Raw genomic sequence first — 72,089 nt, forward strand, 5'->3', positions numbered from 1 at the left:
CTGCCTATAGCCCACGCCCATCTACTGCGCAGTGCCTATAGCCTACGCCCATCTACTGCACACTGCTTATACCCTATGCCCATTTACTGCACACTGTCTATAGTGCCCCACCAACCAGTGCTGCCACCCAATCAATTTATCAGATGGCCGGTGCATATGATAATTGCGGCATAAAATGTAATATTCACATGTTTTTAAATTTCAATAAACTAGACAACCTAATTTCAAAAGTGCTCAGCTGTACATTTATTTTCTCTAGATCATACTTTCACTGTAAGACATTGATAACCTTTAGCAAATATACTGTACACAGTTTTCATTTATTACATTTATACTTCTGATTTTACTAGTTTTCCAGTTCTTCCAGAGGTAAACAGTGTACAACTCAATATTTCTCTTTATAGCCTCTATATTCTTTATAGGGTCAACCTCAGTTTTTAAGATATGCTTCATATTTTCCTGTGGCAAATGGTGTTTTATATCTTAGTTCTCGAGTATCTTGTGCTGAAAGGTGCAGTGACACACAAGAAGATAAAAGACTAAACCTCTTTCTAGCAAGAAACGAGACTGTGACTAAGACAGAAGAAATGATCGATATGGTTTTTAAGTCTAAAGTAGATAATAACCCTCATGGCAGTGTGTAGGGTTAGTGTACATTTTTTTCCATTTTTTTTATACTATTTCAATGGAAAAATATTCTGAAAACGGTATAGTTTTGAGGCAAATATATCTCCATGTACTAAAACATATAATTTATAAACCATTCAAAACTAGATGTCAATGGCGGAACTAGACCTGCAGCAGCTGGGCCTTCACAGAGATGCAGCTAGAGTGGACTGCAAAGGTGGAGCTTCTCTAGTGCACTGATTGGGACTCTGGCGGGCATGATGTGAGCTATACATGATCAGCTGACGAGAAGAAAAGTACAATGGGGGAAATAGAAAAGGTAACTTGAAAAATATAACTGCAAAAAGGTGAGCTACAGAAAAGTAGGGAGGGGTATCTACCATATGGGGGCATGAAAATAAGAGAAGGCATTTTAAGTAGGGGAACAACTGAAAGGGGGTGTCAGGGCAGTGATCTTAGTGCAGGCCTTGAGCCAACCCATAAGCCTTCTTGCCCATACTGGGCTTAACCACAGAGGAGCAATGGATAACAATCCGTACTTTGAGTAAGGCCCCTTCCACACTAGCGAGTGTGATGCGATGAACTCGCATCACACTCGCAACGCAAGCTGCCGGGAACGCACGGCCCGAACCCTGCACCGCGGGAGTGAACTGACATGCTGAGTTCACTCCCGCGGTGCAGCGTTCGGGCCGTGCGTTCCCGGCAGCTTGCGTTGCGAGTGTGATGCGAGTTCATCGCATCACACTCGCTAGTGTGGAAGGGGCCTAAGTGCTCAGAACAGAAGACAAATGAACAATAAGAGACTGACAAATAGATAGACATAAGTGGAGTCAGAATAACCATGTCAAAACCAAGATGGCAAGAAGAACAATCCCTCGCACTACTCCGCAACATACTATAAAATATTATTAAAAATGTTGAGCAACAAGAAGCAATGTGAAAACGATTGTCGGCTATAATGCAGCCCAAACTAATTCCTTACTAGAAGTTATGAACACCACAAAGAAAACAGTATAGTCCTGGGAGATACCTGGGATAGGGGGCTTAGGCGACAAACCAGAGCACCCCATCAGGCTCATCAGAGATATAGAGTAAGCTGCCGATTCTGACTGTCCACGCTCGCGTGGAAAGACCAGGATCCCGGAGACACAGAATATGGAGACCCCAAAAACTCACTCAAAAGTTCAATGGATCTGAGCCAAAGGTGATTATTGATATAAAAGATGTGACGCGTTTCCCATTAAAGGAATGTATATAATGCTGTTTTAAGTTCTTGTATGCCTAATGAAAGCTCCGGTCCTGATTATATCAATAATCGCCTTTGGCTCCGACCCATTGGCCCTTTGAGTGAGTTTGCCTTTCTAGTGGTGCCTGTTTTTCATGAATTTGGTGCCCTCTACATCGCCCCAATAGAGTGCACCACCATGTTAAATCTGGTCCGACTGGGCACCAGAAAGTCCCCTTTAGTGCAGAAATTTGTGTTGCATGAAGAATAGTGCAATCGCAACACAAAAGGGTCATGTGCGACACATATGTGGCCTGGACCCTTCTTAAATAGCTGTGCAAGCAGTCTGGCACGCAGAGTTTATTAAATGTGCCCCAATTTCAAAAGAACCATACAAAAAGCCTCCTTCACACAACCCACATCTGACACACACAAAGCTCAAAGATAATACCGGCCAGCTTTCCACAGAATTCGCACCCAGCTCCCCAAGGAAACCCAAGGAAACTAAACTCTGCAGAGCAAGCAGAAACCTGCAGCCCAATTCATACAGAGACTTCTGACAGGGGAAAGGGCTTCTGAAAGGGGGGGGGGGCATTATACTGATTAGTATTGTAGTTCATTCATGTATTATTCCTGAAAATCATTAACAGCCTTTCCATCAAAAGGGGGTCCAGCTGCCTATTGGTATCCTAAAGGGTCGGTGGTATTCGAGTAAGTAGTGCAGTCTCGTCATTGTTTGCATACGCCTGTCTGTGGGGAAAGTACCGGTAGCTGTCCCATTCACGTGACTGAATAAAGGTGCAAGTAAAAGTTTTCCAATGTAAATTCAGTTTTATGCAAACTGTACCAGACTATGGGGCACATTTACAAAGGGTCCATTGGATGCATTTCCGTCGGGTTTCTCGAATATTTCCGATTTTCCCTGAATTGCCCTGGGTTTTTGGCGCACGCAATTGGATTTCGGCGCATCGGTGCCAGCTTTCATGCAACACAAATCGGGGGCGTTGCCGTCAGACAACCGACTAATTCGGACAAATCGCATAATTTGCAATTCAAATTGTGTCGCAAGATCAGAACTCACATACACCTGGAAGAAGATGGTGAACTCCGGTGGACCTGAGTGGGGAAGCGACACATTCAAGAAATCAGGTGCACGCTGTAAGTGAATCGCGGCAACTCCAAATCTTCCTCGGACATTCCGGATCGGCGGACGCAACCATCATGGATTTTTGTGTGACAATTCATAAAAAAGAAAAAAATCCATTCTTACCGTCCCTCTCCTCCCTTTTCCCGTTTTCAACCTGAATGGTTTTTTTCATTAGTGAAAAAGTCGGAGGAATATGTCAGTTCCCTTCAATAGCTTCCTATGAGAGTACTTGTACAATACTGGGGCACCTCGACATCAAGTACACTGGGGCACCTCAGCGGCATATGCTCTGTGCGACCAAATCCCACAATAATATTGCCTATTAAAATGATCTTTTATTTATATTTATTCACTTAATTAAATTTAAGAAAATTGTTTTGCAGGTGTAATTGACCATATCACATTACAGTCATAACCCAGGTAAAAGTTGGATGAAATCTACAATTGGAAAACATGTCCTTAGCATCGTGCAACTGGAAATCAGTTCTCTTGAACACCGGTCTTGTGTGGACCATGATGCAAGCCACTAAATTACTCTTAATTTAGTGAATATTTTCCAAGGCACGTTTCATCTTACTTAAACAAAATTTATTCTGGAACTGTCAAGAGGTTAACCATTTGCTATTAGGTCTAAGATCTGGGAATCTTTCCAAATTGTGATTATTGTGTCAGTATCCATTCAAGCTGCTTCTTGCTGTGTGTCACCAACATGGCTAATGATGTTTAACATCAATTGGAAATTTTATTAAATTTGGATACTTCCCAGTGAACAGTTACCTAGGACTCCATTGCTGCAGAAAATTATTAAAAGGGTTATACGAGTTTAACCCCTTAACTCTCTGCGCCGTAGCACTACGGCGCAGAGGTACAGGGAATGTATGAAGAGGGCTCACGGGCTGAGTCCTCTTCATACAATGATGGGGGTTGTTGCATATTTCAGCAAACCCCCCCCTCTAATAACCGCGGTCAGTGCTTGCACCGATTGCAGCTATTAACCCGTCCGGCGGGCTCCGCCATCTTTATTCAAATCTTTATTCAAATCTTCTGCAGATTCGTTACAATGAGTCAGTGGCTCATTGTAATGAATGACCTGCAAAAATGCCATATATTGCAATACAGAAATATTGCAGTATATGGTAGGAACGATCTGACCATCTAGGGTTAATATACCCTAGAGGGTCTAAGAAATACTGAAAAAAAAAATAAAAAATAAAAAAAATTTCTAAAATATTAAAAATTCAAATCACCCCCCTTTTTGTAGAACTGATATAAAACATAATAAACAGTAAAAATCACAAACACAATAGGTATCGCTGCGTCCCAAAATGCCGATCTATCAAAATATAAAAACGGTTACGGCCGGCGGTGACCTCCGAGACGGGAAATGGCGCCCAAATGTCCGAAATGCGACTTTTACACCTTTTTACATCACATAAAAAATGGAATAAAAGTAATCAAAATGTCGCACAGACCTCAAAATGGGAGCAATGAAAACGTCGGCTCATTTCGCAAAAAAATTATACCTCACACAGCTCCGTACTCCTCCGTATGAAAAAGTTATTAGCGTCAGAAGATGGCAAAATTTTTTTTTTCTTTTTTGTACAAATTAGTTTAATTTTTGAAAATGTATTAAAACGCAATAAAACCTATATAAATTTGGTATCACCGCGATCGCACCGAACCAAAGAATAAAGCTGAGGTGTTATTTGGAGCGCACAGTCAAAGTCTTAAAAACTGAGCCCACAAGAATTTTTCAACATTTGGAATTTTTTTCCAGCTTCGCAGTACATGGCATCTTAAAATAAATAACATCAAAGGAAAGTAAAATTTGTTACACACAAAATAAGCCCTCACACAGCTCTGTACACGGAAAAATGAAAAAGTTATGGATTTTTGAAGGTGAAGAGCGAGAAATTAGCGAAAAAACCCTGCGTCCATAAGGGGTTAAGAAATAACTGGGGTGGGTGGGCTATTTAAAAAAATAAATGTGTACTTACCTCCGACTGCGCTGCTGATGTCAAGCACAGTGGTCCATCTCATACATGCACATGTTTGTTTACAGGGGCACAGAAGCCACACACAGGGAGGTTCTGGTTGGCCGATGTGGCTGGCCACTCCCATCCATCCCTATCGCTTAGCATTGTAGGGCGCTGGGAAATGGTGTTGGATCAGGCGTACCATTGCGCAGGACATCAGCAGCACCGGAGGAAGTAAGTACACATCTATTTTTTTTAAATACTCCGCCCCAGCCCTTCCCTAAGTTATTTCTTAAAATCGGATATCCCCTTTAACTGTAAGGGTTTATGTCACTTTTTCTACTGGTATGTTTCATTTATTCAAAATTCTTCTTTCCAAACATTGGAGACTTGTAGCCACTACTATGGTAGTCGTGTGGCAGGTGCCCACTTCATCAAGTACAATGTAGAGGAGACGCCTAGGAAAGTGATCATCAGCAATAATTCAATTTATGCCTTCATCCCCCATTGAAACCCTGTATGCAAATCAGATAAAAGTAAATCAACCACTGCAAAAATCTTGACACGCTGGGATCACCTAAAACACATACTCATAATTAGCAGCATGGAGCACAGGGACAAGATGTCCGGCACTTTGTTCTGCTAATTATGCACACCCTCGCACGTCCCTTTCCCATGCAGGGAGCATGGGCGAGTGAGGTGACGTCACGTAAAAGGCATGAATTTACACTCTTCTGGGGCTAGAGGTTAACTCTTAAGAGCCCACAATCTTAGTGACTGCGGTCTCTAAATAAGTGTATAAAACAATCAGGCTACATAGCACAGTTGTAGAAAATTGAGTAGAATGTCCACAGAACACCGGTTCAAATTCTGACAATTATTTAGATACCGCAGTCACTAAGATTGTCAGTAATTTGTTGTTGGTGTTTCTTCATTACCTGTTGGTGTTTTTAGGTCTCAGCTGTCTTAATTTGTATTATTCAATCAGGAGTCGCTGGTTTCCATTTAATGCTGGTTTTGTCTTTCAGTATTTGCTAGGTATTGTTGTGTCTGTAGCTTATCCCTGGCTCTGTTCTGTAGTTACATCTTGCTATGTAGCTTGTTTCTTTGATGGTGGTGAGAGATTCTGTGAAGTTTGTCTGTTCTCTTGTATTTTCCCATCCTTTTCCTGTCTGTTTCCTTTTGTCTTTGTATATTTAATTGTGAGTGTTTTGTCGACATGATTAGGTTGTTACCCTTTATTCCTGTCCTCCCTATTGCCCTCCTTCCTGTATTCAGTCTCTGTTGTGTGTTGTGTGCATGCTGGGATTGCTTGTTTGCCGAGTGTTTAGTTGGAGCAATTGTTTCACTAGGGGGGGGGGGCAAAAATTTTGTACACTGGACCCTAGTATCCTTTATTCCTTTGCCCAACTATCTCGAAAGGTCTTCATGTTCAGAGAGAGAAGTTGTCGGGTCCGGCGCTAGCTCGGGTGAGCTGACTGTCCCCAACAGGCAAGGACTAGCTTAGCCTTAGAGTAAGGGACATTTTTCCCTTCCCTTCCCTCTTGTTCTCGTTGCTCTTTATACGCTTTTCTGCTTCCTTGTAAACCATGACAATAAGTTCAGTAATAAAGGTAAGTATATTATTTGCCTCTGCCATCACCCTATAATCCTCTGTTACTGGAAGGATTGCCCCTGACCTAGTCTGTTAAAAGTTAACCACAGTGGGAAAAAATGAATTAATAAAAAATAGTGATGAGCGACCCAAAAACCTAAGTTCTGCAATCAGTGCTGGCATTAACTCTTTAAATGTCACTGGAAAAGTTGCATTTTATTGACTAAACCATGGGCACCCACCACAAATATGGCAACTGAGGGCACCACCATTTTGGGGAATCGAGGTTCCCCCTCATGTCAGTGCCACGGCGCATGCAGCCACATGGATATTAGTTGTGCTGCTGACTTTGCCATTGTCACTTATAGTTAACACCTGTGATCAGTGAAGGCAACGATCGGGGGTGTCACTGTTGGGGGGCCGGGTTTGTCCGAACCTGAACTTGTACAGGTCCGCTTATCACTAATTAAAATACTATAAAAAATATATCTAAACCCTGGCAATGAAGACAGTCTGAACATATATATGCTTCCAACATTTTGAAGAAAGCACATTTTTGTTCCATGTACCCCAATGCACAAAACAAGGTCAATAAGTCATACCGAGCTTTGTAGAGATTATTACCAGACACACAGAAACCTCTACCCTTGTTAACATCCTTTGCCCTATAGCCAGGATAATGAGCATCACAGATCCAGCAAGCAGCGCAAAGAGAGCGATTGTGCCACTCATCGATCGCCCTCATCAGTATGGAACGCAGAGCTGAATCTGTGATGCTCTAAGCACCCCATATTCTGATTGCATGGACACGGTCACGATCCGTTACATTCTACTCTCATTATTGCTATGAGATTTAGTGGTCATTTATCATACCCCTGATAAGCCTTTGTAGGTGAAACATAGCATGTAGGGTACATATTGACCTCGTGCTAACACTTCTGAGCATATCTGACCCCAAATTTTAGAATCTCTGACCTCTATATGGGCACACTATTATCTCTGTCTCTCTTGGTGCTATAGCCTAGGGATAGTTTGTCCGATTCAAGGGACAGTTTGCAGTCGGTGTGGCAGTTGTTTAGGGCTGCGGCTCCGAGGTTAGGACTTTTAGGGAGACCTAGGCCCCAGCCACTACTTTAGGGTCTGTTCAGGTTTCCTCCCAACATTATCTGTTCCTATGCACCCCACCATCCTATCTCTCCTACCCTCTTTTCACCTGACCTCAGTCTGCATCACACCTCAATCTAGAGTATTAACATACACCTGCACTCCCGGCCTCCTGAACCTTCATGGACCATCGTTGGACATAACCCACCAGGTATGTGTTCTTACTGGTGAGTAGCTGATGCAGCATCAGGTTGATTGTGCCACTGTCAGACACTTTTTCTCTCTTGGTGCTTTGTTGACTGATTTTAGCTCATTATTAAAAGTTATGTTTTACAAATTTTGAAGTAACGATTTTGGCTCTTGCATCAATTGGTGTTGATGGGGCTGGGGGTCTCCACCCTCCCCTCCATTTTGTATTTTTTGGATTTATCCTTTACCCTATAACAACTAGAAATGGAGATGGCAAACGTAAGTCCCTGGGGTTTATGAAAAGTGTGTGCCCTCCCAAGTCACATTTTTTGAAATGGTTATATAGTTATATATCTATGGAACCAAGACTTTTTTGTAAAAGTGGGAGGGGGGGTCACTTCTTTCAGTATAAGGACCTTTGGAGGACTTTTAAAGGCTCTACAAGGGCTCTTATATATGTGTTTGGAGAGCCGACAGACCTCTAGGAGGATATTTTAGGGCCTGAGCGCCGTCTTTTTATAATGCATTTAGTGCAGTGTCAAGCTAGGTGGTTGGTTTGTTTGGTCATGGCCCCCTTGAAGCCTTGGGCCACCCATACCCACTACTGAAACCAGGTTCTCTCCTCCAACACCATTCATGCAGCCAGATAATTATACAACTATAACAACTATAGACAACTATTGTTTATAGAGACATTTCAGGGTTTGTCGGCAGATGTAACCAAATCTACTCGATGAAGTAAGCCATAAGTCTATTATAAGCCAGTATTGCAAATTTAAAAAAAAAACTACTGTAAAGTTTCTGTTCATATTCAGCCACACACTGAACAAAGAAGGTTCTTTTTTTTTTATAAATGGAAACTTTTATTACAGAACAACTTGATATCATCCGTAGACTTGGGTTACTTCTGAGTTGCACAGCCGGAAACTTCTGTTTGCACTCTGCATTTTTTTTTATGATATCATATTCCAAAGATAGTAGAGTGGGCTCTCATGTGATAATTGTAGACTACAGATTGTCCCCAGATACTAGATTTATTTAAGGATTTTATTAGAAGTAAGTATTTTCAATGGTGCTAAGTAAGAACAGGTGCAGAGAAGTCATTGAGTATTTGGCAGGAGAAGGGCTGATGCATATAAATTGTTATAAAAACACATTTCCTTTGATTAACCCTCTTATTAAAGGGGCTCTGTCACCATTCCTGGCTTTTCCACAGATTGACAGTTCTCATAGTAAAAAAAGCCCTGTCCCCTTCGGTGATTAAACCTTGTTTTCTCCAGACGGAGACAGTGCCCCCTCATCTTTTGATTTGATTTAATCTGGAACAACTTTCCACCATATTTTTTGTAAGGACCATTCATTTATTTAAATTAATCATGTCCTCGTAGTTGTCTCTTTGTTGAACCCTCTCCAGTTCCAGGGCATCTTTTTTATGGACCGGAGCCCAGAACTAGACATCATATTCCAGGTGAGGACGAACCAATGCCTTGTACAGTGGTAATATTACATCCCTATCCCGAGAGTCCATTCCACTTTTGATACATGACAAGATCTTGCTGGCTTTAGAGGTTGTTATTTAATTTGAGAGAAAGGAAAAGAAGGAAGAAAGGAAAAGAAGGACACATCTCTTCATCAAACGTATCGATGTAGTGCTAGCATGCAAGTTCAATAAGCAGTAAAATAGTGGCATTTAGGGTATAATAAATCTAAACAACATACAGTAATTGATGAGACCATCCATATTTACTTAAACGTGGTTGGTGAAAAGCATACATTTTTTTGCAATTAAATCCACCATACTGAAAAGATATCTTACACAGTGCAAGTTACAGATATACATTCAATACATAGTAAGCAAGTGGGGAAATGTTTTTCTTTTCTTTCACATCCAGCACATCGAAAAAGTTCATATAATATAATATACTACACAATTTACATTAAAGTACAGTTCCACTCCAAACAAGAAGTCTACTTTTTGCTGAGTCCATTGGGCTCCAAAACAAAATCCAGCTCCAATATTGTAATACCTTATACTCTCTTGGAGTTTTCTTTTTTTGTTAAAATTTCATCTAACAAAATATACAAAGGGCCAGAACTATTATTCTGGCTGTGCCACTTTTCTGTCCTACTTTGCACTGAAGAGAATGGGGCTAATTTACTAAGGGTCCGCAGACCGCATTTTCGTCAGGTTTCACGACGATTTCCGATTAGCGCCGCATTTAAAAGAGGTTTTTGGTGCACGCGATTGGATTTTGGCGCATCGGTGCAGGCTTTCACGCGACACAAATTGGGAGGCGGCGGATTCGGACAACGCGCAGGATTTAACATCGTAAATTGTGCTGCAAGACAATGCACTTACAAGCACCGGGAAGAAGAAGGTGAACTCCGGCGGACCTCAGCGACACATGCAGGATCTCGGGCGCATGATGTTGGTGAATCGCACCGGATTTCATCTTCGTCGGATCGGGGATCGCGACAGGACCGGGTAAGTAAATGTGCCCCAACGTCTTTGGATCTTGCACATGTGGGTAAGAAGTGTCTGCCCCAGTTTTGTGCGGCTGCACTGTGGCAACAAGACAGAAAAAATTTGCGCCTAAAGGAGCATGGTAGTGCTAAGTAGGAGTTTGCGCCACATTTAATACAGTGGCTCCCACAGAATTGTGTCAAACGCTATTTGTTAAAGGTGCACCTAAAAAAGTTGTTGTACACTTCCCGAGCACTGCAGGGGGCACCAGTATTTAATAATCTGCCGCACCCTGCACATTCATGAAGGAAAGTGCACATTGTGCAGTTTAAACTGCTTTGGATAAATGTGGTCCATGACCCAACGTTTTGTAGAACATGGTTTCTGTTCTTCAAAAATTTACATTAAGTTTCTGTTTCAACATAAAGATCCCACTACCTGCCCTTGCATAAACTCTTGACATAAGGGGTGGTCTTGTTATGTCATCGCGTGACATCATTCACAATTTGTGGTTTGTTGCATTATTCTGTACTTTTAGATATTTGTACATTTCTATTTTTCTTCATGACTTTTCCTAACTAGGAATGTAATTTAAGGAGGCCCCCCACAAAATATTTAGTTTCTTTGACTTATCCAAAAGCTACAGTATACGGTGCAAATTTTGTACAGATAGTCTCCTTGTTATGGCTTTACTATATTTAGTGATAGTGAAACTCTGCCCACCACTTTGGTGTTTTTATTTCAAAGCTTTTTTTTTGTATTGCTATTATTTCTTTCTTTTTGTTAATACAGGCGTTCCCCTACTTAAGGAAACCCGACTTACAGATGACCCCTAGTTAAAGACGGACCTGTGCTTCTCTTTTGCTTTATGTGTATATGGGGATTTTTATGGTTCTGCACATGCTTCAAGGGTTTTCCAGGGATTCAGGAGAACTGTGTAGGGCCTAGGAGTGGCAAAAAAACAAGAAAGCGTACTCACGCTGGCATTGCTATGCTCAGGTACTTATGGCTTTCACCCGGTACCCGGCTTGGAGTTGTGGAGGTTTCCTTGGACCACAGGACACCAACCAAAAGAAAGACCAAAAGTACTGCAGTGGTGGAGGGACCATTTGCTGGAGCTGGGTAAGCATGCTTCCATTTTTTGGTCACCGCAGCCCCCATGAGGTTTTCCAGAATTACTGCAAAACCAATTTTGTAGTTGTTACAATGGATAATAACTGACCTTTCTGGTGGCATGTCTAGAGCTAGAGTACATGTACATTTAAATAGGCGACCATCAATAGCACCAGATCAATATATGAAAGTGAGTGAAGCCAACCAGTAAATTTAATGTTTGGAGTGGTGCTATCATTTCAGGAATCTATCATTACAAATAAATTACTTTAGCTTGATACAATCAACCTCTTCCGTAATAGGCACAGCACTAGACTTGATATCGATCTCAGCACTACTTTTACTTCCATTATAAGTGGATCTCCATTTCAATAGCATGATCTTTTTGAAATACTTCATGGTATTGTTCTTGACAGTCACAAAGCACATGGTATTTATCATGCTGTTACTCATGGCGATGCATTCCACAATGTAAAAAGCCGAAAGAAAATGCTTCTCTTTTACAAAAACGGTTGGGAAAAAATCACGGACAATGGTAAATCCATAGAACGGGGCCCAGCATAGGACGTAAGCCGTAAGGATACACATCAGCACCAAAACAGTTTTTCTTCGGCATCTCAGCCGTTTGCGGATTTGCTCGGTCTGGAACCCGGGAACGGTTTTAAACCACAGTTCTCTGGAGATCCTGGCGTAGCATAAAGTCATTGTAAACACTGGACCAACAAACTCAATGGCAAAAATGAAAAGAAAATAAGATTTATAATAGATCCGTTGGTCAACTGGCCAAATCTGACCGCAAAATATCTTTTCTTGTTTATCCACAGTAAAGAGTACGGATTCCGTAGCAAAGTATGCTGAAGGGATGGCGATGAGTAACGAGATAATCCAGACCAAAGCAATCAGAAAGGAGGCGGTTTGGTAATTCATTCGTGGTTTCAGAGGATGTACTATGGCCAAGTACCTGTAAGAAATAAGGAAATGATAAGAAACATACAATATTAGAAGATTCTGTCCATATTTGTTTCTCATACAAATATACGGCGAAAAATAAACAATATAATGTTGACGCAGGCACAGTAGCAATAAAAGGTTAAATAGCTAAAATATGTAAGTAAAAAAACATTTTCTGGATTATGTTGTAATAAACCCCATTTCATACTTCACTAATAGGCGTCTTGGAAGTGCGTTCAGCTTATTTCTAACATAACACTATCAAGAGGATCGGCCGGTCCATCAGAGTTATTAAGAAGACCTTTATATCCAGCAACTCTGTCAAGTGGGAGGAGTATATTCAAATGATGAAAACATAAAATCACGCACTCACCTTTTGGTAGACAACCAGGTATTTCAACTTAAAGTTTGCAAGCTGTTCAGTACAATGCCTTTAGTCTCTTATGTAGCTCAATACATGGTGAATATGTTGCCTAATACGTCGTCTAGTACGTTGCAATCCATGTTATTTGGAAAGCTGGGACTTGTGATACACCACCCATTTACTTTCTTGCTTGCACACATCTGACATCTGAACAACATTGCAGCTATTTACTCCGGACACCGGAGAAGCAACAGCTCTTCTCGAAGCATGAAGCCCTCAGGACTGTAAGTGCACTTACTTATTTTTAAAGGACTATTTCTCACTCCCAGAGACTTTGTTTTATTGTCCATTATATTTTATTGATCATTTACATAATCTGTGTGTTGTGTTTACATTGTGAAAGTTGTATATATACGGTTTATATGAATATGCTAAGGTTGACCAACCATATACGGTTTGTTGAAATACCGATTTGCATAGACCTCAAATAGGTTGACAAAAAATAAGTGGCGTATTGTAAATGTAATTCATTGACACTACCCCTCTCCCAAAATCTTGGCACAGTAAAACACAGGATATATGAAGAGGTAAAATATATTGAATGCAATATGCTGCCATGACGTAGGGATAACACAATTGGACTGGTGGTGCTTTAAGTCCAAAAATGAAAGTATCCAGAAGAGTAAAAGACAAAAACACGTCCTCTATCTGAAAGAAAAACACAGCCAGCGCAAAACGGCCATCACCTAGGTCTGGGCTTCCTACGCGACCTCCCTCCCCCATCGTGTAATTCATCTCCTTTTTGTAGGTAAGCATTTTTTACCAAATAAAGAGAAGAAGATTTTGGAAGATCGATGAGTGCTGTCTACTTTTCTACATCTTTTTCTTTTTTCTCTTTGTATCTTGTCTGATATAGTTGAGATTATACTATTTTTGAAGTATGAAATGTGATGTATATTATAACATAATCCAGAAATTGTTTCTAACTTACATATTTTATCTATTAAACATTTTTTTGTTACTGTACTAAATGTGGCAACATTATATTATTTTTTTCTCCGTTTTGGGGTTCGGGATCACGAGCCTATTGTTTAGGACAGTAGGGAATCGAAATAGATGAGTGAAATTTCTCTATAGATCTTAGACTTAACGATCTGCTGATCACTGTAGGTCTGGCTTTTAGCTTTTACCTCCCTATGATTAGTGAACATCGTTGTTTGTTGAAAAAAATTGATAGAAAATAACATTCAAATAACATGATAAGTTATACACACTTTACAAATCCCCTACCAATCAAGTTATTCACTAGTTTCTACTTTTGCTTCCCTCCAGACAGACATAACAGCTTAGCCAATGGACGAGTTGGTTCATTATTACATCCACTGATTGGCTGTGTGGTCATTTCCTGTGCATTGATAGAAAACAGGAAGTATAACTGACCTCCCAGAATGGGAGCTGCCAGTCATTGGTGGTGTGAATATGACTTTTTTTTACTATACAGGCAGTCCCCGGGTTACATATAAGATAGGGTCTGTAGGTTTGTTCTTAAGTTGAATTTGTATATTTTATCATTGTAATCCCAGCCAGAACTTTTTTGGTCTCTGTGACAATTGGATTTTAAAAATGTTGGATTGTCATAAGAATCAGGATTAACAATAAATCTTAATTACAGACACCTGTGATAACTGTTACAGCTGTTTATTGTAGCCTAGGACTAAAGTACAATAAATTACCAATATCCAGAGGTCCGTTTGTAACTAGGGGTCGTATGTAAGTTGAGTGTTCTTAAGTAGGGGACCGTCTGTATTATACCATTCAGATTTTTATTTTAAAAACCCAGCTAGACAACCCTTAATGGGTTTGTGGTCCGTAATGTTTATGATCAGCGTTTGAGTCATTTGGGAAAAAAATGTTCATTGTAAATTGTGATATTTCAAAATAAATAAATGAATAAAAGAAACAAAAAGAGTATACAACCTTTTAAAGTCAAAATGGTACCATGAAAAAATAAAGGAATAGAATATTCTCTAATAAAAGCAAATGAGCCTTTTTCATATTGTATTTATAATCTGTATTATGTTTCCAGATCAAAAGTAGAGCCATTACGTAAGAGATGTTCAATTCAGCTAGAAATTCCATGTTTATATTCATTAAGCATGAAAGCTCTGTTAATTTTATTGTTTAACATATTCAGTAATGTCTCCATATTTTCCATTTACTGTTATGGTAAAATATATGACTACATAAAGGATTAGTAAATGCAAAGAAAAGAAGTAAAAGTAACAGCGGAAGAAAATAAATTATAATGTCTATATATTGTGCACTTTGCTGTATACTAAAACCCTACTGAAGATTCAAGAGAATTGATTTCATGCGATTTATTTTGGAAATGCTCATTTTATAATTAAGAAGGAGCTCAAAACCAAAGCCTGACTGTATACTTATGGTATGTGGAATATAGATGGAGAGGATAATCATATTGCATCCCTCACAGGCAGTGATGGTTCTGTCTCCAAATGAGCAAGTGATGTAAGGCTTAGGCATCATAGGATTGATAATTGAGCAAGGTCAAGCTTAAAACCAAAGCCTGACTGTATACTTATGGTATGTGGAATATAGATGGTGAGGATAATCATATTGCATCCAGCACTAGCAGAGATGGTTCTGTCTCCAAATGAGCAAGTAATGTAGGGCTGAGGCATCATGGGATTGATAACTGAGCAGGGTCAAGCTTAAAACCAAAGCCTGACTGTATACTTATGGTATGTGGAATATAGATGGAGAGGGTAATCATATTGCATCCCTCACAGGCAGTGATGGTTCTGTCTCCAAATGAGCAAGTGATGTAAAGCTTAGGCTGAGCAGGGTCAGGTTTAAAATAGTAATAGTAAATGTGGTATACCGTCAGTAAAAGGGGCATGGGCATTCCCACTCTATATCTTCTATAAGTGAACAGGACTGAGCTGCATGATTAGACAGGTCTCAATGGCATGGGTAGAATTTTATACACTTCTTGAAATAGATGTTAATTTTTTAAATTATAAAATCATAATTTAATGTGAATTTTAGCATAATATATATATATATATATATATATATATATATATATATATATGTATATACAGTATATAGTATGCCTTATTGGCCTTAGGTGAAAAAAACATTCATTAACTAAAAAAATACTCTTTTCTTTTTATAGATATATTCCGATATAAATGTGACAACTCTCAGCACAGCAGCGTGATATCTGCTTCAGCAGCATTCATGTAGCGTCTCAGTGTCAATGTGTTTTACAATGAAGATCCTGACTGTCTGCGCTGTGCAGATGGCACTACCTTCTATGGCACATATGGGTATAATGAAACAGATAACAATGACAGATGACAATACATTTTTTCATTAAACTTATCCCCTAGCGGAAGTTTATATTATATCACATAAACTGCATTGCCATGAATAGGTTGGGTCACATTGAGACGTCGTTATATGTCACTGAAAATAGACCGCTGGACCAATGGTCCCAATTAAAGTTGGAGCAAACTTTAACACGACTAGAGATGAGCGAACATGCTCGTCCGAGCTTGATGCTCGGTCGAGCATTAGGGTACTCGAAACTGCTCGTTGCTCGGACGAATACTTCGCCCGCTCGAGAAAATGGCAGCTCCCGCCGTTTTGCTTTTTGGCGGCCAGAAACAGAGCCAATCACAAGCCAGGAGACTCTGCACTCCACCCAGCATGACGTGGTACCCTTACACGTCGATAGCAGTGGTTGGCTGGCCAGATCAGGTGACCCTGGGATAGACTAGCCGCTGCCCGCGCTGCTCGGATCATTCTGTGTCTGGATGCCGCTAGGGAGAGAGCTGCTGCTGGTCAGGGAAAGCGTTAGGGTGTTCTATTAGCTTACTGTTAGGCAGGAGTGATTCTCAAAGAACCCAACAGCCCTTCTTAGGGCTACAATAACGTTCTACTTTTTTTATTTTAATTTGCATCTAGTACCATTTTGTGAGGAATTAGCAGGGGGACTTGCTACCGTTGTGTTTAGCTCTTAGTGGCACACATATCCATAGCAAAGACCGAAGTGGGAAGATTTAGTAGGGGTTGGATTTCAATTAGGCACTAACTCAGTGTCATCTCATCTGGCATAGTAGTGTGCTTTGATACTTGGCTAGAAAATAGCCATAGGAGAATACAAAGAGCTTACTTACGCATACAGTAGCGTTCTATATATTTGATTTCTGGTTGATCTGCTGGTGGCTGTACTTTCTGCAGTGCATGTACTAGCCAATTCTGAGCAATTTGTAGTGAGACTTGCGACCGCTGTGTTCTGCGCTTAGTGACGCACATATCCATAGCAAAGACCGAAGTGGGAAAATTTAGTAGGGGTTGGATTTCAATTAGGCACTAACTCAGTGTCATCTCATCTGGCATAGTAGTGTGCTTTGATACTTGGCTAGAAAATAGCCATAGGAGAATACAAAGAGCTTACTTACGCATACAGTAGCGTTCTATATATTTGATTTCTGGTTGATCTGCTGGTGGCTGTACTTTCTGCAGTGCATGTACTAGCCAATTCTGAGCAATTTGTAGTGAGACTTGCGACCGCTGTGTTCTGCGCTTAGTGACGCACATATCCATAGCAAAGACCGAAGTGGGAAAATTTAGTAGGGGTTGGATTTCAATTAGGCACTAACTCAGTGTCATCTCATCTGGCATAGTAGTGTGCTTTGATACTTGGCTAGAAAATAGCCATAGCAATAGGATAGCATTGTTTGGTTTTAAAAACTCAAAAAAAAACAAAAAACACAAAAAAAAAAAAAACACAAAAAAAAACAAAAAAAAGTAAAAAAAAAAAAAAAGTTATAACTCTCATTTTAAAAATGTTTAACCCGAGGGCTAGGGGTAGAGGACGAGGGCGGGGACGTGGGCGTCCAACTACTGCAGGGGTCAGAGGCCGTGGTCCTGGGCGGGGTGAGACACCACCTGCTGATGAGGGAGCAGGGGAACGCCGCAGAGCTACACTCCCTAGGTTCATGTCTGAAGTTACTGGGACTCGTGGTAGAGCACTGTTGAGGCCAGAACAGTGCGAACAGGTGATGTCGTGGATTGCTGACAATGCTTCGAGCAATTTGTCCACCACCAGTCAGTCTTCCCCGCAGTCCACCCATGTCACCGAAATCGCCACTCCTCCAGCTCCTGCACCTCAGCCTCCTCCCCCCCAGTCTGCCCCCTCCCAGGAAAATTTGGCATTTGAACCGGCATACTCTGAGGAACTGTTTTCTGGACCCTTCCCACAGTCACAAACCACTTGTCCGGTTGCTGCTGAGCAATTTTCCGATGCCCAGGTTTTCCAACAGTCACAGTCTGTGGGTGATGATGACCTTCTTGACGTAGTGGAAGTGTGTAAAGAGGTGTCCGACGATGAGGAGACACGGTTGTCAGACAGTGGGGAAGTTGTTGTCAGGGCAGGAAGTCCGAGGGGGGAGCAGACTGAGGGATCGGAGGATGATGAGGTGACAGACCCAAGCTGGGTTGAGAGGCCGGGTGAACACAGTGCTTCTGAGACGGAGGAGAGTCCTCGACCAGAACAGGTTGGAAGAGGCAGTGGTGGGGCCAGACGGAGAGGCAGGGCCAGAGCTGGTGCATCAGCGCCAAATGTGTCAACTAGTGAAGCTCCCGTGGCGAGGGCTCCTGCGGCGAGGGCTAGATCTTCAGAAGTCTGGAGGTTCTTTAAGGAAACACCGGATGACCGACGGACTGTGGTGTGCAACATTTGCCAAACCAGGCTCAGCAGGGGTTCCACCACTACTAGCTTAACTACCACCAGTATGCGCAGGCATATGAATGCTAAACACCCCACTCAGTGGCAACAAGCCCGTTCACCTCCGGCCGTGCACACCACTGCTCCTTCCCCTGTGTCAGCTGCTAGTCAGCCCCCTGCCCAGGACCCTGCCACAAAAACCCCATCGTCGCCTCCACGATCCTCCACAGCATCCACCAGCGTTCAGCTCTCCATACCCAAGACGCTGGAGCGGAAACGCAAATATAGTGCAACCCACCCGCACGCCCAAGCCCTTAATGTGCACATCTCCAGATTGCTTAGCCTGGAGATGCTGCCCTATAGGCTAGTAGAGACCGAGGCCTTTCGCAACCTCATGGCGGCGGCCGCCCCTCGGTATTCGGTCCCCAGCCGCCACTACTTTTCCCGATGTGCCGTCCCAGCCCTGCACCAGCACGTGTCAGACAACATCATCCGTGCCCTGACCAACGCCGTTTCTGACAAGGTCCACCTGACCACGGACACGTGGACGAGTGCTGCCGGGCAGGGCCACTATATATCGCTGACGGCACATTGGGTTAACTTGGTGGAGACTGGGACCGAGTCTGACACTGGGGCTGCTCATATACTGCCGACGCCGAGGATTGCGGGGCCTACCTCGGTCCAGGTGTTTCAGGCCTACTATGCCTCCTCCTCCTCCCACCCCTCCTCCACCTCCTCCTCCGAACTACCATCCGTGGGCACGGCGCCATCAGTCGGTAGCTCTAGGCACAGCAGCAGTGCCGTCGCTAAGCGACAGCAGGCGGTGCTCAAACTGCTGAGCCTAGGCGACAAAAGGCACACCGCCCAAGAGCTATTACAGGGCATCACGGCGCAGACTGATCTGTGGCTGGCACCGCTGAACCTCAAGCCGGGAATGGTTGTGTGTGACAACGGCCGTAACCTGGTGGCGGCTCTGCAACTCGGCAGACTGACACATGTGCCATGCCTGGCCCATGTGTTAAATCTGATAGTTCAGCGTTTCCTCAAGACATACCCCAATCTGTCTGATTTGCTCACGAAGGTGCGCCGCATCTGTGCGCATTTCAGGAAGTCCAGCCCAGATGCTGCCACTCTCAGGGCAGCGCAGCGCCGCCTCCAACTGCCCGCTCACCGACTGTTGTGCGACGTGCCCACGAGGTGGAATTCAACACTGACCATGTTATCCAGAGTTTACCAGCAGCGCAGAGCGATTGTAGACTGCCAGATGTCAACTTCCACCAGAACTGGTAGTCAGGTCAGTCAGCTTCCTCAAGTCTACAATGAGGAGTGGACGTGGATGTCTGATATCTGTCAGGTGCTGAGTAACTTTGAGGAGTCAACACAGATGGTCAGTGGCGATGCCGCCATCATCAGCCTCACCATCCCGCTGCTTGGCCTGTTGAAAAACTCTCTGGTCAGCATGAAGTCGGAAGCTTTGCGCTCGTCACAAGAGACAGGGGAAGAATATTCCCTTGTTGATAGCCAAAGCACCCTCAGGTCTGTTTCTCAGCGCATATCGGAGGAGGTGGAGGTGGAGGAGGATGAGGAGGAAGAGGAGGAGAATGTTGGTGAGACACAAGAGGGGACCATTGTTGAGTCCTTTACTGTTCAGCGTGTATGGGCAGAAGAAGAGGAGTTGGAGGAGGAGGAAATGGACAGTCAGGCCAGTGAGGGGAGTGAATTCTTACGCGTTGGTACTCTGGCGCATATGGCAGATTTCATGCTAGGCTGCCTATCCCGTGACCCTCGCGTTCAAAGAATTTATTCCAGCACCGATTACTGGGTGTTCACTCTCCTGGACCCACGGTACAAGCAAAATCTTTCCACTCTCATCCCTGCAGAGGAAAGGAGTGTGAGAATGCATGAATACCAGCAGGCCCTGGTGCACAAGCTGAAACAGTATTTCCCTTCTGACAGCGCTAGCGGCAGAGTGCGTAGTTCTGCGGGACAAGTAGCGAGGGAGAGTAGGCGAGCAGGCAGCTTGTCCAGCACTGGCAAGGGTACGCTTTACAAGGCTTTTGCCAGCTTTATGTCACCCCAGCAAGACACTGTCACCTGTCCCCAGTCTCGGCAGAGTAGGGCTGATCTTTACAGAAAGATGGTGAGGGAGTACGTAGCTGACCATACCATCGTCCTAAATGATCACACAGCTCCCTACAACTACTGGGTTTCAAAGCTGGACATGTGGCACGAACTGGCGCTGTACGCCTTGGAGGTTCTTGCCTGCCCTGCCGCTAGCGTCTTGTCCGAGCGGGTTTTCAGTGCAGCTGGTGGCATCATCACCGATAAGCGTACACGCCTGTCGACTGACAGCGCTGACAGGCTGACGCTTATTAAAATGAATAAAGGCTGGATTTCTCAGAATTTCCAATCTCCACCAGGTGAAGGAAGCTCAACCTGAATAATTGATCCACTCCTCCTCCTCCTCATTTTCCTCCTTCTCCTCCTCTTTGTACAGTAAAGCAGAGGAAAATGGCTATTTTTTGACAGGGCCCACTGGCTCTTGCTATAGTACTTCATGCATTTAATTTTTCTGGAGGGCCACCTACCCGGTCCTCTGTTTGAAACAATTTTTGTGAGTGCCACATACAGGCACTCAATCTATTCCATTTTACTGCAGGGCCACCTACCTGCTCCTCTGGTTTGAAAAATTTTTGGGACTGCCACATACAGGCACTCAATCTATTCCATTTTACTGCAGGGCCACCTACCTGCTCCTCTGGTTTGAAACATTTTTGGGACTGCCACATACAGGCACTCAATCTATTCCATTTTACTGGAGGGCCACCTACCTGCTCCTCTGGTTTGAAAAATGTTTGGGACTGCCACATACAGGCACTATCCAAATTAAATTGTCTCCATAGCAGCCTCCACACGTTGTCTCCATTGCTACCTCCAAAAGTCGTCCATATAGCTGCCTCCATACATCGTCCCTTTATCAAACGAGGTGTGTCAGGCAGAAATTTGGGTTGTTTTCATGGATTCCACATCAAAGTTGTTAACTTTGTCGCCACCCTGCTGTGTTATCCACAAAATATACTGGCAAACTTTTACCATTTAGGGATATTATTTCAGCGCTTCTTGCGCATCTGTTTACATTCCCCTCACCCGGCATATCCTAAACTTATAAGAACGCTACTACACTTGATCTTATACAAAAGGTTCTTAGAAGTGCTGTTTGGGGAGTAGCCTAGAGACAGGGGCTTGAATTGGCGAAAGCTCGCCTGGCAGCGGAGCGCCAGCTCCATGCGCATCATGCGCTTCTTGCGCATCTGTTTACATTCCCCTCACCCGGCATATCCTAAACTTATAAGAACGCTACTACACTTGATCTTATACAAAAGGTTCTTAGAAGTGCTGTTTGGGGAGTAGCCTAGAGACAGGGGCTTGAATTGGCGAAAGCTCGCCTGGCAGCGGAGCGCCAGCTCCATGCGCATCATGCGCTTCTTGCGCATCTGTTTACATTCCCCTCACCCGCCATATCCCAAACTTATAAGAACGCTACTACACTTAACTTGGTGCAGGCTGGGACCGAGTCTGACCCTGGGGCTGGTCATATACTGCCGACGCAGAGAATTGCGGGGCCTACCTCGGTCCAGGTCTCAAAGGCCTACTATACCTCCTCCCACCCCTCCTCCACCTCCTCCTCCTCCGAATTACCATCCGTGGGCATGGCGCCATCAGTCGGTAGCTCTAGGCACAGCAGCAGTGCCGTCGCTAAGCGACAGCAGGCGGTGCTGAAACTGCTGAGCCTAGGCGATAAAAGGCACACCGCCCAAGAGCTATTACAGGGCATTCCACATCAAAGTTGTTAACTTTGTCGCCACCCTGCTGTGTAATCCACAAAATATACTTGCAAACTTTTACCATTTAGGGATATTATTTCAGCGCTTCTTGCGCATCTGTTTACATTCCCCTCACCCGCCATATCCTAAACTTATAAGAACGCTACTACACTTGATCTTATACAAAAGGTTCTTAGAAGTGCTGTTTGGGGAGTAGCCTAGAGACAGGGGCTTGGATTGGCAAAAGCTCGCCTGGCTGCAGAGCACCAGCTCCATCCCAAGATCCAACTAACATAGTTGCAGCACCTTTAATCTACTACTAGTTCACTGCCTCCATAATAATAATAATAATAATCTTTATTTATATAGCGTCATCATATTCTGTAGCGCTTTACAAATCATAGGAAACAAATACAAATGTAATGTAACAGAGCACAACATTTGTATGGAACAACAGGAGTGAGGTCCCTGCTCGCCAGAGCTTACGGTTTATGAAGATGATGGGGTAACACGAGGTAAAAGAATATTTAATGGTCAAGCCATTCTTCTTAGGGAATAGAAAAAAATATAATAAATGGAATTGCTGTCGCTTGAACCACTCAGCCGTCATCTTATATACCAGGTCCAGGGTGAATGGGACTGCAGAGAAGTCTGGTGCCTGTTGGTTGCTGGATAACAGATGGGAGGACGACACAGGACGGGTTAGTAGAAGAGTTAAAACTTCATGCAGTTAATGAGTGTTATAGGCTTGCCTAAAGAAATGGGTTTTAAGAGCACGTTTGAAACTTTGGAGGTTAGGTATTAGTCTGATAGTCCAGGGCAGAGCATTCCATAGAATTGGTGCAGCTCTAGAGAAGTCTTGGAGACGCGAGTGGGAGGTCCGCACTAGGGTAGAGGTTAATCTAAGATCACTGGCGGATCTAAGAGCACGGGTTGGGCGATAGACTGAGATAAGAGAGGAGAGGTAGGGGGGTGCAGCATTATACAGAGCTTTATGGATGAGGGTTATTATTATTTTAAACTGTATTCGAAAGGAGACTGGCAGCCAGTGCAGCGACTGGCATGAACTGTAAGCATACATGGTCCCCTTATCAAACGAGCTGTGTCAGGCAGAATTTTGGGTTGTTTTCATGGCTTCCATGTTAACTTTGTCGCCACCCTGCTGTGTAATCCACAAAATATACTGGCAAACTTTTATCATGTACCGATATTATTTGAGCGCTTCTTGCTCACCTCCTTTGGTTCCTCTCTGACACCCATTGGTTTGAAGCCTGAGTCCAATTAGGGTATGTCGCCATGCCACTCTCTAGCCTGCTGCCGCTGCCTCTGCATGCCGTCCCCTATAGTGTCAGGGTCAATTATTGGATGTTTTACATGCTATCTAGCTTCATTCTGTCACTCTGTCATGGCCATGCTGTTGCCCATAATTTCGGCATAATGGTGCGATTAAGCAGCCTCAGAGGCATCCATGCATGCTGCCCCTGCTGTTTCCTGTCCATTTCCGTGGTGTTTCCATCCTTTTCTGAGGTTCCCAGGTGTTTGGCCAAGCTTCCCTGTGCAGAGCCTTGGTCCCCTTGAAAAATGCTCGAGTCTCCCATTGACTTCAATGGGGTTCGTTATTCGAGACGAGCACTCGAGCATCGGGAAAAGTTCGTCTCGAATAACGAGTACCCGGGCATTTTAGTGTTCGCTCATCTCTAAACACGACATATCTTATCGCAGAAGACAACAAAAGCCTTGCCACAGTGCTGTTTAAAGGAAATCTGCCACCAGGAGGAAGGCTTGTAAACCAAGCACACTTACATAGTGATGTGTGACCCCTCTGGCAGGATCCGCTCTTCTTTCAGCTTTTTATACCCTGTTATAGAAATTAAGCCTAAACCTAAGGGTCTCCGGGCTCCATAACTGTTAATTAAAGGAAACCTACCATTTGATTTGATGCATTATGAAGCAAACATACCTTGAAACTGTTATAGCTACTGATGCAGGATCATATCTTGTTTAATCCCTGAGCTGAGGGGTTTTGCTGATAAAACAGGTATATCATTATGATAATGAAGCTCTGTGGCTTCTACCTCTGCTCTTGCGCTTGCTTTGCCTCTTCTCATAGCAGGAGAGTTTCTCTCTGATTGCATCTTCATCTCCTGCATTTCTCTTCCTGCCAGACAGAATAATCAATTTCTGCACCATCCCCCAGCTGCTGTGTATGGGTCATTCAGCTCAGGTTGATTAGCCATTTGTAATCCCAAGCTCCGTAAGCCAGTCTGTCCCAGCTTTCCTAGGGTCATGAATGGTATAATTGTTTTTTTAGCAAACTTCAGGGATTAACCAAAATATGATCCTGTATCAGTGCAGCTACAGTAGTCTCAAGGTATGTTTGCTTCATAATGCATGAAATCAAATGGTAGGTTTCCTTTAAGCTTAGAGACCCCCTGGCTCATTTGCATAATTTTAAAGCATTTTTTGGTTAAAAAAAATGGGCAAAAGAAGCTAAAAGAAGAGCTGTTCCTGCCAGAGAGGGCACACATCTGCATGTAAGTGTACTTGGTTTACAACTATCCTGGTAGTAGATTTCCTTTAATGGTATCTCTCTATATAACTCACCCCTGCCCTTAGGTATTCATTCTGTCACATGCAGCTCTTCAAGTTCCCATACTTAACTTTTGGGCTTTTATACAGCTGAACACACCTTTTTTATTTAGACCCCAATTAGTCCACAAATGCTCTAGTGGGTGAACTGCTGCCCAGCTCAAGAAGGAGAATCCACTCGTAATAAAAATCAATAGTTTATTAATTTAGAACTGTTTAAAAAAAGCATCATGCATGTAGAACGGCTAAACAAAAAAAAAATCATGTTTTTTAATCAATATCTAAATAAAGTAACTGAGGAGTTTTAATTGGATTCTCTTTCTTGAGATGAACAATAGTTTTCCTATAAAGTCGCCAGGTTACGTACAAATCTACCCCCTTTCTCTATAACTGATATAAATAAACAGTAAAAATCATACATGTTAGGTCTCACTGCATCCCAAAATGTCAAATCTATCAAAATATAATCATGGTTATTCCTGAAATGGGAAATAGCACCCAAAGTCGAAAATGCCACTTTTTTGTCATTTTGAAAATACAAAAAAATTCTATTAAAACTGACCAAAAGGCCATACAGTCCTTAAAATGGAAGTATTGAAAACATCATCAAAAGTCCCAAAAAATGACACCACCCACAGCTCTGTATACTGTATGAAAAAGTTACTGGGGCTTATTTACTAAGGGTCCCGCAGACCCATTTTTGTCAGGTTTCCCGACTTTTCGGGGATTGTGCCGGGGATTGTGTGGCACGTGATCGGATTGTGGCGCGGCTGTGCTGCTTTCATGCAACAGAAATCAGGGCGTGGGCCGTTGGACGATCCAACAGATTCAGATTAACCACGGGATTTCAAATCCAATGCACTCACATACACCGTGAGGGAGATGGTGAACTCCGGTGGACCTGAGCGGGGAAGCGAAACATGCAAGATATCAGGCAAACAATCTTCTTGAATTGCGACAGATGTGCATTCATGCGGACATTCCGGATCGGGGTTCCCCAATCAGCGCCAGAAGATTGCAAAATAAGGAATTTTTTTTTTGTACATCTGATTTTAATCTTTGTAGATGTATGAAAACATTATAAAACCTATATAAATTTGGTATATATAAATTTGGTATCCCCGTGATTGCACTGATCCACAGTAGACATGTCAATTGGGGTGCAAAGAGAAAGCCGTAAATTCTTTTTTATTTATATACATTTTATTTTTAAATTATGATCTACATACAATGAATAAAGTAAAAATGAGAAAGCAAAAATTACATTTGCATAAGGAAAAAAGAAAAAAATTAGCTTGCATTAGCGCATTTCATAGCTTTCTCCCCCTCCTATGATCCTCCCCTTTCCCCTCCCTCCTAACGATTAAAAGCCGTAAATCTTAAGCCCATATGAAAATGTAGCAAATGCGTTTTTTCACCAATTTGACTGCATTTGGGATTTTTTTTGCCGATTCCCAGGACATGGCATGGAATATTAAATACAGCCTCTATGAAGTGCAATTTGTTACGCAGAAAACAAGCCCTCACACAACTCTGTACATGAAAAAAATTTACATGAAAAAGTTTTGAAGGTGTGAAGTGAAAAATGTAAATGCAAAAAAAAAACAAAAAAGGGACCTGGCCGTTAAGGGGTTAAGCTGAATTTGTATGTAAGTTGGAACTAGTATATTTTATAACTGTAACCCCAGCCAAAATTGTTTTGGTCATTGTTTGTGAAAAATGGATTTTAAAAATGTTGGATTGTCATAAGAAGCAGGGTTAACAATAAAGCTTTGATAACTGTTATAGATGTTCATTGTAGCCTTAGACTAAAGTACAGTAAATTACCAACATCTAGAGGTCCATTTGTCTGTAAGTCGGTGTTCTTAAGTAGGGGACCGTCTGTATATTTGCCGTGATGGTGTTTGTGCTTGTAGACTGTGGGGTATGCATGTTTCAAACTCCAGGTGAGTTGACTCCTCCATCTCCGGTGGGTAGGTTGCCCCCCCCCTGTTAACCTGCCCGTCGCCACTTACTGTCAATCCTCAAAGCCAGCTCTGTTATTTATCTACGTTACTCCATGGCGGCCAATATGCCTATGGCACATGCACAAGATTTCAATCCAGAGTAACCTTCCCATGACGTGTGGAAGCGTGTGGAAGATTTCTATGTCGGAGTAGTGACCTAGAAAGATGAGGGAAGGTTGAGGGCTGGCTTTCAGGGATGTGTCAGGATGGGTAGGATTACAGTAATGGAGAAAGACATTTTTGGCTCTGTAGATGCCCACCAAAGCACATGTTGGCCAATTCTGGTTAAAACTAATTTTTGGATCAAAAAAGCTGTGTTAAGCAGTATAAAAGGTACAAAATGAAAGTGTGTCAGAAGCCCTAAGTGACATTAGGATTACCATGGGGGGGGGGGGGGGAGTGATTGATGCAGAAAAATATCATAGGGATCTAATGGTCTAGAACAGTGGTTCTCAACCTGTGGGTCGGGACCCCAGCGGGGGTCGAACGACCAAAACCGGGGGTCGCCTAAAGCCATCGGAGCCGAAATTTTACTGTGTTTTTACTGCGAGTTGCATGGTTTGGGGTCACCACAGCATGAAGAACTGTATTGCGGGGTCACAGCATTAGAAAGGTTGAGAACCACTGGTCTAGAAGTTTGGGTAATTACACCCAAGGTTGGGGATGGAAATTCTAGTTGGAACATAAATATTATGGACAATATAAAAGACAAGATAATGGACTATATAAAATCACTGTACACAGCATGAGACTTAGATGGTTATATATTCTGACCGTATTGATACAAAAGACAATTATTTGGTTCCTCTTAACCATCCCATTGCGAGGGAAAAGGGTGGAAAATTAGGAGGAGTTGGAGGTAACTGAAGAAAAATAACAAAAGGAATACTAAATAAATGGAAAGCTTATGATAGGTTTAGAAATGATAACCATGATGTCAGTAAATATAATAATGTACCAGTGAAGAGTCATTTTTCTGGACCCCTCTTCGCGATATAGGATCAGGTCCAAGAAGAGAAATAGGATCAGGCCAATGAAGTTATTATCCAACCAGGAAGCCAATGAACCCCATAATTTATAAAAACAAATATCAGAGTTTCTCACTGCGTACAGGTTAATCTCTTGAATAGAATTAATGGATAAATGGCCTCCGTCCAAGCTGTAACTACAGGAACAAATGTATTCTTCCAGATTTTAGTTAATATTTTCCTAGAGATAAATAAAAGTCTAAAAACCATCATATTTATCCAGTTAACTGGAACATCAAATCTTTAGTGCGTTTCATTGACTGTGTTTTTCAAGAAAAGATTACCGTATATACTCGTGTATAAGCGGAGTTTTTCAGCACAAAAAATGTGCTGAAAATCCTCAACTCGGCCTATACCCGAGTCAATAGGCAGCCCAGCACTTAAAAAAAACCCCAAAGTTATATACTCACCCTCCAGTGGCCCCCGATGTCTGCGCGGGTCCTCTTCTGTCTTCTATCTTCCTCTGTCTTCTGTCTTCCGCAGGGCGCCGCCATGTTCTTCTCCGGCCATCGCATAGTATGACGTCAGCAGCGGCCGCATCATACTATGCACCTGCCGGGCGGGAAGAACATGGCGGCACCCTGCGGAAGACAGAAGACAGAGGAAGATAGAAGACAGAAGAGGACCCGCGCGGACATCGGGTGAGCAGCGCGGACATTGGGGGGGAGCAGCGCTGTGTATCGGGGCCACCGGAGGGTGAGTATATAAGTTTTTTTTTTTTTGTTAGTGCTGGGCAGGCTGTATACTTAAGTGGGCAGGCTGTATACTACTGGGGGCAGGCTGGGCTGGCTGTATACTTAAGGGGGCAGGCTGGGCTGGCTGTATACTACTGGGGGCAGGCTGTATACTACTGGGGGCAGGCTGGGCTGGCTTTATACTTAAGGGGCAGGCTGGGCAGGCTCTATACTACTGGGGGTAGGCTGGGCAGGATGTATACTTAAGGGCGCAGGCTGGGCTGGCTGTATACTACTTGGGGAAGACTGGGCTGGCTGTATACTACTGGCGGCATGCTGGGCTGGCTGTATACTACTTGGGGCAGGCTGGGCTGGCTGTATACTACTGGGGGCAGGCTGGGCTGGCTGTATACTACTGGGGGCAGGCTGGGCTGGCTGTATGCTACTTGGGGCAGGCTGGGCTGGCTGTATACTACTGGGGGCTGGCTGGCTATATACTGGGAGGCTGTGACCAATGCATTTCCCACACTCGGCTTATACTCGAGTCAATAGGTTTTCACAGTTTTTGGTGGTAAAATTAGGGGACTAGGTTTATACTCGGGTCGGCTTATACTCGAGTATATACGGTAAACGATATTTGAAATATTTAAAATCAATTTTGACAAAAATGTATGCAAATCGAGACAGTTCCAGAAAGCATCTCCATTTGTGAGGCTACATATGTTACAGATACAGTTGGTCCCCAACTTAAGGGGGCCTAACTTATAGACAACCACTAGTTACAAACACACCTCTCTGCCCTCTGTTTTTCTTCGGATGCTGGTAATTTACTTTACTTTAGTCCAAGCCTGCAATAGTCTTCTGTAATGGCTCTGCAATGATGCATTATTGTTCTTCCTTGTTCCCTTGTCAACTGCACATTTTTAAAATCTAATTGTCACAGGGACTCATACTTACAAAACATCACAGCTTTAACTTACATACAAATTCTATCTTGTACTTAACAGGGGGACGGCCTCTATCTTTGTTAAAGCATCCAACACTGCAAATCGGGGTTAAAGAGGTTTTCCCATGAAAGAAAATTCTCATATCTCAATCCCCTAGTGATGTTTTTGATCATTTTAACCCCTTACTTTACAATTGACTCCGTTTTATTGCTGTTTTAGCTCCTATCACTCTATGGTGTTCAGCGCAAAATCCCAGGGTGTGTGCGGGGCCTCACTAAGTAGACACATTACTGTATTATCCATCTAGTTGGTTACATTATCATGGTACAGGGTATATCTACACTTTCATCTGGCTTCTGACATTGTACTTACACATTGACACATAGAAAGAGAGAGATCAGAGATGATGAGATGCCTATTGCACACACAGCTTTACTACATCTCACAGACCATGACATCCATTAGATGCTTATTAGATGCCTCTGCTACATCTCACTGACATGTATCTGCCTCTCCCTGGATCACGTATCTCATTGTAGCTTGTAGTTTGCAGCCTCTCTCTCTGCTCACAATGTGCTGACAGGGAGTAATCAGTGAGAGTCTCTGAGCTCCATGCAGGGGGTGTGGCTACAGCCACACAGCACAGACAGACACAAACTCAGCTCTACGATCTCACCGAGAAATCCAAGATGGCCACCACCCAACCCTTAGTGAGAAGATACTGACTAGTGTCTATGGGAAACTGAAATTGTGTACACCAGGACTGATAGAGACAGGTTGGACTTATATCTGTGAAATGTTATTATGTGTTATTGTGTAATGCTGAGCACATACAAGAAACTTGTCTTCGTGGGAATACCCTTTTAAAGAAATTTGATCCAAAAGGAAAATATGTATGTCTTTATAAGATTGCCTTCTGAAATACAAAAAAAGAATCAGTCCCCTGTTCTGCTAATGTTTAGACCCCAGTGATCAGACCTTCATTCTTTGAAAAAAAAAACATTTTGTTGTTGTTTTGATGCACATAACTTTTCTTACTTCAGTAAATTAAGTTGTGTAAGCTGTGATTATTTGCGGAACAAGTTAAAAAAAATGTTTTATGGACTGTGCAACCTTTTGATCCGTTTTTATTCAAATTTATTTCAAAGCGATGGCAAAAAAAAACTGTGTTTCAGACATTTGGAAGTTTTTCTTACCTTACATTACCTCATGGAATTATCAGTTTTATATTTAGTTCAATTGGACATATTAGGACATGTGGATTCATTAAATGTTTAAAATTTTTAGATTTTTATTATTTCTATTCTTAGATATGGGTTGATTTTGAAATTTTATGTTTTTATTTTCTAGCTATTTTTAAGGCTGTTAGGGATTAACATTTTCTTCACTTTATTTGTGTATTTTTAGATCAATTCTAGGGAAAGGGGGTTGATTTGAATTTAATACCCCCCAATCGGTGCCAGTACCAATCCTGGTTGTCAGCGGTTGGTGTTTGGGGAATTATGCCTTTGGTGATATTGTAAAAAAGTCAGTTTCCTATACATCAGTTTTCAAACTTTAAGGGAAATCCCATGGATTTAGTGGTTTTGACCCAAGCATAAATACACACTGGTGTTGTCCCCCTGAAACAGGATCTGTTCTTTATTTAGCAGCTAATTACTTCTTTTTCATGAAATAGGACTTTTAAAAATATGCAAATGAGCCTCAGCAGCTCCTGTGTACATCAGCTGCCATTCTGCCAGGGGAAAGGAGGAGACATAAGCACCAAAGGCAGTGTGAATAATTAACAGCTGACTAAGCCAAAAGGGGCTTAGATGTACATAGGAGGCCCTGAGGGCATATTTTTAAAATTCCTTTTTTTACACATAAATCAGCTATTAACAGCTAATTGAAGACCGAATCCTGTTTCAGGAGGCACACGCCAACCTGTCAGTATGCTTGGGTTAAAACGACAACATTTATGTGGTTGATTTCCTTTAAATGTGTTGTCCACTATCAGTAAATAAATTATATTTTTTGTGCAATGAAAAGTTTGTAAATTTTATAGTATTATTATATAGTTATTCAACAGGAAGCTTCAGTGTTTACTTCCTGTGGATAAAAAGCGGTCCAATGTCATGTGATGTCACACAGTTGCACAGCTAAGATTAGTGATGAAGTCTAGGCACAGGCACTTGTCATTATTGTGTCCAAAAAGTGATTTTTAGGGTTCAACATAAGGGTACGTTTGCTAGGAGCATTTAGTGGAAGTGAAAAAAAAGCAACAACCAACTCAGTCCTTAGTAGAATCTCAATTGTTTTAGGACGGCAGATGAATCAAAATCTGTGTCCTTTGTGTGAACTGGCCCTTATTTACTAGGTCAGTAATTGCAGAACGTCCAAACATTGGGATTGGAGCAACAGGGCAATCATACGGTACTGTAAGTATTACTTTTTGTTTTTTATACAGCCAATTGGGTTATTTTACACATCATTTTTATACAACTTTTTACAAAACTTCAAACAATTCTGACACACACCAGTTCTTAATAATTTTGCACATGTAAATCTTATAGATTTGAGTAAAATTGGTTAGGGTTTACCTGTCAACCGCTATTGCCAGTAGTGCATTGGTGGAGACGTAGAGTGATACAGTCCGCAGGTAATTGACAGACGCGCACAAGATGTGACCATGCTCCCAAGAAAGTTGCTTTATGACATAGTAGTCCATCTCAAAAGGGCAGCAAACTATGGCCACAATGAAATCCGAAATGGCCAGGTTGGCTATCAGGAGGTTGGTTAAATTTCTCAGCTTCTTGTATCTCGCTAGCGCTGCAATAAATATGAAGTTCCCAATGCCACAAATCAACATGATGCAGACCAGGGCCACTCCGATGACTATTTTTGCAGCGTAAAAAGTCCTGGTTTTGGTGACATCATCGTCATCCAGTTCGTAGTCGCTGTAGTTGTAGTCTGGTAGGGAGGTTAAATTTCTGGTGTAGTCCATAGTTAGAGACATTGTGAGAATTATTCTTAGTATATAAAGATTCGATTCAGGAGAACACACAAGTAGTCGCTTCTATTCAGTTGTAGAATGATTGGGAATAGTCTGGAGATTGCAGATCATATCCTTAGTGAAGTCCATTTGAGATATCAAACTGATGGGTCCTGAGCCAAAGTTGACCTGAAATGTACAAATAAGGTGATCAGTTCATTGCATTATATATTTTTTCCAATTTAAATGGAAAATGAAGGTTACATTACATGTCACATTACCATAAAAATTGTAGATTTTGAGGCTACATTGAGGGTGCATCCACACATTTAGTTTTTCCGATGCAGTTTATAGAGCCAAAAACAGGTGTGGATGATAATGGGTTGAGACAAATAATTGAAAGGTGCTGCTCCTCCTCCTACTTTTACTCCATTCTTGATTTGGGCATTAAAAACTGCATCTGAAAAACTGAATGTGTGGACGCCCCCTGAGGTTGATGCCTGTTATTGGCTAGAGGTTTTAGATCCACCCTCTAAGTCAGTGGTGGCGAACCTATGGCAAGGGTGCCAGAGGCGGCACTCAGAGCCCTTTCTGTGGGCACCCGGGCCATCGCCCCAGCACACCAGACAGGTCTCAAAGAATCTTCCTCCAGTTCCAAGCAACTTAAAATATGCTGCTTTCAGTCATATTTTGATAATTACTTCACTACTTGGGACTGTAGGAAGAGGGGGAATGAGTACACAGGGTCGAATTATCTTTGGAGGACCTTCTGTTGGCCCCACGATTCTCTGTGTACAGAGGGACGCTGGAAAGAAGCTGAAATTTATTCTGTGTTGATGTCCTCAGGAGGCAAATATGAAGTTGTTGAACAGGTAGCGATATGTTACTGCTTTAATTTTTTGTTGGCACCTCGTGATAAATAAGGGGGGTTTTTGAGTTCAGCTTGGGCACTCGGCCGCTAAAAGGTTAGCCATCACTGCTCTAAGTAATGGGTCCTATTTTTTATATAGAATTCCCCTCTTAGTCTTAATCCAGACAAACACTGTTTGATTTGGCGCAGGAATTTGCACCTATGTTCCACTAGGGGCAGAGATAATATTGAAAACATATTGTGGTATAATATGGTGTAAATAGAACGAAAACTGGCGAACCTGCCTGGCACAACATGTATTAAAGGTGTTATCCAGGAATCCAGGATTGAATATTTTTTCACTATATGTGGTTCCACCTATCACTTCAGCTTTATGTTGGTATACAGTGGCTCGGTGGAACAGCAGTGCAGCCGGAATTGAAGGGTGCTCCCCAACTTCAAAAATCTATAATTTTTTTTTTTCTTTTTTTCATGTAAAGAGCTGTGTATGGGCTTGTTTTCTGCGTAACAAATTGCACTTCATAGTGATGGTATTTAATATTCTATGCCCTACACTGGGAAGCGGGGAAAAAAAATTCTGAATGGTGTAAAAATTAGGGCTTGAATTTTACGGCTTTCACTGTGCACCCAAAATGACATGTCTACTTCATTCTTTGGGTCAGTACAGTCACTGAGATAACAAATTTGTATAGGTTTTATAATGTTTTCATACATGTTCAAAAATTAAAATCTGTACAAAAATTCTTCATTTTGCCGTCTTCTGGTGCTTAGAACTATTTTCAAAACAGCAAAAAAGTGCCATTTGCGACTTTTGGCGCTATTTTCCGTTACAGGTTTAAATGCAGTGAAAAACCGCTATTATTTTTTGATAGATCGGGCATTTTCGGATGCGGCGATAGCTAATGTATTTATGATTTTTACTGTTTATTTATATTTATATGACTTCTAGGGAAAGAGGTGATTTGAATTTTAAGGTTTTTTTTTATCAGAGCCAAGATGGTGGCGCCCATGCGCCGTCGGCTAGTTAATGTCGCTGGCAGCTTTGCCGGTGACAATCAAAAGGTTAGCACCGATCGATGGTGTTAGCGACAGGTGTTTGCTCCATTGTGAAGCGAACACCTGCTGAGTATGAAGAGGGCTCAGCCCATGAACCTGCTTCATACTCCCCCCTACGCAACAAGATGTACATGTACATCTTTTTGCGCTATGGTGTTAAAGAAATCTGTTCCTATGTTTTTTCCTCTGTCTTTCTTCCTTTTTTAAGCAGTTTGTGTAAATCAGTTTTCTGTCCTGTATCCACTGTCAGCTGAGAGATAAAGGATCCAATCAAGTTTCTAATCACTTAGTCCCTGTATAGTTTATTCTCCGAGACATGAAGCATTAAAGGTAATATATTCTAGATATGGAGAGAGTAAATCATTAGCCTCATACTTCAGAGGGTTTTCAGATACAATACTCACTACAGGAAAAAGAAGCATAATAAGGCACAGATAAAAATCTACCATCAAAATCAAGCATGATAAACCAGGGACACTTACTCATAGATCCCAGCTTTGTGAATGTGCTAATCTTCTTATATTTGTTATCCATGAGCCTGAAGGGCTCCTTGGGTTGTTACCAATGCTTCAAATTCACATGCTGTTACACTGTCTCCCCCTCTGCTTCATCAGCACTTCCCCCCTTCCTCTGACTATTTAATCTTCTCGGCCACAGAGGGGATTTCAGCACACAGTGGGGGGGAGGTGTTCCTGCACAGTGTAACAGCTTGTGAATCTTCAGCACAAAGAAGCTCTGGTCATAACCCCTGGAGCCCTTCAGACTCATAAGCATACTTTTAAAAGTTGATTTTAGATGGAAGGAGGCCATGGATAACAAATATAAGAAAATTAACACAGTCACAGTGCCTGTAACTATGAGTAAGTGCTAGTAGATATTAGATTTGATAGTAGATTTGTATTTATGCATTTTTCTGCTTCTTACTCCTGTAGTTAGCATTGTGTCTGAAAGAGGTAAATTTCTTTTAATGTTGAATTTTATAAATTCTAGTATTAAAAAATAGCTCAAAGGTTTAGAGTAAACCTACCACCACGGATCTACCTATAAAGGTAGATTAGGTGGTAGGTGCGTCTATTGAACGTGCGGATAGCCCTTTTAAGGGCTAATCACCATGTCCCCGCAATCTTTTTATAATTTTTATTTCGTTAATATGCAGATTTTCTAAAGAGGCTACTGAGGTGTAAAGTAGCCGGAGCTGAGGCTACACGGTGCAGTTACTCCATGCCCCGGTAGCCCCTTTGATCCTTCTATCCTCCAGATGTCTTCGGGGCACAGCAATGAAGAGCTGGACTCCCTCGTCTACAAAGCTTGCCATCTGCGCATCCTCAGCTTTGGCTACTCCACGCCCCAGTAGCCTCTTTAGAAAATCTGCATATTAAGGAAATAAAAGTTATAAAAATATTGTGGGGAAGTGTTTCCTTTAACCAAAAATTTAATAGAGAAATAGTAATTTTCACACCTCTGAGTTACTGTAACTCATTAATATAATCTGTGCAGGCCTCTTTCACTATCTAGGGAATGTACAAGGCTATGTTGGGTTGAATGTTGTGTTTGTTCTTCTACAAATTTAAATAATGAATAGATTGACAACTAGATGTCACCTCTTGGGGCTGTGTCAAGGACACGCCCATTTTAAGCAGGAATGGTAACACCTAGTTGTCAGTTTACATTCACAGAACATACAGATCAATAATGAAGACCGGTGGAGATATATATAGCAATATCAACCGGAAATTCTATTACGGTAAATGGAAAATACTAGTATTGAATAAACTTTACAGGTCAGGTGTGGTAAGAGATCACCTTCGTAAATTGTACTTCCTCCCCTACTAGACGGGGGATCGGCCAAGTTACTTTTTATGGATGATTTCATATTTTACCTCCCATAGGATGTAAATGTGTTCATCTAATAACTTTCTGCAGTGTCTTATAACTTCTACTTCATGTGCCTCGTTTTTTTTTCTCTGCGGCCGATGATATCAACTTAAGACTGAAGTCATGTCTATATTAACCGTCTGAAGCCCTCACTCATGGCAGAAGAATGTGCACTCTACTATCTGCATATAGGAGAATATTTACATTATTTACAGCAGAAATTCCGATTTTATTTAAGAAACTTTACAGAAAGTTATTGCATCTTCTATAATTTCCAGATAAAAGGCATTTAATTTACTACACAGAAACGCACTGGGCGTGATTGTCAGAACGGCGTCTACATTTACACGGGAGAAACTTTATGTATAGTAAGGAAAGAGTAGAAGGAAAAAAGTATGTAACAACGAATACAAAATAATCGAAATCTAAAGGTGGGGGATAAAAGACTTTCTACAACCCTTTTTATTACGTGTTGGGAAAGATCTTGTAACAAAACAACAATCATTTATCACACAAGTCTTCAGGTTCGGAAACTTTTTTCTAACACTGAAAAAGTTTGTGGATTTTCACAGAAACTGTACAAGACATGTTTACTTTACTGATAAACTTTTGGACTGTTGTAGATATAAGATACAGCTGCAGATAGGGAAGGACAAATTGTAAAGGGTTGACATATTGATAATAGATAGATAGATAATAGATGCAGAGATAGATTGATAGATAATGGGGAAATAGATAGATAATAAGGAGATGATGATGGATATATTGCTATTACATTGGTTTATTTCAAAAAATATATACAATAATTGAATTAAGCAATCACCATTTATACTAGTAATCCAGAAACCAGGCCTCAGTCCCCATACACAGCAATGTTATAGGTAGAACAGTTTTCACACTGGGTGATTAAAGTAACCCACATCTTTATTTTTTCTTTTGGTAGTTGGATAGATAGATTTTATCTCACTTAGTCAAAATGTACCATAATTAAATGGATAAGTATGAATTAATAAAATATACTATGAATTTATGAATGATTGTACTTGGGAATAGATAGAAAGATAGATAATACCTAGACATTTTCCAGACTATTAAAATGGTGATGCTCAGAAAGTGGTGACCCAAAAACAAAGGTGCTGCTGTTACAAAATAATTACTATTATAATAATTTAGATACATCCAAAATGATGATAGATAGATAGATAGATAGATAGATAGATAGATAGATAGATAGACAGACAGATAGACAGATAGATAGATAGATAGATAGATAGATAGATAGATAGATAGATAGATAGATATAGGATAGATAGATAGATAGATAGATGATTAGATGATTGATAGATAGATAGATAATAGGTGGATAGGAGATAGATAGATGATAGGTGGATAGGAGATAGATATGATAGATAGATAGATAGATAGATAGATAGATAGATAGATAGATAGATAGATAGATAGATAATAGGTGGATAGGAGATAGATAGATAGATAGATAGGTAGTGAAGAGGCAGCACTCAAATTTGTAGAAAAGTGGTGAACCTTTATTCCATCACACAGCGACGTTTCGGTGCTAAACCGCACCTTTCTCAAGCATGATAGATAGATAGATAGATAGATAGATAGATAGATAGATAGATAGATAGATAGATAGATAGATAGATAGATAGATACTGTAGATAGATAGATAGATGAGATAAAATAATATCGCCTTGATGAGATGTATAGTTAAGAGATAGATACAGTAAAGTGTAACCAGATAATAGGCAGATCATACATTACAAAATATAGAAGTTAGAGGGATTCCTATAAACTGGAGATTCCTCAGATATAGATAGAAGTATAGATAGTTAGTCTGTCAGTGACCCTTATCCCCTGCACCATGTGTTGAAGCAATGATCTGTACAGACATCTCTCAGCTTGTAGATAAAGTGGGTATAATTTGTCGATTACTATAATAATCAGGCTCCAGATAACATTGCGGCGATGCTAAGCACAATGTCCTATGTAATGTTCTTGGCAGTATAATAGAATTTCAGCGCAGGATTCTAGCACTTAGATATAGCTCTTCCCGCAGGCGATGTGCGTTATGTAGGAACAGGAACAGACAGAGTCCTGCACCGCCTGCTACTTAATGGACACTCATTGTACCAGGGGCAGGGGACATCAGCTACACAACTAAATCCTAATCCTGGGTTTATTTCAAGGTAAATACATGGTTTTAGTATTATTAGTAGTGTAAAAGTCACAGGCAGCTCTGTGTAACCAATGAGGCTGGGTGCAGGTCTGTGGGTTTTCAGGCATAAACCTCTTCATATAAAAATAGGAAAACAAGCAGCACTCCCAGATTACAGGGAAAGTCCAGGTGAAAACGTATTTCTAGATGGCGACGTTTCAGTATAGCACAACTTTCTCAGGCATTTGGGTTTAGTATTATTTACATATCTATCCCATATCATCTATCTATCTATCTATCTATCTATCTATCTATCTATCTATCTATCTATCTATCTATCTATCTAATGAAATCCTAAGTCCACAGCAGGAGACACTACAATAATAAAATGAAAAAATGGTGAAGTTTATTCCATGGCCGGAGGCATCCATAGAATAAACTTCACCAATCTTTCATTTTATTTTTGGAGTGTTGTCTCCTTCTGTGGACTTAGATCCTCATGGTTCAGACCAGGAACCATATGGCTTCGCAGCCTCCCTTAATTGGGTTTATAATGTGCTGCTCTAGATTTTCTTTGTTCAGTATCTATCTATTATCTATCTATCTATCTCCTATCTATCTATCTATCTATCTATCTATCTATTGCCTTGATGAAGGTGTTGTTCACCGAAACGTCGCCACTTGCTCAATAGAGTTCACCTTTGAAACTGGAACCACGGAGTGCTGCCCACTTTTTACTTTACTTATCTATCTATGTATCTATGTACTTGTAGAAAGTTCAAGCAGCACACAAATGAAGGTGCAGGTGGGTGCAAGCTCGTTAAGACCAGGCTCCAGGTCCTTCAAGTGTAATACACGAGAATCAAGCAGCACTCCAGGGCGTCAATGGTTAGGTGAAGAAAGTGAAAATGCTTTATTCCATGTTCAGAAGTACAACAAGGTACAGCAGCAACGTTTCGGCTCCAAGGGGCCTTTTTCAAGCCCTCCTTATAGCCGAAACGTTGCTGCTGTACCTTGTTGTACTTCTGAACATGGAATAAAGCATTTTCACTTTCTTCACCTAACCATTGAAACCCTGGAGTGCTGCTTGATTCTCGTGTATTATGTATCTATGTATCTATCTATCATTCATTTATGTATGTATGTATCTATCTATCTATCTATCTATCTATCTATCTATCTATCTAATATCTCTCTATCACCTATCCCCCTAGGTCCACACAAGAGGCAGCACTCAAATTCTTTTTAAATAAATAAAAAAAAAACTTGCTGGTTTATTCCATGGCTGGATGCAATTTTTCGGTTTAAATTCTTTAAGCTTGAAGAAATTTTAACAACTTTACCAATTTTTTTATTTTATTTTTGGAGTGCTGCCTTTTCTCTGGACTTGGATAGATTCCTGGTCTGAACCATTAGTATCTATCTTTCTTTTATAAATCTATTTCCATCCATCTGTCTGTCTGTCTGTCTGTCTATCTATCTATCTATCTATCTATCTATCTATCTATCTATCTATCTATCTATCTCTCTATATTTGTATCTATCTAATATGTCTATCTATCTATCTATCTGTCTATCTATCTCTCTCTATATGTATCTATCTAATATGTTATCTATCTTTGTATCTATATTTGTATCTATCCTCATAGTTTGTAAACTATTATGGACAGGGCCCTCATTCCAATTATTCCATCTGTTATTCCAGGTTATTACTCTGTAATTGCTTATTTTGTTTTTATACTGTATGTATCCCATGATCTGTAAAATGCTGTGGAATATGTTGGTTCTATATAAAGAAAGTTTTATTATTATTATCCAGCTATCTCATATTTATCTATATCTCTATCCATCAGCCTATAGTTGTAGCAAACTTTAACATGACTTTTGACAGCGTGATATCACAGAGGACAACAAAAGAAGACATGGTGCCAAAATGTGGTTAATGCAGTTATTTTTCATACATATCTATCATCTTTTTTCTTTCTATCTATTCTCTTTAACTGGACACATAACACGTTAAATACACTGACAATACAAGGCAACAAAAACCATTGAAAAAGTTCAGTTTCAGTTGCTGTAACCAGGAATAGTGTCAAGATGAAGTTTGCTTCATCTGAATCCATCACACATCAATCTTTCTATTCTTCTCTTTCTATATGATATCTATCATGTATTATTAGACTATGGAGCTAGGTTTTTGCAAATCTTTGTTTTCATGTTTTCAAACTGAGATTTTTTTTCTGTCTTGGCATACACCTCACCATGAATGAGATGAGGTCTCCTATTGATTCATGGCGCTCTGCTTACTGGTTACTATGTATTAGACCTTGTCTTATTATCACAACTTATAAATAATACTGTACCGTATATATTGTATGAATTTATATATAGGGGCGTGTATACATTGTATGGTGCTATGTGCGTGGGATTGAAGATAATCTCACCAGATTGTCCTAGATCAGAAATCTGGGAATCTACAGAAATCTGTACACAGGAATAAAGCGCTAAATGACATCTATCAGTCTACACCTATCTATCTATTTATCGACAGTATCTATCTATTTACACAATATCTATCTATCTATCTCCTATCTATCTATCTATCTATCTATCTATCTATCTATCTATCTATCTATCTATCTATCTATCCATTTATCTACAGTATCTATCTATTTACACAATATCTATCTATCTATCTATCTATCTATCTATCCATCTACAGCATCTATCTATTTACACAATATTTATCTATTCATCTACAGTTTCTATCTATTTAACCAATATCTATCTATCTCTCTATCTATCTATCTATCTATCTATCTATCTATCTATCTATCTATCTATCCATTTATCTACAGTATCTATCTATTTACATGATATCTATCTATCTATCTATCAATTCATCTAGAGTATCTATCTATTTACCCCAAATCTGTCTATCTATTTATCTATTTACAGTATCCACTTATCTACCAAAAGAAAGTCCAAAGCAGCAAGGTGTATATTACAAGACGGGATGCAAGAGAGTCCTGGCAGTAGGTCCTTCAATAATATAAAGAATAAATCTTTCCCATTATAATAAAGGGACTATCTTCTTTATTCCATACGCAATGTTTCAGCTCAGGTGTGCGCCTTACTCAAGCCCCTTCATGTTATTATCTACAATATATCTTTCTATCTAATAGAGAGAAAAAGAGTAGATGCTCTATCAGGAGACTGGAGTATCTACTGCACTGGGGATACAACTCATTCTTTGCATCTATAATTGAAGTTCAGATCCTTCTGTGGTTTATCTACTGTTCTATCTATCTATTTATCTATTGATCTAGCTTTTAGCTACATATCTATTTTATACAAAGATTGATCAATCTATTGAATTCATGAATTCTATGTATTCAAAGAAATGTATGCAAATCAAGTTAAGAAACAAGTAAAGGTTTTAAGGATTTTAGAACTTTTTCAAGTTTCTTTATCAGTACATTATCTTTCTATATCACCCATTAAGCATCAATGAAAAATAACCGCAACCTAGAAAACATTACATTCTACATAAACACTATAAAAATGTCCTGAATTCTTCACTATTTTTCTACATATGAATGAAACAAATGGCTGTTTGCAAACCAAGATTTTTACGCCCAAAGCTAATACAAAGTTATAAGTGAAGAATCTGGAATAAAATATCTGCATGATGGAAGTAGTCCTTACCTGTCCTTGGTAACAACTGTGATAAATTCTTCACTGCCATTGATAGAAAAATAAAATCCCTTTTGGGTCAATAAATAATAGTTTTGTCTCTTCTTGTTTAGCTCCTTCCCATGTCAGTGATACAATGTGAGCCTCGAAATTCTGCTTCTGTGTATTGAGAAAACTCCAAGGACCTCCCTATGTTTAGTCTTCTAGGCAGCGGTAACTTTAGACCTGTAGATGCTGCTGCCCCCTGCAGTTCTCTTTGAAGAATGCAGCCGGAGAAGAGACGCAGAAGAGTTGTTTGTAAATCTCTGTCACACGCAGCTATAAGCAGGACTTAGGAATCAATACACAGATGGAAGCGTCTTCATCTCTATGCCGCTCAGTAGTATATACTGCCTGGGGATATATTATCATCATTTTCTAGCTGCGACTATAATTGTTAACTGGATACAATTCCCAGAGGCTCTTATGGGAAAAAAAAACAATTCCGATACATTGTCTAATAGACCGAGACAAGAACTCAACAGATGAAGCTGAACATATCCCCTTGCTGCATACCGAGTGGACGTACACGTCATGCAGCTAATGATACAATGGCGGTATTGTCTTCCAGGCAGATTTTTTTTGTTTTTTTCTCTTAGATTCTACAATTTGCCTGTAGTCTGAATGTTAAATGATGTGAATAAGTATTTACTGTCATAGTCATGGTCAATAACAAGTGACAACCTGACGGTAGTATAGACACTGAGAATAACAGAAATTTAGTGACTATTTAGGATCCTCCCTACGGCAAGCTGTAGGGATCCTGTCTGCTATTGTGTTCATGAAGACCAATTGGTATAAAAGCACTGAACCCTAATACTGAACTCTCAAAACAGTACAAACAGATAAGAATGATTATCATGGTTAGGTCACAACAGAGAGATCAAAGGAAGTACAAAATCACAAAAACAGTAGAGTAGTCTGAACAATAACCAAGAATGAGGAAAACAATGAAAAGAGCACTAAGAAAGCTAAACAGCTAACAAGAAGAACTCTATAGTTAGCGTCCTAGTGTGAGGAGTTGTCTCCAGGGGCGTAACTTGAGGGGTTGCAGAAGGTGCGGTTGCAAAGGGGCTCAAGAAGCGTAGGGGGCCCTTAAAGTGTCACATTCCCATATGAGACTATATACCATACTTTATAGGGGTTCTGGCACAGACTTTGTACTGGGGCCTATAAGTTTCAAGTTACTTGCAGCGGGTTAACTACTTATGAAACAGAGCTAATGCTACAGGAAAGAGACAGATCTGGTGTTAATAAATCCAAACAGAAGAGCCAGCTAAACCTGTGTCCACACTACAAAAGATCAGAAAGGCACAAAGATACAATCAGTGCCACCTCAGCCACATACGACAGAGGATGATGCTTACACAGATGTTACGCTAGATGTAAACACGAAAATAAAATAAAGATGGTGTAAAATAGCTTAAACAGAATATGTAAAAATGATTTCAATTACCAAATGAATATTACATGTTATTGCTTTCAAAACTTTGTTCCATAAAAAACTGGCTCAGGGAATTAGAATGCTACGCATGAAAATAGTGGGTTAATTATGTAAATGAGTCTTGAACTGGTTATAATCCTCAAGAACTAAAGGGTAAACTGATCAAGCAATATACCGTGAATATACATATGATTTAGTTCTGATATCTCTTTTCTTAAATGTTTTTGACTAGTTTGACCTCCTATATATAGAGTATAGATTTGGCACCACTATCAGGGGCGTAACAACTGTGTCTGTACTACACCGAAAGCTGGCATGCCCAAACTCCGCCTGCCCACCCAAACTTCGCCCTCCAAAACTCTGCCTACCCAAACTCCAGCCAGTCTGCCCGAAGAACTCCAGCTTCCCACCCCCTGTCCGCCCGAACTCCGACTATCTTCAAAGTCAAAGGACAAAAAAACAAATAAGGTACCATACAAGCTAGCTCTCATTACAAAACTTTGTTAGACAATACATTAAAGGGCACCTACCACCACAAATCTACCTATAAAGGTAGATTGGGTGGTAGGTGGATCAATGGGACGTGAGTATAGCCCTTTTAAGGGCTAATCCTCACGTCCCTGCACTTTTTTGATAACTTTTATTAGATATTTATTCAAATTTACTTATGCGGCTACTGGGGCGTGGAGTAGCCGCATATGAGATTACATGAGGCGGCCACTCCACGCCCCGGTACCCACTTTATCCCCCCTACTCACCCATCCGGCGATCCTGCCGTCTGCGCATGCACAGAAGAGCAGGCCCGCGCCTGCGCGGTCACTGCTCCGAAACAGGCGCGGGCCTGCTCTTCTGCGCATGCACAGACGGCAGGATCGACGGACGAGGGCGCGCAGCTACGCGGAGCTGCGCGCCGAAGATGGGTGAGTAGGAGGGGTAAAGTGGCTACCGGGGCGTGGAGTAGCCACCTCGTGTAATCTCAGATGCGGCTACTCCACGCCCCAGTAGCCGCATAAGTAAATTTGAATAAATATCTAATAAAAGTTATCAAAAAAGTGCAGGGACGTGAGGATTAGCCCTGAAAAGGGCTATCCTCACGTCCCATTGATCCACCTACCACCCAATCTACCTTTATAGGTAGATTTGTGGTGGTAGGTTCCCTTTAAGCCGAAGGAAACAATCAATATAAAACTTAAAAATAGAATAACATATACATATTGTTCCCTACAGATATACTGTATAAAATACTATACTGGATAAGGCACAATACCTGCCTAAAGGGTTTTCCCTTGAAAGTTCTCAAAATTTAATCCCCTACTGATGTTAACACAATAAAGATTATTTTTAACCCCTTACTTTGCAATTTTAGTCAGTTTTGTTGTTCTTTTTGGTCTTATCACTCCCTAGAGAGGTGAGTGTGGCCAGGGACTCTCCAAGCAGACACTTCATGATCCATCTGTGCTATGAGATTCTGTGTGCTGACAATGTACTAGATTATCTGGGTACAGGGTTTTTCTACACTTTCATTTAGCTTTTGAACCTTCTACTAGTATCTAAAACATAAAAAAGAGATGAGACAGATGAGAGATGAGGAGATCCATGAGATGGAACTCAATAACACTTAGCTCTGCTAACTCACCAAATCAATAAAACACACAGCCAGCTCAGCTTTAAAGAGCTTATCTCTCTGTACCTTGTAGTGTAAGTCTCTGCAAACTTCTGATTGCTGGCAGGAAGTGCCTGTGTCTGAGCTGGTCTTGTAATGCAGGGGGAAGGGCAGGAGGAAGTGTGCAGAGAAGAGAAGCTATTCATGCGAACAATCTGACCATAGTCATAAAAGATACTTCATTGGATACTTCATTGGAAGTTCAGGGCAAGGTTCGGCTGAACTTCCATCCACCATTTACGCCCACCGATTGTGGGCCTTAACTCTTTAAATGCCGCTGTCGCTACCCTGCTGGCGGCACTGGGCCCACCATTTTTTGTGATCCTCCTGCAGTAGGAGTAGGGGCTGCAAAATTTAATAACCACCACTGGCAACTTTGGCCGAATTTCTTTGAAACCAAAATTTTAATGGGTCTGCTCTTCACTACTCAGTACATAACAAATATCCAAGTTTATCCATTAGTCAATTTCTAAGGACTAAGGCAAAATATCAAGGTAAGTGTTTAGTAAGACATTCATCCAACATAGTACTACCCAATTATGATGAATTATTTAACCGGATATTAAGATAAATGAGAGCTATATACAGGGTCGGACTGGCCCACCGGAGGACCGGAGGATCCTCCGGTGGGCCCTTGATACCTCTGCTGCGGCAGGGGCCGCCATCCCCATCGGGGGGCCCTGCCAGCAAGGTCGCGCTGGCCCACAGTATGCCCCCGATATCTCCGCTGCGGCAGGGGCCTCCATCCCCTGCTGAGGCCCCTGCCAGTGAGTAACAGCAGTGGTACTCGATGCGGCCATAAGCGGCCACTCGAGTACCACCTTTGAAGTAATTGCGCGGCCATTGCTGTGCGTGTGCGACGCGGCCTCTTCCTTTACCTGGCCCGCGTCGCACTATGACCTCTGATGCAATCACGCTGCCGCGTGCCTTGTTCTTCACAGTTCCTCTGCTGCAGGGAGAAGAGGCGCGGAGGACGCGAGAGCGCTGCGACAGGTAAGTGAATTTTATTATTTTCCTCTACTAGACCAAATATATCATAGGGGGCCAGAGTAGCAAGGGAAACATATAATAAGGGACTCCAAGGGGGCACTAGAAGACTATTTGCTAAAATGGGACTGGTTGCCAGAATATATAATTAATGGCCACTAGAGGAAATATACAGTATAGTAAGGGGGCACAATATGTAATAAGGGGGGGGGGGGTTGTTATTGCACATATATACAGGATAGGAGTAGTATTACTGTGCTGTGCCCATATATACAGGATAGGAGTAGTAGTACTGTGCTGTACCCATATATACAGGATAGGAGTAGTATAACTGTGCTGTGCCCATATATACAGGATAGGAGTAGTGGTACTGTGCTGTGCCCATATATACAGGATAGGAGTAGTAGTACTGTGCTGTGCCCATATATAAAGGATAGGGGTAGTAGTATTGTGCTGTGCTTATATATATACAGGATAGGAGTAGTAGCACTGTGCTGTGCCCATATATACAGGATAGGAGTAGTAGTACTGTGCCAATATATGCCGAATAGGAGTTTTTATTAGGACTTTTTTATAAAATATTTCAATTTTTAGTTCAATTTAATTTATTAGGTGTATCATATTATTTACTCAGGGGTGTGCATGTAATATACAGTACTGAGGAGTCGCAATGTAATATTTGATTTATGGAGAGGGCACAGTATGGCTTTTGTTATGGGGGGCACAGTGTGGTCAGTTGTGTTGTGAGTGGTAAATATTATTTAGGAGCACAGTGTGGGACAGTGTTATCCAGGTGACATTGTGCTGTAGTGACGGTGATATTTTTAGTTCCACAGTGTGGAGATATGCTACACAGAGATGAGGATATCTGGTGGAAGATTCTCCATTGATAAGAAAAAAATGGGAGAAGTTGTCCTGCAATTCAGTACCCAAAGGAGAAGACGTGTGAGTCTGGTAACTGTAATTACTGACTATTTTTATGCGGTGCAGAGAACATATGGAGAAGGTGAAGGGCTATAGGTAGTTATTCTTATTCGTAAGTTAGTGCTAAGCACAATACAGCCACTGTGAACTCCTGTGAAATGACGAATATTTCTAGGCAGCGGTATGGTGGGCCCCCAGAATAAATTTCTCTGGTGGGCCCCAGGCACCCCAGTCCGACCCTGGCTATATACGGTAATACTCTACATATGATTATATATTTTAGTGAGATATACTGTATATAACAGGTATCACAAATTTAGCTTGAAAAAGGCAATTTCCAGGATAGGAACACAGAGTATGGGCCACATTTATCACTTTTGTGCGCCTAAATTCTGGTGCACTGTTTTTCCAGAATTATCACAAGCTACCACCATCTGTGATAAGTATATTTTCTGCCTCTTATTAATCACTTTACTTTAACACAGTTTAGGCGCAATTTTGGCGCAGTTTAGGCGCAATGTTAGATTCGGGCACTTACATTTCATCCTGCTACAAGCTCCTCTCTGCTTCTCCCACAGCCCAGAATGAAGATAACACCCACAGCAGCACCCAGGTGTGTGACACCCTGCACCCAGTGACCTCCTCAGCAGGGGCTTCTCCTGGAGGGGATCCCCCAGTGCTGGTCTCCTGCTGCACCCCTGTAATTCTGCACAATATCCCCCTCAGACACTGTGCAGAATTACATGGGGGACACTTGTTTGTAGTATATGCAACATTCTGCAAACTTGTGCAAACTTCTCTTGCTCTTGCTGTGAGCTCAGCGTTTTGCAGAATATTTTGTAAATAGAAGGTGATGGACTGTAAATAGTCTGCAGCTCCTGTCTGCAGTGTATGTAATGTATCTATTATATGTTCCAGTGCCTGGCTGAGCTTTGCTGCTAGAAATGAGCTCTTCTGCAAAGAGGCTCAGTGCTTTCTTCTCAGACAACGCCACCTTCGGGCTGGAGTGTTTTTGCGCCCGTTTTTGCACCTAAATGAAAACGTTGCAAGTGATGAATATCATTAGGCGCAGCAAAACATCTGGATTGGTAAGATAGATGAGGGAAAGCTGGTTATTTTTGCTGCGCGGCTAGTTTGGCATTTAATCGCAAAAATGGCGCAAAAATGGTGCGCCTGAATGAAAAGGCGCAAAAACAACAGAAAAAATGAGTGATAAATGTGGCCCTATGTATGGCCGAGAGGCCATAGTTTGACTTCCCAGTCATTAAGAAGCAGATTCCCTGTACTTCCATCATTACATAAAGTGATAAAGGCAGAACTTTACTGATAAAAGCATTAATATCCCTTGTTTATACCAAAACTCGGGTCATTACATTATCTTAGACTCAAAATCCTAAATAGAAAACAAAGTATCTGACATTCCAAGAAAAAGGGTTCTGGTTCACAAGAAAGGAGAATCAAGTTATCATCAACGTCTGGAGATTGTCTTTTCTTCTGAATGGATGGGGTGAAATTGCAGTAATAAAGTTATCATTCGGTATGAGGCATCCATATTTATGATCATCTCCAGAGAGCACAAAACAAGCAAAACATGAGCAACATGCCCAGAATATATATCATGGGGTAGAGGGATAATTGGAATATTTTCACATGCAGCTCTACATTCCCACCATTCCCTATTGTACTGTATGTTCACACTTTAGTTCAGGGGCATTCACAGCACATGGTACAGTCACAACAATAAAAAACTGAGCATTGATGGACCTTATTATAGGGCACACAGGTCCTTTGGGCACATTTTAGATCCATCATATGACAGATTTGACCCAACATGGAGTTTACCATCGAGAGTAGAACATATGTATTATACCACATGGCAACCCGTGGGAGCAGAGGGACCAGACACTCCAATCTGAAATGTATTGTATATTTTATTTATTTACCATAAAAGAGGATAAGTGATGTTTTCTTACCCAAGAAATCTCCAACAATACATTGACAGGCTGCCACAAAGCTCTGGAGCTGGGATGTGACTGTTTTTTCAAGTGAGTTCTTGTGATCATACATAGAAAATGTATCTAGTATATAAATCAGGTGCCTATTACTCTTATCTTAGATCAATATTGAGTTGACTAACTTTTATTATGTCTCCCATAGGAATTCTACTCCCCTATCCTCTGTAGCTCATACACATAAGCAGCAGCATGGCACAGGGCAGACTAGCTTTTAAAACCTCTGTGAGACTGTGATTTTTTAACTCTCTCACTACCTCTATTTCTACACTTTCGATAGACTATGAACAGAAGCAGTAACCTCATCCTTCAGTAAGCTGAGACTCCAACTTAGGCTCCATCTTACTGAAGACAACATTTCTGATGAACTAAGAGTTATTGAAAGGCGTTGTCAGGGTAGGAAAACATTATTAATGGGGAAGAAAAGTGGAGCAAAATTTAGGATAAAAGAGGCAGGGCCAGCGCCAGCATTGGGCAAGTGCCGGGGCCCAGAGCTGCTAGGGGCCCGCATAAGGCTGTACATAAGGGGAGAAGGGGCTGTATCTGTTGAATCCATAGGGTTAGGTGGGCTTTATATAAAAAGGGCGGCTGTTTGGTGTGATAAACTAGGGATTATTATAGGGAACAGGAGTCTGTCTTAGTTTCTGAATGTTTAATGCCACCATGTAAGTTTACTGCAAAGGGGCCCACTGAGGCTCTGTCACCCAGGGGCCTACTGAAACCTGGAGCCAACCCTGAAAAGAGGGCTTTTTCTATTATAAGATATATCATAAAGTGTTTGTTTCAGTTTTTCTGAATGGTCAGATTTACTCTTATCTTAGCTCAAGATTTAGTTGGAACTAACTTGTATCATGTCTCCCATACATGGCACATATACCTATTTCTTTATAGCTCATCCATGTAAGCAGCAGCATGGCTCTTCAGCTTTTAATTCTGCACAGGGATGAGATAGAACACTTACTAGATAAAACAGATACAGCAACAGTGACCATATCCTTCAGTAAGCTGAGGCTCCATCTTACTGAAGACTACTTTCTGATGAACTAAGAGTGATCGAAAGGTATTAGCAAGAAGGTAAGGCATTGTTAACGGGGAGGAGTAAAGGAGAGGGTAAACGTAGGAGAGCAGAGGGCTTTTTCTATAACAAGTTATATCACAAAGTGTTTGTTTCAGTTTTAAAGTTAATTGCTGGAATAAATATTAAAAAATAAAGTTAAAGTTGCATCTGTCTGAAAAAAAAACAAGTGCTCATAGGCCAACATGGCCATGTTTTCCAGAGTCACAACTCATTTTGAGAAATGTGACTTCATTATCTATAGAGACAATTGGGCTATGATTGAATACTTCCCATCCTGTGGACCAGATCCCGGTCAGTGCTCAGACATACTGGTCACTACTTCAGCTATATCAGTGAGTCAAGTTGTGGCTGGAAGAAGCTGCCATGGCGTTCTAGGTAGAAGAAGGTTGTCACTCCACCAGTCAAAGACATCATCTTAGAGTCACCAGATATATGCATGTTTTGACCTGAAGAACTGTAGGTTTCCTCCCAGAAATGTGTTGTCTATACAACTAAATGCTTTTCCATTAGTCTGCATAACCAGTTCCTGTGAATTAGAACAGCCATCTAAACCCTAACAAATGATACCTAACAACCTTGGCTCAAGGCAAAGTTAACTTTTGTCAGTACCCCAGAATCTAGGACACATGTAGTAGTGGTCCTTCCACTCCAGCTACTGCCTAAACAATCAGTGGAAACAAAAGTTGGTCTCCTGCTTGCTCCAGTGGTCCAAGACTTGTGACAATGTTTTGCCTTTGATAAGATCTGGAGTTTCCAGGTAATGGTGAAACATATTGAAATGATAAATGAACCTGTTTTCCAGCTTGTAATATACCTGGTTTTCTAGCCAAAAAGGTTGTAGATACCATCACATCTAAGCAGGTGCCTCCATCTAGATTCCAGTTTTTACATGCATATAGAGCAGCATAATAGATTAATGATTTTTAACATTATGATTCATTAGATATTAATAATTAAAGGTTGTGGAGAACTAGCCCTATGGTGAAACTAGTCCCATGGAAACTTCCATTCTCTGCCGATACGAATATATTATACCATCAACAACCCTCAAAGAAAATATTGTGGTAAACACATCCACGAGAACAATATTAAGTAATAATATCTTGCATATTTCATGGACTATCACATTGCACAACGAGCACATGAATTTCCTCCTGATGATATCAACACCTTTGGCTTCCGTCATGTAGCACGTTAATTAATTAATTAATTGATGCAGGTTGTAAAATGACAAAGACGTAGATGTGCTGGCTTCTCGCCGACTCATTACACCTTCGTACTAGGACACTGACTCTTCCCAAATAGTCGGGGAAATCTGCTGCAATGTGCTCAGTGGCTTCAGTCCCACCGAGATCATGACTTTCAGTCTTTACAGGCAGTCCCCTACTTAAGAACACCCGACTTACAGACGACCCCTAGTAACAGATGGACCCCTCTGCCCCCCATGACCTCTGGTAAAGCTCTCTTGATGCTTTACTATAGTCCCAGACTGCAATGATCAGCTGTAAGGTGTCTGTTATGAAGATTTTTTGATAATCCTTGGCCCCATTACAGCAAAAAAATTTGAAATTCTAATTGTCACTGGGGCAAAAAAAAAAAAACTTCAATTATAAAATATACAGTTTCGACTTACATACAAATTCAACTTAAGAACAAACCTCTATCTTGTACGTAACCTGGGGACTGCCTGTATATAGAAGTTAATAATAAAGGTTTTTCATGGATGTTCTGGTGGTCCTGGGCCCTGATCCAATAATAAGAGCTTCCACCTTTTACTAAACTAAGTAAACTGAGTATTTTACTGTACTTTAGTCCTAGTCTACAATGAGCAGCTGTAACAGGTATCACAGGTGTCTGTAATGAAGCTTTATTGTTAATCCTCGTTCTTATGACAACCCAACATTTTTAAAATCCAATTGTCACAGAGACCAAAAGAATTCTGGCTGAGGTTACAATTAACAAATCCGACTTACATACAAATTCAACTTAAGAACAAACCTACAGAACCAATCTTCTGAGTAACCCAAAGACTGCCTGTATTATAATATTCTGATCAAACCAATACAGGCTGCAACTTACATAGGAGCTGGACAGATGTGTCCTATCCTACATGTACTTCTTACCTGGACATAGATAACCAGCTTTTCGATATAATGATGTTTCCATGTACAGTGTTGCGGCGAGTGACTGTTCAAAAGTTTTGTTAAGATGTTTTAATATAGTATTGAAATGGTTTCATAAGAACGTACAGTCCGTAATGTGAACATGTCATCTGGAATGTATTGTCTATGCTATGATGATTTTAAAAATGCTGTTGTCAGGATTCTGAATCATTTCAGTACTTTATAAAACTTTATTTCACATTACTTAGTTTGCTGCCAGCAGTGTGTGGTGAGTCCACGGGGATGGAGAAGCTGCAGCCTGTGTCTCTACTCCTCCACCCTCATCTAGCTCCCTCTCCCTTCTTCACTTCTGGTCATTGAGCACTGAGCAGGTAATGTGCCTAATCACTAGCTATGGTTGTAATTGGCCAGGGGGACAGCCTGGCCAATCGTAGCCATGGCTAGTTTTTAGGGGCACTAATCTTCCGTATTTGCTGCTCGGCAGCCAATCCACCAATATTTCGGGTTTGGGAGGTTCCAATTGTCTATTCTAAGATGATTTAAAGAATTTGCCTTTGTCAGCATTCGGAATCATTTCAGTACTTTATAAAACTTTATTACACATTACTTGGTTCCCTGACAGCAGCATGTGGGGAGTGCACGAGGGATGGAGCAGCTGCAGCCTGTGTCTCAGTCTCTACTCCTCCACACTCATCCATTTCCCTCCACCCTCTCCACTTCTGGTCATTGAGCACTGAGCAGGCAATGACTAATTTGACGTATTGGCTGCTCAGTACCCAATCCGCCAATATGTCAGGGTTGGGAGGAGCACCCCTAAATGCTGAACCCAAACCTTCTCTTCAGAAATTTTAGACACATTTTTTTTTTGTCCCAGTGACAATTGGATTTTCAAAATTTTTAGCTGTAATGAGAAGAAGGATTATCAAAAAAACTTCATTACAGACACCTTACAGCTGATCATTACAGCCTGGGAATAAATGAAAGCATCCAAAGAGCTTCACAGTCTGTAAGTCGGTTGTCCTTAAGTAGGGGACCACCTTTGTATTTGTGATGCAGACATAATGATAAAATGCAAAGGTCAAAAACCTTTATTCTGTGTAACAGTAGACCACTTGTCAATAAAAAACACAGAAAGCTTTTCTCCTAAAGCACAATTATTTTCAAGTATTTAGCCAAGTGGGTGTTACTTTTCTTGTGATTTGTTGACCCTATTCTTCGGCATTGTACAATAAGTGCTGAAAGTATCAGACAGTAAAACATATTCCCTACTGGTAATATCCACTCTTTAACCATTCACAAGAAGAAACTGCACAACTAAGGGAAGCTGTCTTTAACATACTGGGGCAAATTTACTTACCCGGTCCATTCGCGATCCAGCGGCGCGTTCTCTGCGCTGGATTCGGGTCCGGCTGGGATTCATTAAGATAGTTCCTCCGCCATCCACCAGGTGGCGCTGCTGCGCTGATAAGCATCGAAACGCGCTGGAGTTCACCGAGCCGGGCTGAGTGAAGGTAAGTGCAAGCTCCGTGACAGATTTATTTTTTTTAAATGCGGCGGTTTTTCTGAATCCGTCGGGTTTTCGTTTGGCCACGCCCCCAGATTTCCGTTGCGTGCATGCCAGCGCCGATGCGCCACAATCCGATCGCTTGCGCCAAAATCCCGGGGCATTTCAGGGGAAATCGGCGCAAATCGGAAATATTCGGGTAACACGTCGGGAAACCGCGAATCGGGCCCTTAGTAAATGACCCCCACTGTTTCATTACATCAAAACCCGTGTACGTAGAAGAAGCATTTTTTTTATACATTACAAAATATTCCTAGAAATATAAATGGATAGATAAAAAAACATGCATTATTCAAGTATGCAAATGTAATGAGAGTGCAAAATAATAGCTGTAAGTTGATTTTACGCATGACTAGAGACTGTAGATCCTGATTATGAAGAAATGTTGAACTTTTGCTGCTTTCCATCCATTCAGAAAATAATAGATTGGACTGATTAGTTCTTGTTATAATAAGATTTATAGAGGGCATGCTTCATTTGCTGAATATCATTATCAAAGACAAATAGTGCATAAAATAGCAAAATACAGAATCACATGAGAGGTTACTGGAGCTTTGTTGTTAGTGTAAAGCAGGGGTGCAAGACCTTTTTTGGCCCGAGGACCCCATTGTCACACTATTCAACTTGAAGGGACCGCACATGTGTATCATTAATAAAAAAAACGCCAACTCCTATACTAAGGCACAAAATATCATCCAAGAAATACTACAACTCCATTAAAGTATGAAATATCCCCAACAAACACCATACAATACTGCAACAACCAATACATATATATACCGTATATACTCGAGTATAAGCCGACCCAAGTCGAGGCCCCTAATTTTACCACAAAAACTTGGGAAAACCGATTGATTCTAGTATAAGGCCGAAGGTGGGAAATGCATTGGTCACAGCCTCCCCAGTATATAGCCTGCCGGACCCTGTCCCATAGTATATAGCCAGCACTTGCCCCCCAGTATATAGCCTGCCAGCCCATATCCCCCAGTATATAGCCTGCCCCCTGACCCAATATATAGCCAGCCCCCTGCCCCAGTATATAGCCAGCAGTGGGAGAAGCCAGAAAAGTGAGTTTTGATTTTTTTACTCGAGTATAAGCCGAGTTTGGGGTTTCAGCACATTTTTGTGTGCTGAAAAACTAGGCTTATACTCGAGTATATATGGTAATAATAGTCATGGTCGGGATGGGGTGCCTGGGTTCTACCAGTGAAATTGATTCGGGGAGCCCACCCTACTGTTACACAGAAACATCAGGGAGTCAGGGATCAGGAAATTTCTAGGCACTGGAGGAGGGAACCAATGAAATAAAAAAGAATACAGGACTACTTTTCTCCTTCCATCTCTTCAAGTGCACAGCTCTTGGTCTGGAATCTAAAGCTACAGTGAAGTTATGTTGGGTATGGTATAATAATTACCCTGCTGGTGGCTGGGCTGTGGTTAGGGATGTAAGTGTCAGCACCAATATTACCATTGAACAACTGGAAAGATAACTGATGAAAAGAACTCCACACTCCTGGAGTTGTTGCATCACATACAGAAGCGACACATGCAGGATATTGGGGCGCACGATCTACATGGCACAGTGCATCATTGTCGGACAGTCCGGATCGGGGATCGTGACTCGGATGGGTAAGTAAATGTGCCCCGTTATGCATATAACACTACATATGCCAAGAGTTGTCTTACAATCTCAATTGTTAGTCAGAGACTACAGTAGCGATCAGACACAGGTAGAAGTGAGATCTAGTAGCTCACAGAGGACATGTCTTCTTCTTTGGTGAAAAACTGCATAAAGACTTTTCCTTGTTGTTACTTACTGCTGCATTTTTTTTCACCAGCAATCTACGAACTGCACATCTCCACACTGTGCAACTAAAAATACCACAGTCACTTGCAATGTAGTCATGTTGTGCTCCATACATATATCAAAAATGAAACTGCGACCACTAAATATATCATAACATATACTATAACCCCTGAACAAATAATACTGTACCATAATTGAGGGGCACAACATGATTTACCTATTAATAATTATATACCGTATATATATAACCCTGTGACAGGCATCGCCTCTGGACAATGGGCGCATGAGAGTTGGTAAGTACTGATGCAGCACAAGTTCACATGACTTAAAGTGAGTTAAATCATTTAGTTTTCACATAAAATGGACAGTTCCTTCTATTCACTTACACTAACAGGTAACAGATTAAGGCACTTATGGTATTTAGTGCTACATTTTTAAAAGTTGTTTTTAAACACGGGGCAACCCCTTTAATTACTTTGCCTATATAATGCCTCCTGAGCCCTTACTAAATATTTTATTTTAAATTTAACCTCCTTCTATGGAGTATTCTTCCTATATAATGCTCTTTCTAATGAATTAAGCTATACATTATGACTTCTTCATGTATTCTTTTTTATAGTCAGTGTCCTCTAATACATAGTTTCCCTCCAATCCATAGTATAAAACATTCCTGTTTTTATATATACTTCCATTGACTGCTTTCGCTTCAGCAATAGTACCGTGTGGCCGGGGCTGTCAGCATTATGTACTATTAACGTAACTGGAAGGGGTCTCTGACAGGGACAGAGGCCCCTGAGCCGGGTGTTGGAACCATCCGGTAATTGCACAGATTTACCAGTGGATAAGTTCAAGTCTGATAATAATAATAATAATAATAATACAGACCCAGACCAGATCATTAATAATAATATGTAAGCAGGAAGAGAGAAAGAACAATATAAACCTAATACAAGACTTTAGACAGATAATAAATAACAAAGACCCCAAAACAAAAAATGAATTACAATGTAGACCTCAGACCAAACAATGAATCTTAAAGGGAACCTACCACCACATATTTACCTATAAAGGTAGATAGGTTGGTAGGTGGACCTTTTAAGGGCTAATCCTCACGTACCTGATATCTTTAGCAAACTTTTATTCAGTATATATGTAAATTTCTATACGCGGCTACTGGGCCGTGGAGTAGCCGGAGCTGAGGCCACACGTCATGGCTACTCCACGCCCCGGTAGCCTTTTTGTTCCGCTTACCAAAAACCTCGTCAGATGATTCTTAAGTCTGCGCATGCGCAGAACAGCGGGCCTGCGGCTGCGTGGTCATTGATCCGAACCTGGAGCCACTGTGCATGCGCAGACGGCAGCATCATCGGATGAGAGCTACGACGAGCGGCGCGCCGTAGATTTTGGTTGGCGGAAAAAGAAGGCTACCGCGTAGCCGCGTACGGATATTTACATATATACTGAATAAAAGTTTGCTAAAGATTGCAGGGATGTGAGGATTAGCCCTTAAAAGGGCTATCCTCACGTCCTATAGGTCCACCTACCACCCTATCTACCTTTATAGGTAGATATGTAGTGGTAGGTTCCCTTTAATGTTGATACCCCCACTCCAAATGAAACAATTAATCATTTTGACACCAAACCGGATAATTACTATTAATAAAGACCCTGGACCATGCAATAGTAATGAAGACCAGATAGCGGGAAAAAAAAGACCCCAAGGCATAAAAAAATAATAATGCAGACCCCATATTACACAAAAATTAATAACACCCTTAGTGCAGAATAGGAATAACAATGGAGGCCACTAATTAGATGAAAAAGTAGTAATGGAGATTCCTAGAGAAGACATGAAATAATGATACCAGACAAGACAATATAATACAAATTTCAGTCATGGCTCTTCTTCTTCTTCCCGCTCCATGCTGGATATCCTCGTAATGCTCCGTGCGCCAGGCTGCTCAGGGTCCCATTGGTGTGGCCTCCACAGATTTATAACCTTATGAATAGATGATAAATGTCAATTGTGGTAAAACCCTTTTAATGTCTGGACATAAAATAAAATACTACATCAGCACTTGATCTTATGTTATAGCATACACCTAACCTTCAACAGACATTGCAAAATTCAGCAATACGATACGTGTGCCCGAAAACTGTTCCTGTCTTTACATGCCTTGTGTTTTGGACTGGATTTTTTTTTCTCTCAGGCTGTAGTACTCAGAGCTGATCTGTGGAGACTGGATTTTATGCTGTCGCTCATATGCATGATAAAGTGGAAGAGAATCTACTCCACAGCCCAGAAGTATCAGTCAGTTTGGGAGTTATTACAGATAGAAAAACAACTAGAAATATTGTCGAAACCCTCTGTAAAGATTGTGGCTGCAGATTTCTGAGCTTGTTTTACACACTCAGGGTTTCTCTGCTGGAGCTGTGATTGACAGATGGTTTGCAAATGAATGGCTGAGCCAATCTTAAATATCCAATCCTCAGTTTACTTAGGGCTGGTTATACTTTCTCCTGTGAGTTGTAGTTCTACTATCTAATTGTGTTTTGCTAACCTAAAACCTGTTCTGGATCCTTCCTGATCCAGAACCTAACACCCAAGTCTCATACAGAACCCTGAATCTGTACTTGAGCTTGGAACCTGCCTGATCCATAATCTTGAACCCCCCAACCTGATCCAGAACCCTGTATGGGGCCTTTTACCTGTACCCTGTACCCCAGTTTGATCTGAAAACCCAAACCTGTATCCTATCTCATCCAGAACCTTGAATTGCAACCTGATCTGAAACCCCAAACCTATATCTGAGCTTGTATCCTGCCTGATCTGAAACCCTGAACCCCAGCCTGATCCGGGAACCCCAAACCTGTACCTGAGCCTAGATTGTGAACCTTCAACCCCTACTTGATGCAAGACTTTGAACTACTGATCCAAAACCTATTCATCCTACTTCTTTTCTGGGCACAGTTGTCGAACAGTACAGTAGTCCGTTACCACGAAGGTTTTTGAGGAAATTGAGGTTGTGAGTGAGTGCAGAGCCTGCACCCCTTTCTCTCCATTCACATATATGGAGATTTTATTTCATAAGCTGTAATACAAAGTTTGTTTTATACTGTATGTTTTTTAAAAAGCTACAAGTTTTTTAAACTCTTCTGGTTGTATCCCAAGAGCTCCAACATGTCTCCCTCCACATTCTCATAAACAGTCTCATCTATGTCTACAACAGGAGCCAACCTTCTTTGCAATAGGACAAAAATGTTGATAACCACCCCTTCTTTGGTTTAACAATGCCCTCCAGTTGAAAATGGAACAGATAAGGGTGAAATTACTAAAGATGATAAATGTGTTCATGGTGGCAATGGGCTCCTATTCCTAATGGGGCCTTGTTGTATAATGGTTTAATTGCCCCTGAAAAACATTAAGTTTCTCACCTGGACATTCACATTTAATTTAATTCATCTGTCATATATATATATATATATATATATATATATATATATATATACATTTCTTTAATTGGATGTTATTAAAAAATGTACCTGTGTAAAGATAGTTTACCATAAATGTAGCCATATGGTCCCCTAGAAATGAGATTGTTGTCCTTAGATACCACCACCTCTTCTGGAGTGATTGCACAAATGAACTAATTATTTTGCATATGAAATGTCTAGGAGTTACTGCATGTCCTTCAGCCGTCCTGTGGTAATGAAAGCCAGGAGGTCAGAGACACGCTTGGCCACTGCTGCCAAAGTATGGTGGTGGTCGTATCCAAGGACTACTATCTGGTTTCTAATGAACAACATAGATAAATTTATGGGAAATTATCTTCACACAGCTAATTTCTTCACATCCAATTGAAGAAATGTATCTCTATGGCAGATGAGTAAAATTAAATGTGAAAGTCCAGATGGGAATAATCCTTTAAGTCTCATTTACATCCAAATGTAACTGAATGTTTCAATGTGATCATATACTGTGGTCTTTTTTAAGACTCCTGCAGTGATATACTGTACTTATTAAAGAGGCCGGACACGCAGATGTTTTCGGTCTATGTTGGCAAGGGACCAAACACTGTTCCGCCTCTCTCATTTGCCATAGTGGCTAGCTATCAATGAAGGGAACCCACATAAGTTCCAACTTTAAAGTTGGGAAAATAATACCCAGTATGAACAAGTACCAGCTCTAAACTGGGTGGGCTATCCACTTTGGGATGGGATTTTTCCAAGCATGCATTTGTAGGAACAGTCGACAAGTAAGGACTTCACTACATACAGATTAACAGCTAATATACATAAGCCACGGGGACTTACTGTATAGACCCTCAATGCAAACTTTCCATGCATTACAGACTCATTTAGACCAGTATGTATATTTGCAATTATGGAAGGTGATACAGTATTATTTTACCTATTAAATGAGAAATGTGAGATTTATAAGCTCCTGCATGCACTCAATATGTAAATTAGCGGTATGATGTTATCTCTCTTAGTGGAAATCATAGAACAAGGCCGGGTGCCTGAGTCTTATTGAAGTGTAGCAGGCAGCAGGTAACATAATGCTTTTATATAGCTTTTCAACAGGGATACATTGAAGTGAAGCGAAGGCAATGATCTTCTTACATAATAGCCCAGCTGTGATTTTAATGGGTGAAGGACTCGGAGACTATTACTGAAGTATCCCGCCAGTAATATTAACAATCAGCCAGCTGTTTCCCTTGAAAATGCCCCACTAAACCATTAAATTACAAAGAGAGGGTTCTTATTTTTCTGCGTGATATATATCTATATATACTTATTCATTTCTACACTAATATATGTAATGCACAAGTCTGAGCCACCCACTCACCAAACATGAAGAGAAGAAAGGAGGAACAAAAACTCATAAATACTGAAGTTTTGGCTGCACTTTGTATAATATATAAAAAGCACCTTATTGGAAGTTACTATCAGTTGAAGATGGACAGCAAGATGGGTTTTTATCACATCTGTTTGACGGATTGGCACACTCCGGATTGGTACAATGGGAAGGTTAGGCTAGGTGAGGCCTAGGCCTAGGGCCCTATCCTGCTACCTGCATTGGGGCCCACAGAAAGGGAGTACTGGGCTGCATTACTAAAGGGTTGGGTGCTGGGCTACATTACTAAGGGGGAAGCGGGCAACCAGAGCGACAGATTGAGGTAAGTATAAGTGTTGTGGCAATTTGGGACACAGAACCACAGTCCATAAGTACTTGTGGAGGGTTTATTGCTCCAAATAGCCCTTACATGTAACAGTTGTTGCCAGGGGTGTTGCTAGGGTCGCAGAAGGGAGCAGAAGGGCGCAGAAGGGCCCCAATGCATATGTAACAAAATTTTCAGTAGTATTCACTCATGTACATAACCTACTTCACATGTGGTTGTGCTAATAACAACTGTACATAACATATACAGCTACAGAAAACACAGAAGAAATCCCTACCTTTTACATCTACCACAAGGTGACGTGTCCTTTCACTCTATCTTCTCCATTAGGCCCGGCATCACCAGGTCTCCTCTTCAGCCACATGTCCTCCCTGTGAAGTTCACCACTCAGACATCTTATGTTCTTTATTGTCCTTACATCTTGGTCCCCAAACAGTGTTATCCTGCTGCTACCCCTAACACTTTCTCTCCTTCAGTATAAGGCCCCTTTCGCACACACATGTATGCTTTGCCAGGACTGCTGGAGGGGGGTGAGGGCTCCTCAATCCTTCCCTGTCCATAAGAAGCCATGCAGCCTGGCCTTTATTACTGGAAAGATTTGTTTTCCAGCGGCGGCATGGTGACACAAAAGTGTCCTCACCATTCTGGACAATGCTATTGCCACCAGTAATGTCCCCCTCAGCCCCTTGTAAGGTCCCCCACAGACCCCCCAGTGTCCTCCACAGCCCCAACTAAACAGTTCCCCTCAGCCACAAGTAAAGCCCCCGGCCACAAAGGAGGTCCCCCACAGCTCCCATGTCCTCTAGCCCCCTGTAATGTCCCCCACAGCCCACTGTAATGCCCCCTGAAATGTCCCCTAAAGCCCCCTATAATATCCCCCACAGCCCCCTGTAAGGTTGCCCGCAGCCACCTGAAAGGTTCTCTGCAGACTACTGTAAGGTCCCCTGCAGCCCCTTGTAATGTTCCCCTCAGCCCCCTGCAATGTCCCCCACAGCCCCCTCTAAAAAGTTCCCCCCAGCCATAAGTAATGTCCTCCTAAGTCCCCCATGTCCTCATAGCCCTCCTTTAATGCCCCCAGCGTCAAGTAATGTACCCCACAGCCCCCCCCCCCCCCAAAAAAAAATCCCTGTAATGATATCTGCAGCCCCCATGTTCTCATAGGCCCCAGTAATTCCTCCGGCTGCAAGTAATGTCCCCCACAGCCCCCCTTCCCAGGTCCTCTTAGCCTCCTGTAATGGTCGCCACAGTGGTCGCCACAGTCTCCTCAATGTGCCCTCTCCCCCTCCACTGTATCATTAAAAAAAACAAACATACTCACCCAAGTCTTCTCTCTCTCTTCCATCTGTCTTCTCGCAGCACTGAGGTGTGGTGACGTCATCACCTGGCGTCTCCTGCTCCCGGCAGCCGTAGTGAGCTGCTTGCAGCAGGAGACGCTGTGAGATCGCGTCTCCTGCTCCCTGTAGTGGAGAACGGAGCCGGCGGCTCTGTTCTCCACTACAGTGCTGAGGAAATGCGACTGGACACCGGGACATTTGGGGCACGGGCCCCGGATATTTTGACCTAGCGACGCCCCTGGTTGTTGTACAGGCTCAGAAAACATGGCTGATGTACTGTACTGTCAGGTATTGCAGTCTTGGTATGGTACTGATAGTTCTGTAGTGCCCATTAGACAGTAGAGTGAGAGATTAGCATTAGGGTACCAAAACTTACACTTTAGAAAAAATCAGTGGAGCAACATTTTTAAAAAATTAGATGAAGGTAGTGAGGAGTCCTCCTTAACACTTTTATTTTATTTTTTTAGCTCTTCCTCTACAACAGCTCAATCCCAATCTTCTTTTGGAAATTGGGTCATATCGATCAGTGGTTTCATCTTCCTTATGAAAAAAAAAGATCAGCAAAGTGCTCCACTGTTTAATGCAAATACATTATTAATAATAGCTTTTTGTTGATGAATTGGCCGTATGTTACTCATCGATGAAAAATCATAAATCTCTTGCGAAATCAATATGTATTTTCGAATGACTACCTCCTTTCCAACCGGTCAGTTCCTTGATGCAGTCCACATTGCCAGCTTATCCCACTGGATTTGTCTGGATCACACTTTTGGTATTGTACTAGGCAGACCATACTAAGTAATACAAGGAACAGGGCTACAGTGTCCCCAGAGTAGTAAAAACCAGAGTGGTCTGAATTGTGCAATATATGTGAGTGTGATCATGATATTGGATGTAGGCATGTATTTAGGAGCTGTGGGACCAGACCAGAGATGTGTACTGTACAGGCCCAGTTCCATGTAATAATGGTGGGCGCTTGTCTTCTTGTGCTCTGTGCATTGGTCTAAGACCTGTTGAACAGGAATTATGATTACTGCAGCCAGGACACACAAGGGCCACGTGCAACACATACGGTATTAAATAAATAATTGCAAGCCGTTTGCACTAGAAAGAACACACAGGAGCTAATTTACTAAGGGTCCGGAGATCGCACTTTTGTTGGATTTTCATAATTTTCTGGATTTGCGCCGCTGGGACAGGTATTTAACTGGGGACTGTGTCGCACGTGATCGGATTTTGGCGCAGAAGCTTGATTTAATGCAACAGAAATCAGGGGTGGGGGGCTGGTCCATTGGTCGATCAGACTCATTCGGACTGAGCCCAGGATTTAAGATTCAATTTGTGTTGCAAGACAATGCACGTACATACACCAAGAAGAAGAAGGTTAACTCGGACCTGAGCAGGGAAGCAAAAATGCAGGAAATCGGGCGCACGATCATAGTGAATCACGGCAGAGGGCATTAACGTCACATAATGCACTTTCGTGAACTCCGCAGGAACGGGTAAGTAAATGTGCCCCACAAAGTCTGACAGAAAGCTGGTGCACCTGTGCCCCAGTGTTGTCAAAGTACAGGGATAATGCACAGAGTGATGTTACATTATAGGGATAATCCACATATTGATATCACAGTACAGGGCTAAACCACACAGTGATGTCACAATACATGGATAATACCCCCAGTGATGTCACAGTACAGGGATAATACACACAGTGTGCAGAGTGCGCCAGATCCATCAAAACTGGCGCATGGTCCTCATGAATCTGCGTCCCCTGCACTGCTTCGGAAGTGTATACTATTTTTTTTTCTGGTGCTATGATCACATAGAGGAAAGTTGTGCAAATCAACTCCTGTTTTTTTATTAGAACGTGAACAGCACGCAATGGCCTAACATCAGTAGCAGGATCAGCAGGCTGGACAGCAGGAAGGATTGCTCACAGCCTGGTAGTAGCTTCAGGCTGGGCTGGGTAAGATGGAACCGAGTCCGAGCTGTGGACCTCTGCTCTAGCCTAGTCTCCTGACTGGCTATAGGTGTCAGGCAGGCGGCCTGAGACACCTCTGCTAGTGTAACACTGCCTTGTGCTGCACTCTTCTCTGCCTACTCCAATTGAACACTGACACTGACACTGAACACTGACTGACTCAGACCAAGGACCGTGTAACTTGAGGGGGTGCAGAGGATGCGTCGCAAACGGCCCAAGAGACTTTGGCGGCCCATAAGGTCTCACTTTCCCAAATGAGAAGACTAGTAGTATGAACAGACTTTGCACTGGGGCCCATCAACGTCAGGTTACGCCATTGTCAAGGACATGTTGGGTCTTCCCTGTGCTACCGCCCATAAAGGGCTTTATATAGTGAGGTAGCAAAACTCTCCAATCAGCTTCCAGCTTGCTTTACAATAACAAAACAGCATATCATTGGTTACAGACTATGGATATGTTAACTCTTGCCCTCCTGGGCAGTGGTTCCAGCTCCAATTACAAAGTTCCCCACTTTCGGAGATCTCCAAGCGAGGTGGCCAGTCTCCCTAGGCAGCTCCTAATATGGCGCTATTCGCAACAACTACCCACTCTTTGCATCGGCAGGGTTGTTGCAAATACATGTGTAAGCACTTTGCATGTTCCTTTCAGTGCAAAATCAGACAAACATTGGGCCAAGGTGGGCCAATGATGTCACAATCTAGGGATATGCTAAACTGTGACATCACAATAAAGAGAAAACAAAAGAGTAATGTTACAAGCTCGTGATAACCTACTGATGTCACAGGATTTTAGAGGATAGTGACTGTAAAAATCCCAATTTGTCATGATACAGAAAGTATTTACACACTTATGTCACATACTGTTGAATAATAGACCCTGAAGCATTGTACAGTAAAAAAAATATATGTAGGCTAAAAAATATGTTTTTGCAATTGGAGGTTGTGGGTTAAAAGTATAATGTCACAATAGATAGAAAGTTAATAGGAGGATGAGCAGAGAAATTTTGCTGTATTTTCTCTGATGACTGCACAATAAGTTTCCTGCTAATCTCTCTAATCTGTTTTCATATACACTTGATCCGGTGCTTTGCTCCGATGTGTTGGTCTTTCTTGTTAAGTCCTGACTTTGGGTTAATAATTGCAAATCGCTCTGGAATCTGCTGTTGCAGAAACAATTAAGCGGCAGATGCTGGAGAATATCAGATATTTATCCACTCTGTGTGTGTGCTGTGTAAATATGGGAGTAAATCAATGACCTTGTGTTACACATCACCAAACTACTGAATTGATGGAATTAGTTCACTCCCAGTGGGTCCTGCTGTGTCTTTTATGATTATATTTGTCAATGCTTATTTTTTTACACCCACCAGCTAAACTGCATATATCCCTCTTTACAAGTTAGAAGATTTTACCAGTAGGGATTAGCGGACCCACTTAAGTACGTGTTTGTCCAGACCCGAACTTAAAAATCCGGCAGGTTTTACTGGAGGGCATGGTCCTGGTCCTGGTTCGGGAAGTGGAACTTGGACCAGGACAGTGCCCCCCCCCAGTAAAACCTGAAATACTATTTAGTCGATGGAGGATTTTAATTCAATGGTGCAATGTGGTACTGCTCACCATCATTTTAGAGAGGATCGGTGAACTTTGCTGGTGTGGGTTCCCCGAACCCTATCCCAGACTTCAGGTGCGTAACTAGGAAAGACTGGGCCCTATAGCAGACTTCTGAATGGGGCCCCCCTTCCTGTATTAAAATATGCCTATTATGCACTCATATGTATACACACACATATATTTACATAAACATACAGTTCTTCACTCATACACACATTTATACACTCTTACACACAACATATAGAGCATATGCACCCACATATAGTGCCATATACATACGTACAGCATATATAAAAACCATACTCACACAGCATATATACATCACATATATGTTATATACATATTATTATTATTATTATTATTGTACATTGTGCAGCAAAATATGCATATAATGGTGCACATCCTCCATTCTTTAGTGTTAGGTTGGCTGACGGGGCCCCGTGACACTGTGGGCCCCATAGCAGCTGCTACCACTGTAGTTACGCCAGACTTAATTAGAAGTCAGGGTTCAGCTCTGCCTCAAACCCCCTCGCCAGTATCACCCATGGTGCTTGCACTGCTCGTTGGCGTCAACTGTTTCAATGCCACCAGCACAGTCGGCGGCAACATTTGAATTGATCTGGCACATTGATCTGGTGAGGATCTCTGCCCCCTATGATGTCTTTAGGGAGTGCCACCCTCCCTAAAATATGCCAGATCAATTTAAATGTTGAAACCGACTTTTCTGGTGGCATTGAAACAATTGATGTCCACAAGTGTTGGAAGCACCATGGATATTAATAGCGAGGGGGTTTGAGGCTGACCCAAACCCTAACTTCTACCCAAAGTTCGTATGAACTAAAATTTTGCCATTCAGATCTGCTAATCTATTTACAAGTCACAGACAGATCAGGTTACTTAGAGATCTTTGTAAGGGGGAGGGGGCACAAATTAAGTTTCAGGATTTCTGGATTTATTAACCTTTTGTTCATGTAGGGTGAGATAGAAATCTTACTGGACACGTGTCCCCGTGTCCCTCTACTTTCACCTCACTTGTCTCCACCTTTTCCTCCCCTCTTCATAGACATCTCTTGGCACTTGCTTTGTTACAGATGGAATTCAGCAGTGATCTGAAGACTTTTATCCCCCAGCAGGAGGGAAGTCTGGTAAGTAGAGAAAGAAGAACTTATATATTTGCATATATTACAAATTTACTTATGCTATTTATTTCTGAAAACCAAATAAATATTATTATTATTATTGTTATTATAATATGAAAGGGGTATGCCGGGTTGGAAAACCATGACTGCTTGTCATTTTTTTCACTGGTTTTGCATCTCGGCACCAGTTTAGTGACTATGACTACGCTGTAGTACCAAATGTGTCCTGCAGAGAGGTGTGAAGCTGTTTCCAGAAGAAAGCAGTCATGTTTTTTGAATCTTGAATATCCCCTTTAATTCTTTCTACATACATAGTTTTGGATTTCTGGATTTACGGTATTCCTTACTTTCCTATGGGCCACAGCCAATTTATAAAGAATAAATAACTTATACTTACCTTGGTCCAGTGTGTACCCCACGTCGACACGCCAACGTTCAATAAAGAGCTCAACAGAGGCGGGAGCGAGCTGTCAATGTTAGGTCATTGATGGGCTGGTAGACACTGATGATGACGGGATCTCTGTGTTTGCGTTGGTTTCCTCCCACACTCCAAAACATACTGGTAGGTTGATTAGATTGGGGACAGGGACTGATTTGGCAAGTTCTGTGCAGCGCTGCGTAATCTGTGTGCGCTATATAAATAAAGAATTATTATTATTAATATATTCATAACACATCACTTTGTAACAGCCTATTAAAACCTGTCTTATAAAGCTGGAGCATTACAAGGTTATTGGAAGTAACCGAAACAATTAATGTTTGTGACAATAAAGTAAAAGTGAATCTCCACATTGATTGAATGTTATATAGAAAGTTTCCGTACGGTTAATGGTCTTCCTCTAGAGCCGGCTTCTTTCTTGGCAGCCTCATTGCCTCTTTGTCAGCACATTCTGAACGCTTTGTTCATGGCCTGATGTCTCCAGATCTGTATAAATTGTCGTCAATCACAGTAAGAGCCTGAAATTTATATAACATGTTTGCTATAACTTGTCTGCTTTGATTATAGCAAATTTACATTTTTGTCAACTAGACTGTACAGGGTATTCTGTGCTCTAAAACTTGATTAAAGGGATTGCACCGAGTTGTGTAGAACACAATGCTTAGCCATGCACTGCCCTCTCATAGCCAGTGAGTGGGAGTGCTGGAGATAGCTGAGCGTTGTACTCAGCAATTTCTGACACTCCCAAACAGAGTGGTAGTACACAATCCATCAATTAGTGGGAGTGGGACTAGCGTTCCCGTGATTGGTGGGTGTCCCAGTGATCAGACCCACAGTGACCAGAATATTATCCCCTATCCACAAGATAACCAGGGACGTAACTACAGTGGTAGCAGCCATAGCATACAAATATGTAATATATATATGCTGTATGTTTGTGTATCTGTGATGTGTATATGTTGTATATGTGTGTGTGTATCTCTGATGTGTATATGCTGTATATGTGTGCATATGTGTACAGGGGTGTAAAAATGTGTTTAAGAGTGTCTAACTAATTTCCATCCGACTAGTTCCGATTTGCGCCACATTCAACAGGGGTTTTTGGCGCATGCAATCGGATTTTGGCGCAATCGCAACGACTTTCATGCAACACAAATCGGGGGGCGTGGCCGTCGGAAAAAACCCGACTGATTCGGACTGAGCGCGCGATTTAAAATTCAAATTGTGTTGCAAGCCCAAGCACTTACATGCACCAGCAAGACATGCACTTACATGCACTGGGAAGAAGAAGGTGAACTCCAGCAGACCTCAGTGGGGGAAGCGACACATGCAGGATATCGGGCGCATGATCTTAGTGAATTGCGCCGGACATCACATCCTCGTCGGACGACGCACCTCATGGATCGCGACAGGATTGGGTAAGTAAATGTGCCCCTGTATGTTTATGTTTATAGGTATATAAATATGCTTATGTATATATATATATATATATATATACTGTATATATATATATATATATATATATATATATATATATATATATACTGTATATATATATATATATATATATATATATATATATATATTATATATATATAATATATATTCTAAAAAGCAATCTGGATATGATCCGAAATGCAGCACTTGGTTGAATAAAGTACCCATATTTCTTTTGATTCTGGTGTGCTGCTTGTTTTCTCCTACAGTCCCATATTACAGATACTTACCTACTACTGTGTGTAAACCACGAAGTGTTATCATTGTGCAGGGGTAAAGGAGCCTGTTACTGACAGTGACTGTTTATAAAATAGTTTGATTTTGGGGCCCCACTTTCAGTTTTGCCCAGGGTCCCACAGCGACGCTCTCCTTCACGCCCCTCCATGCCGCCTCTGCGTGGAGTTGGTATAAAGGGGATAATAATCACAGTGCCTGGCTGTTTGAGGCTGTTTCAGGACTTGTATGTCAGTTTTCTGATGTATAAATCATTGTACTTCAATTCTGTAAAGTTAAATTGTTTCAACTCTGTCCACGTTTTTCCAAAGGTCGTTTCCCTTAAAAAAAGGTACAGTATAGTAGTAAGCATTAAGCATGTTATGAATTGTTTGTACACTTTTATTGCTAATTATATGGAAACTATTACGGGGCTACAAAAATGAGAACAGATTAGTAACACAGAGAGCAATGATTGGGAGGCACTGCACCACCTTCCCACCTCCTCTACCAACTCCCCCTGATTCGAGAAACTTTTCAGGTCTTGTTGTCTGTACTGAGCTACAACGTACTTGGCAAAAAATTAAAATCTTTGGGTTTTGGTGTATGCTGGAATTTCTCAGGATGACAGCGCCAGGGGTGTAGCGGGTTCATACTGGATGTTCCTCGGTTTTCTTGCCAGGTGTACACTGTTACTGGGGATAGGGAATTTGAGTTTTAGCATTTTGTTTTCCTTTGCGGTTTTCTTAGACTTTCAGAGAATGCTGACGCTTTTTAAAACAATGTCCGGTATTATATGTTTAATGAATGTAAACTAAATCCATTAAAATAATATGTCATGGCCCTCAAAGGCAAGAAAAGCTGTTAGTCCGGCATTTTTAACAACACAGAGACTAAAGCACCTTAGTGCATGATCAATTATTGGCCCCTGACATATGCCAGAAAGGATCCCACAATCCCTTACCAATAAATATATTCCAACCAGCTCCTAACAGGAGATAAATTGCATCATTTGTGACTTTTTTGCGCCTAAAAGTAGCTCCTTACAAAGTTTGCCGTTGTTTTTCTGCAGTGTTCCCTGAGTTATCACCTGAATCTAAAGGTGAAAGTTGCGACTTTTTTAAAAAGTCCCAAATCTACGGCTGCCCCTGACCAGGCATGGAAAATAGCTTGGAACTGATTGCGACTTTTGGAGACTTTTTGCGACTTTTGTTTCACAGAGTAGCATTTTCACTAACGACCAAACGCCAAATGTATCAATAAGGAGAAACCACTAAGATACCTCTGACCAGCAGGAAAGCCAAAAAAAGTCCCAAAAACAGATGGACAAAGCCAGACTTATGATACATGTCCCCCATTCTTTTTGGTCAATTATTTTAGATTAGGATACATAGATGGATGCCCTCCGCACATTCTCGATCACCTGCCCGCACCTCCTGTACCTAGTATGGTCTAATAGTGCCAAATGACCGGATCCTTTTAGCTCTGGCCTAAAAGAGGAGAGTATTTATGCAACATTCCCACAGGTGCCTAAAACTGTATGGTGGCAGATGTGAACCATGTGAGAGGCTAGCTTAGTTGTGACCTAGCTGTGGATGTCACAGTAGCACAGTACAGATTTAGGCCTCTTCCATACCCCTCAGCAGGGTGAAGCAAAAAAAGGGTGGCCACATCTGCAGGCCTGGAAAAATTTTTTGGGAGCTGTATAAGCTCTGTTCTGTGTCTCTGAAGTTCTTCTGCCAGAAATACCTAGAACCCCCAGGGATGAGTCCATGGGGCTGATTTACTAAGGGTCCGCGGACCGCATTTTCGTCAGGTTTCCCAGCGGTTTCCGTGTTGTGCCGCATTTAACAGGAGTTTTTGGCACACGCAAACGGAGTTTTGCGCAAACTTTCATGCAACGCAAATCAGGGGGAATGGCCGTCAACCCGATGGATTCGAACTACGCGTGGGATTTAAAATTCAAATTGAGTCGAAAGACACGCACTTACAAGCACCGGGAAAAAGAAGGTGAACTCAAGCGGACCTCAGCGGGGAAGCGACACATGCAAGGTCTCGGACACCGGCATGCGACAGAAATCGGGTGTGTGGCCATCGGAAAACCAGACGGATTTGGATTAACCGCGGAATTTAAAAAAGAATTTGTGTCACTTGACACGCACTTACATGCACCGAGGAGAAGAAGGTGAATTCCGGCGGACCTCGGCGCAGCAGCGTCACCTGGTGGACATCGGACGCATGGACCTTAGTGAATCCCGGCAGACCTGAATCCTCGTCCTAGAACGCCTCACTGGATCGCGTCTGGACTGGGTAAGTAAACGAGCCCCATTGTGTTGTTCTATAGAAATGTTGAACTTTAAACTTTTTGGTTTCTAAGTTCAAACATTGGATCATTTAATGTGAATATCCTCCTGTTCACACTGTGCAGATTATAAAGTATTCTTTTCCCAAATACCCTGAAAATAGAGTTCAGAACGTTAACTCTTATGCTCCCCTCCCGCTGCCAGCTTCAAGAAGCTAAAGGCTTCTTATTTAGCTCCATGTCTCCTGTGTATAGTGATTACAGAGCTGAGCATTACAAAAACTGATCTGTCTCCTAAGATAAGATTTATTACAAAAGAGCCATCACAGAATTGTGTATCTGAAGGCGTCACAGTGCTTAAAAAGAGAGAATATTTTTCAGTTTAGAAGTTTTTTCATAATACTATGAGATGGGACACAATTCAGTTGACAGTCCTTAAAGGGACATTCCAGACTTTTTTCTATCCTCTCAATATTGTTATTGTTTTTTATCACAAATTCCTGTCGACTCAAGGTAGTCACC

General features: G+C 41.6%; 1 protein-coding gene and 1 long non-coding RNA gene across 2 annotated transcripts; both read right to left on the reverse strand.

Annotated features, from left to right (window-relative positions):
* Positions 1 to 8,831: 8,831 nt before the first annotated feature.
* PROKR1 (prokineticin receptor 1) lies at positions 8,832 to 42,380 on the reverse strand. Its single transcript, XM_072140426.1, has 3 exons — positions 42,241 to 42,380; positions 32,163 to 32,743; positions 8,832 to 12,400 (listed from the first exon to the last, which is right to left on the reverse strand). Exons 2-3 carry the CDS (start codon positions 32,576 to 32,578, stop codon positions 11,704 to 11,706), a joined length of 1,113 nt encoding a protein of 370 aa, XP_071996527.1. The 5' UTR covers positions 32,579 to 32,743; positions 42,241 to 42,380; the 3' UTR covers positions 8,832 to 11,703.
* Positions 42,381 to 57,772: 15,392 nt separating this feature from the next.
* Positions 57,773 to 68,072, reverse strand: LOC140120441 (uncharacterized). The gene is made up of 3 exons (XR_011853792.1): positions 67,940 to 68,072; positions 67,514 to 67,748; positions 57,773 to 57,868 (listed from the first exon to the last, which is right to left on the reverse strand). It is a non-coding gene; the product is annotated as an uncharacterized lncRNA (long non-coding RNA).
* Positions 68,073 to 72,089: the final 4,017 nt, after the last annotated feature.

This window comes from Engystomops pustulosus, chromosome 3 (assembly GCF_040894005.1).
Source record: "Engystomops pustulosus chromosome 3, aEngPut4.maternal, whole genome shotgun sequence".
Lineage (NCBI taxonomy): Eukaryota > Metazoa > Chordata > Amphibia > Anura > Leptodactylidae > Engystomops > Engystomops pustulosus.

What these genes read in the sequence shown, in the direction of transcription:
- PROKR1 (XM_072140426.1), bottom strand. Translation starts at nt 32,578, where the DNA reads ATGTCTCTAACTATGGACTACACCAGAAATTTAACCTCCCTACCAGAC. An exon ending in CTGGCAATAGCGGTTGACAG is followed by an intron (nt 12,401 to 32,162) that starts GTAAACCCTAAC and finishes TATTTCTTACAG; the next exon opens with GTACTTGGCCATAGTACATC.